We start from the raw sequence: 72089 nt of genomic DNA on the forward strand, positions 1-72089 counted from the left end.
CGAGTTTGTGAATTACTTAATAACAGAATTTGGCAGAAGTGATCTGGGACATCCGTGTTTATGATTTTAGAACCTTGCAGCTTTCATCTTCACCACTTGGAAAGTAGCTACCATGCCTTGAGAAAGCCCAAGCACCCTGACCAGAGCAGCCAAGGTTTTTAGTGGACAACGCTGGCTGAATTCCCAGGCAGTGAAGGCAGCACGTGCAGGGCCTTGGATGTAGGTTCTCCAGCCCAAACAAGCAGTCTCAGTTCTTCCTCTGATGAGTTCATGGCCTGTAGTGGCCTGTCTCTTGAACACACTTGAAACAACTTAATGAACACACCAGGCAACTTGAATTCTTTCAAGTCGCTAGGTTTATGAAGCCACAAGTTACTAAGGTAGCAAGCATGGGGGCAATAGCGACCTCTTAAAGGACTGTGGGGATTACTGACAGCAACAGGGACTGAAACCAAATGCAGAGCTGAGAGTCCTTCTGTGTTCCCCTTTTATTTCAGTCATTTGTCATATGCAAAAGAAGAGGTGAACTTTGAAGGACAGTAGGATTTTGAAGATGTGTTCCTGTTTTTGGATTCTATTACAGATGCTGCTCCAGATGGGGCTTGATTGATGGAGCTACTCAACATGGCTCTTACAATCCATAAGTACCTACTGGTATGGAAAAAAAATGTTTATTTCTTTATAGTTGTTGTACAGCTCTTACAAAAGAATAGGAGTTAGCAAACTATGGCACATGAACCAAATCCAGATGGTTGTATTTTTACAAATAAAGCTGTTTTTAGAACAGTTACATCCATTCTTCTGTGTATTGTCTATGACTGCCCCTGTGCTACGACTCTAGTTGTGATAGCCACCCTATCTCCGTCAAATCCTAAATACTTATTGCCTTACACAAGATGTTTGTGGAACACTAGTTGAGGCCATATCGGAAGCAGCTTGCTTTCATAGTGAACAATGTAGTTAGCATCACTACTCTACCTTACAGCTATTTCAACTTGACAGCCCTATGTCATAACCTGGTCCGCAGGGATGTCAGTTGTCTCTCCACCGGCAGCAGAGGCCATGCAGATGTGATAGTACTGACTGTGCCTGATGCACAAGATAAAGTAGGTGATACAGATACACTGCTGAGAAACAGCAGGGATTTGTCACAGACTGTGGGTACCTGAGTCACCTCTTACTCAATGAGCTTAGCTTGGCTCTCACCTATCTATCTTCTATTTGATAGTGAAAAGGTTGAGAAATGTTCCTCAAACATTCAGGGGCCTACAACAGTGGACTTACAGAAGTCTAGTGGGGTTTTGTTCATTTGTTTGTATGGTTGGTTGTTTTTTTTTTGTTTTGTTTTGTTTTGTTTTGTTTTTGGTTTTTCAAGACAGGGTCTCTCTGTGTAGTCTTGGCTGTCCTGGACTCACTCACTTTGTAGACAAAGCTGGACTCAAACTCACCATGATCTACCTGCCTCTATCTCCCCAAATGCTGGGATTATAGGTATGCACGGCCACGCCTGGCTAAGTCTAGTGCTTTTAAGAATGGTAATATATCTGTTTATGAACAAGGTAACCAATTTCTACCATTTATACTTCCTATCATAAAGAAAGAGTCATAAGGGCCTTTTTAGATTTAGGAGAGATGTTGGGAGATGGTCTGATGTATTTTGATGCTAATTACAGCTTGCTGTCTCTGTGATCCAACTTTTGCTTAATAAAAAGCCATCCCATCTGGGCAGGGCAGGAGATAGGTGGGGCTAGGAGAGAGAGAGGAATTCTGGGAAGAAGGACCACCACCAGGAGAAGAAAGGAGAGACCTGAAGGGAAGAGAGGAAGGCTGCCATAGGGTTAGATGGAGGAGACACACATGGCCGGCGTGGATGGCGAATCCCACCCAGAGGAAGAATATTAGCAAGTATTTGGGATTATGGACGGGAGGTAGCTTGATAGAAGTTATTGGAAACAGATAGCATGGGATTCAGACAGGGATCCCATGCCTGAGGCCCTACTGTGGAAAGTAGTTTAGAGGATTGATATCTGCCCTGCCCCAGGTTAACTAAGTCTATTTTAAAATATAACAAGTGTCTGTGTCTTAATTGATTGCTAGCTGGGCCTACAGATAATTTTAAAAACAATAGAGAATCCATTTACTGAGATGAAAGACAGTTGTAGCACAAATGACATGTTGAGTAAAATTCAGAACTATAGAGTCTCTATTGTGGCTCAAAATTACTATATTAGCTGTTTTTACACCTTGATCCAGTAGATCTGGTGGTACTAACCATCTCTCTATGAGACAGAAATCCTATATGGACCCACCCCCCATTAAGTGAATCACAGAATAGATATTCAAAATTCAGGGGCAATATCATGGCAGTTTTGTTTGTATGCTTTCCCAAAAATATTCATCCTTCCTTTAGATAGCATTTTGATACTGGAGACTTGATCTAGGACCAGAAAGTTACAATGCACCTGGGCTGTGGCGGCGCACGCCTTTAATCCCAGCACTTGGGAGGCAGAGTCAGGAGGATCTCTTGAGTTCGAGGCCAGGCTGCTCTACAGATCTAGTTCAGAACAGCCAGGGCTACAGAGCGAAACCTGGTCTCAACAAAACAAAACAAAACAAAACTTTACAATGCAACCCAAATTTCCCACTACAAGCTAAGCACTGCTGAGCCCCGCATGAATCCACATATGGCATGAGTAACAGTATTTCATTATCAATGGGCATGGGAAACACACTATCAAACATAAGCAAGTCAGTAAGTACTGACCCACAGACTTGTTCCAAAAGTCTGTTCCAAAAAGTCTTGAAACCCTGGTCTATAGTCATGGAAAGTTCTCTGCGACTAGTCATTGAAAAACAAATTGACCTTGTTTAAAGAAAGCTTTGTATAATAGCTTGACATCCAGAGTGGAAAGGCCACATCATTGTATCTCTACTCTATGATGATCCAGAAAGATAGGCAAAGGAAAAATGTTCCTGTAGGCAGAATTTCCATCACTGAATCTCACTGTTAATTTTTTTTTTCTAAAAGGAAAGAGGATCAAAGATATGAATTTACATTGTTTAATGGGCAGTAGTTGACAGCTTTAGTAGCTCATTAGAGACTCTGAAGAGTCTGGCAGGATAAAGCAAATTGTAAAGTCTTGGGACAAAGTAAAGGGATCAGCTTCCCCTGGTGGGGACATTATTGTTCCTTGCCCACCAAGACTCGCCCTTAGAAGCATCTTAAGAGTGGCCAAGCTCACCCATTCTGAGGTCCTCTATCAGTCTCCCTTCTCTATTGATCAGTCCTGATAAAGTAGCCATGGTGGTCAACATGGCGCGCACATATGCAATTATGCTCATGGTCATCCACATACCTAAGTCTAGACTAGAATAGCAACTCATGTGTCCAATCAACTCCAAATGACCCAACTTTAGTTTCCTGAACCAGCAAACCACCCTCTGGGGGGAATTACTCAGCTGTCTCATGACAAAACCACGTCTACAAAGGAAGGCAAGTTTCTTCTCACTCCATAGAAACTGCCTTTTCATATGGGTTTGCATTTCCTACTTACAATACCTTGCCAAACGTGGCAACTGGACACTCACAGGATTCTTCCTACCCACCACCAGGCTATTCCATGCTTTGCCTCTAAAGGGGCTTGAGTGGTGGTGAATTGTGGACAGAAACAGGTTCCTGCTCATCAGTCCTACCATGTTATCTATCATTCGGAAGAAACAGGAAGATGGGACAGTCCTTCTGACAAGTTTGGTGCTACACTAGATGAAGGGAAATACATTGCAGAGCTAGAGTAAGGTCCCAAAAGATGCAGTAAAGACTGGGTCATCAACCAGTTGTTGTTGTTTCTTCTATCCAAGATTCCACATCTGGGAACCAAAGGATAGAAATAGGACAAGCTTCTCCTGATGATGTCATTAACGATCTATTTCTAAAACTTGTTCTTTCTACCCTCAAATTTAGAATTTTTAGTTCCTAAGGTAGAGACACTTCTACTGGAAGAGGCAATATGGATCTATTTTGCTAGAAACTGACACTGAACGCTACCTTGGGTATTTACACTGAGAGTCAAATGTAGGCTAAAGACATGGCTCATCTGTTTAAAGCATATCCTGCTCATGTAGTTTGGTCCCCAGCACCCATATTGACCATCTCATAACTAGCTGTAATTCCAGCTCTACGGAGTCTACCATATTCCTCTAGCCTCTGTAGGTACTGGCACTCACATGCACATATTCAACACACACAGACAAACAGACACACACACACATGCATACACACACACACACACACACACATGCATACACACACATGCATACACACACATCATTTTTAAAAATAAAAGTAGATTTTGCTGTACTGACTGATGTGACTGTGATTGACACAAGTAAACTGGACTATACAGGGCTATGTAAAAACAATTCTGGAATGCTAGGGTGTCAGACTGTTGTGCCTTGTAATTGCCTTTGTTACTATAATAAAACAAAAGAAAGCTCAGTTGTCCAAGTCTGGGACCTTCAGAAGGCAAGGAACCATGATGAAGGATGTGCTCGATGAGGACAAAGGGATGTAAAGAGAGGTTACACATAGTACTGACAGGAGGTACTGATGACAAAATCAGCCCGGACAGGAACTGCCTTTCCCAGAATTCCCTTGCATTTCTCACACTGTATTAAGAAGTCTTAGAGGAAATTTACATCAAGTTGGGAAAAATCAGAGTCAAGTAGTAGTAACAGGAAGGATTATAGTGTGCACACATTTGCCTTGATCCTGTGTTTCACCTTGACTTAGCCATGGTTTCAGCTGTCACGATCTCTCTTGGTCTCCTTCACCATCTTCAAGTCATATGCTAAGTGTACATTCAGCAAAAAGCTGCTAGGTCCTTTAAGCATCCCATATCAAGGTGGATGAATGACTGATGCGGATCCTAGCTTGCCTCTGTCATTTCATCTTTGTATCCCTCTATTTCATGTCCAGTTTCTCTCACGGCCTTACCAGCACAGACTTCAGGCCGTGTCACACAGGAGCAATATTCTGCCAGGGAGTCCTTCCATGTTTCTGCCTCCGATCAAATCCTAATGGTTTTACATCATTGACAAAGTAACCACAGAGAACAAAGTCAGGAGCCATTGGCAGGACTGCAGCCATTCTCCAACACCTCCAAAGGGCAGGTGGGTAAAGCTGGGGGCGCTCCTTTATCACCCATCCTTTTGAGTACCAGTGCCTCTACGTTTTCCACTGCACCCTATCCCAGTATCCACTAGGGGGAATAACCACCAGAGAATGGAACATCTGAGACATGCAGCAAAAACTAACCGCACATGTGTCTATATCGTTAATGCCAAGAGCCAGGATACAAACAAGGTGAGGGTTAATACCGCTTGTTCTTTTGTTTGGCTCGCTGAACTTACCCCTCAGAAGACCTAGAGAAATCAGCCCTCTCCCTCCTCCCCTCCTTCCCTCCCCCCTCCCCCACCCCCCAGAGTAGGCTGTAGTTCCCATTCTACACTAGCAGCCTTTCATTTGTTACTCTACTTCTCCATTTCCTCTCGTTGCCTATCTCTTTAGCTTTTCAGAGGGCATCTCTTGCTGTCAACATGTGATGACCGAGTCCTAAGAACGTTTCCCTCTGCGCCAGCTTGCATACACTCTCTCATCGGCTTCCTCTCTCCCTCTCCACCTCGCCTACCATTGTCCAAGAGCTAGCAGGAGCTCCTCTGTGACCTGAGCTGTGTCTACTGATAGTCACAGACTGAGAAACACGTCAGCTCCTGAAGTAAATGTGGGGGATCTGGAGTTGTTCTGTTTGGATCAAGGGGCTAAAGCTCACTCTAGCTCTCTACGTCGTCAGCTGTATCACAGATTCATTCTAGTGGATCTTTCGGCGTGGAGCATCCACCCTGGGAATGCCGCATATGAAGAGGATGGAGACTGTGCTTTCTCAGAAGACACTATCACGTCCCAACTCCATCCTGAAGGTTCCAGGCAGCTATAGTGAGACCCAGAATGGTGGCCAATCTGCTTTCCACAACAAGGGCACTGCTGCTCCAGTGTGCTCGTGAAGTGATTAACAGCCCCCATGAAGAAACAGGAAAACAGGAGGCTAAGTGACTCAGAGCAGATCAGGAGAAAAGACCTGAGTCCTTTTCAGAATTCTTGGTATGCGGGTTGGCAGGGTTCCTGTCCGCCCTGAGGCAGACCTTCTTCAAAGCTCATAAACTGCCAAACACATAAATCATGTCCATGCAGCTATTGATTCTTTCCCTTCCTTCACAGAAGAAATGATAAAAAGGCAAAGAGAAAGCAGAGGAAGAGAGGGAGATGCAGAGGGAGAGGGAGAGAGAGTTTTATAGCCCATTGGAACTTTAATACTGAGATTTAGAAGACGAGCCTGATGGACATCCTAAGTCACTGTGTATCAGAAGTGGACTCGTTCAATGCGCTCTACCTGACAGTAAAAAACAAAAACAAAAGCTGTTGATGGTACAGAAACACCATTTTGCATACTTCATACTCTATATTAGACCGAAATCATTCCAGCTAGCTCTCGTTAATTCCTGTTATGTTCAATTTCCACTTTTCTAATGAAAGAAACATTTAAATGACTCTTGGCAGACAAGCTATTTAAAAAAAAAAAGATGTCAAAATATTTCTGGCGTAACATTTGTAAACAAACGTTCACAGGAATATGTATGTCAAATGCAGTCACACAGAGCCAGACGCGCCAGTGTTCTTCAATGCTTGCTCACAACCAGGCAAACGCTGGGCCACTGCAATCTTCCTGGTGGCTAAGTGCAGCCTAATAAAATGTCGGCAGCACTGGGCTTACACTCCTCTCCGCCCCCACTGCCTGCGGGTTGCCTGATGATCCTTCCCCACTGCCTGTGGGTGGTCAGTGTGGTCCAGTGTGGTCACAGTCAGCGTGTGATGAAGAACCTGCATTCTGTCCTGGGAGAAGAACACTGGAAGAGCACATCTTGACTAAGTGCATGCCAAAGCACCTAGTGGCAATTGAGGGGGGACCGTGAAACCCAGAAATGACAGACTGCCACTGATACTTATATATTGTTCCAGGGAGATAACTGCATCCTAAATTCTTAGGTTGGCAGGGATTTGGTTATCGAGTCTGGTGGAAGCTCTTCAAAGCCGTAAGTCCCCGGTCGTGTGAGAAGAAGATGGGAGGGAGAGAGAGTAGCATCAGGGCTTGGGAACCCTTAATCCCCAAGATTATTGTCCCCGTTTACACTCTCATCTCCATATGTGTGTATAAAAACCTGTGTTTTATTTCTAATTACGTTATGCGTAGTTCCAGAGGCAAGAGAGGCACAGTCCTAGCCAGATAAGAGGGGAGGGCGCAAAGTCTGAGACATCCCAAATGAGTTTCATCTATATAATCAGAATAAATTTTTACACCATCAACAAAAACACAGCAAGGATTTTTTTTTTGCGAAAAATATTTTTAAATAAATTTTTGACTTTTTTTTTTTTTACATTCTGATATACATATGTAACAAGGTTTATGGCACTGTAATCAGAATCAAATCAAAAAAGAAAAAGGGGAAGGAGAAAGAGGAAAGAAAGAAAGAAAAAAGGAGAAAGGTGGAAGGGGAAGCCATTGGTATTGTTGAATTTCTATCTGCAAGCTGGTTTTCAATTTGTCACTCGGCTGCCAGCTCTAACTCATCCGCACACTCCAAAACACCCTTTTATTGCACAGGTGCCAGCAAAGGCACACGGTCAGTTTCTTTCTAGTAAAGGAAAAAAGTTCTCTCAAACCCAGAGAAGAGGAAAAAGATCCAGAGCATGAAACACACAAAATCAACAATAGCCTCTGTCTCTCCAGAGAAGGCCTGAGGCGAGCTGAAACCACCGAGGCTGCCTCGTCCCTCTCCTCACCAGTGAGCACAACAGGGCGTGGGTTGGCGGGGTTTGCTTTCTACATGGTTGCCCAGGTAGGTTCCACGTCTAAAGTCAATGTCATTGTCACTCACTTTGGTTCTTAGTAATTGAAGTGTGGTATCTTCAGTCTATGAGCCCGCACAGACTATTTACTCAAAACTCTGCAACAGCTTCAAGGAAAACTGGGAAGAAACAAGTTTCGTAACATTTTTATTTGTTGGCTTAAAAAAAAAAATGACCTCTTTAACCTCCCTGCCATATCAGCTTAAGAGAAGTGACTCTCAATGGCATCAAAAGTTATAGTTTTCTCACACTTATTAAAATAGTTTAGACAAGTTTGTTTCCTTTCACAAACATTCCCCCAACTTAAAAAACAAAAAACAAAAAAAAAGTAAGTAAGTAAAGGAAAACAAAAAACAAAACCAAAGCCAGAATCCCCCTTCCTTCCTGGTCAACTCCTAACAGAGCCATGGCCCCTTCCCATCCTGCCCCTGTCACACGACTGTCTCCATGCCCATCAGCTTTGGTGTAAGGATCCGTGGTGTCACGCCATTGTTTAAGTCTTCCTCAAATTCCAGCAACTGCCCCATGAAGTTGAGGTTTGGGGAAATAATTGGTCGTTTGCCTTTGACGAATTTGTAGGCATCAGTCATGGTCATCCGTGTGTGCTTCATCAAGTAGGCGATGACGATGGTGGCAGAGCGGGACACACCGGCCTGGCAGTGGATGAGAAGGCCCTTCCCACATTGATGAGCTTCCTCTGCGGGACAGAGAGCAGGCGGTGAGGGTACAGAAGGAGAGACTGGGACAGAGGGGCGTTAATGTATGCCTGATTCGGTGGCATTTCCTTTCGTACAGAAAGAATGGACTAAGATGGTTTCAAAGCACACTGTAGCGGTGGAGTGTACGTGTTCAAGTCACGAGCTATAGAACTGGCCACAGGCAGGAATCAGGAGCTGTCGGTCTGCATTTTCTTAACTTATTTTAAAAATTTTTGGGGGGCGGGTGGATACACATGCCACAAGGTGCATGGGGAGAGGACAGTGGACAACATTGACCCTTCATTGTTCTGAGTGCTGAGTGGAAGGTGTGTGTGTGTGTGTGTGTGTGTGTGTGTGTGTGCACATTCACATGTATCTCTGGAAGTCCATAGTTGATGACATCTCTTTCCATGGTATATGACGCAGCATTTCTTGCTGAACTCAGAGCTCACTATTTCTGCTGGTCCGAATAGCCAGCTTGCTCTGGGGTGTCCCATCTCAGTCCTGGTGCCGTGGGATTCCAAGCAAACTGTTACAGCTACATGGCTTTTACATGGGTCTGCTGACCCAAGCCCCCATCCTCTAGCTTGTGTGGTAAGTGCTTTACCTGCTGAGCCATCTTCCCAGCTCCATACAGAGAGAAGATGGAGCTAGGGAGTCATGTGTGGGGACATGGCACAGGAGATGGAGAAGACAGAAGCTCCACCTACAACAGGACACACTGACACACTCATGAAGCTCACCATAAACGGTACCAGACCTCTCTTTCTCAACTATCTTCTTCTTTTTCTAGTTTCTCTAAAGTCACACACTGACAAAAAGGGAAGAAAAAGGATGACAGAGGGAATGGAAATTATATCACACACATACGGGCACATGTGATAAAATTCTCCTGGTTAACAATGTTAATTCCACTTTCCAGGATAATATATGTTACATGGCTCATAAAAAACAGTGCTATTAGCAATACACACACACACATACACACACACACACACACACACACACACACACACACCTTTCTCTATACTCTAGATTGTTCTCTGTAAGAGCTGACATTTATTGCATAAGTTTTACTAAAACTCAATGAAAGAGAAGAAATAAAGCTCAGCTAAGCAGTTCCTACACTCAGCTTCTCACCAAAGGCACCAACTGTTGTCTTGGTGAGGCTTATAGAGTACGGATGTACCACATGGCCCTCTCCTGCGTGCCTGACCCCTCACCCTCACACGCTGTTCCAACATGGCAGTCATTTGGAAGGCAGGAGTCCCAAGTAGTTCCGAATGGAGAGCGACAGGAAGTGATATGTTTAATAGTAAAAGCTTCGGATGCCTGTGAACACTGGACAACATCTTAGTGACACTTGTAGATTAAAATGCATCCTCAAGGAAGTGTCCCTGTGGGAATGCAAGCCAATGATAAGGTAGAGAAGAAGTGGGGAAAGAGACTTGTCCCTTAGCTTAAGTTACCCACACTCGCTGCTTACCAGTAGCCTCAGAGACAAACAGGATGTAAACGTCTGTCTCACCAATCTATAGGCAAGCTTGCTTTAAGAGCCAAGAACAATGCTTTAAAAAATTCTCCCTTTGCCACCTTCTCTTCAGTACACACTATGTGACCTCCCAAACCAAGACTACCAAACATGGTGGTAAGAAAATGAGAGAGGTGCACCATGGGTTTGGCCACCTGGTCTACTAATGCACTAGCTGAGTGACTTTGTCTTCTGACCCCCCCCCCCACCCCCCTATGACAACTACTTCCATTTTCCTGCTTGTAGGGACACTAGCTCACCAGGAACTTTGGAAATGGAGTCGTGTGATTCAGGGGTTAAACTGGCATTGTTAAACCCTAAACCTGGACATTGCTCAGTTTATATTAAACAAGGGTGAATGTTATCATGCTGTGAACGCTGCTGTGTCCCCCCCCCCCCCCCGCCCCCCGCCCCTTATAAAATTTCAGCTTATCCAATCAGAGGACAAGGAGAACAAAGTCGTGCCCACACATGTGACCCGTAATTGTTTTGCCGACTCAATGCTGCTTGTTACTAGCTTTGTTTTTCTTCTAAAAAGAGGAGGTAAGCCTGAGTAATCCAGAAGGAATGCAAGCGCCCAGGCTGTGATCTCTCAGAGCAAGCCCAGCCCATGCAACCTGCTAAATGGAAAACAACTTCCCAGCTTCCTCCACCTGGATTTAAGTCAGGTGCACTTTCCTTTCTAACAGCCTCTATCAGCTAGGCGCTTCCTCATCGACCTGGTGACGAGCACGAGCACGAGCACTCTGTGCTGAGGACTCAAGGCTTGGCTCAGATTTTATGAATCAAGAACCCAGCGCATCTTTGTTACCCAGTGTCAGGAACTAAGTAACAGGGCATGGTAAACATGGGCCTAGAGGGTTGGATAAAGAGTCCTAGCTAGGAGTCAAGAATAGGTCCTGTGTTTTTATTCATTCATTCTCTCTCTCCTCTCTGTCTCTCTCTCTCTCTCTCTCTCTCTCTCTCTCTCTCTCTCTCTCTCTCTCTCTCGTGTGTGTGTGTGTGTGTGTGTGTGTGTGTGTGTGTGTGTGTGTGTGTGTACAGGTACAGGCATGCCACAGCCCACATGTGGACATGTGGAGAGCAATGGGGTCCTTACCTACTACCCTCTTTGAGATGGGATTTCCCTAAAAACAGAGAAGGTGCTCCCCCAACCCCAACCCCCCAGAAGATAGCTAAGACAGTTACCAATGAACTCGAACGCCTCTTCAAAGTACTGCCGCAGGTTCTGCTTGTTGCTATCAGTGGCTGGCAGCCTCTTGTAGTTGAAGAGGCCTTTCTCATAGTGGTATAGGGGAAGGTGTGTGGTGACGTTGATGACGTAGCCGATGTTGAGCCTCTGCATGGTGTCTAGGTCCTGAGCATCCTGCTCATTGCCGAGGAAGAGGAAGGGCAGGATGGGCGTCAGCTCCGCGTTCTCGATGTCAGGGGTGGTGGGGACAGACTGAGGTAGCATGCTTGAGGCCGCAGATGCACCGCCCCCCACCTCCCGGCACTCTTGGAGCTGGAGGGAGTTGTCACAGAGGTTTTCATGGTTCTGTTTAAAACTACTGAGTCCCCCTGGAAGGAAAACAGAGAGCACAGCACATGTGAGTGAGAAGGTGACACCCACAGAAGATGTCACTTTCCCCATTGAGAGACATGAGGGTTACCGTGTGTACATGCACTTTTAACATCTCTAAAAAAAAAAAAACAAAAACAAAAACAAAAAGCCTATTTTGGACACCCAGAGGGCCCTGAGCTTCTTATTGCACAAACTGGGCCAAGGTGCCTGGGAACATGGTCCAAATAGCACCCAGTAATCTCATCAACTGGAAATTTGATTTGCCTTTACCAGACATATGGTCCCTGACCTATATAGAACCTTGTACTTTGGGAGCTGAGTGAAGGTGAAAGAAGCAAGCAGGCATAGCACCATCCTACAGAGGACTTCTGAGTGTATCCTAAGTTTGTGCAGACCTGTCCTGTACCCTTTATAACTTACTTTACAGAAGGCAGAGCAGTTACAAGCAGGAGCTGCAGAAAAGCCAGGTCACGCTGGCCATCATCCTGCTAGCACCGTTAACTGGCTTGCTGGTTGTACAAGTTTATCTGTCTCTGTGGGTCTCAGTATGGTGTCTCTCTGAGTGTGTGTCTTTAAACACATGTATAAAGTATTCGCTACTCCCTCCATCTCCCGGCTGGCATGGCCACTCTGCATGGACAAACTATTTCTATTCAGGTTACTTCTATGGTTGCCCAAAGGGAGAAACAACAGAGGAAGCTTGGGTAAGGTAAGTTACGGTGAGAAGAGCGGCTCAGGATCTACATTATGACTTTTTCCACAAAGTCCTTGACATTTGTAGATCCTGACTTCCTGGAGAGTGGCATCTGAGAGTGGCCCATTTTCCTGTGCTTAGCTTTTGAAGGGCTGTGAGTGCACTAAGCCATTAATGGTGACCCTGATGGATCCACTAATGCGTGCTCTGAGCTTGAGGCTGCACTCTAACTCCAACATTTGAGTCTGACACGCTTCAAAGGTTTAAGCTGCACCTGTTTTCCCACTTTTAGCATGCAAACGTGGCCTTGTATAAGCCAGAGTCACTTATGGAAACCACTCAGGCACAGGTGTGCAGTTAGACACACCAGGATGTTCACACAACACCATCTGTTTAATGGTAGAGGCAGAGAACTGGCTCCCTAACGTTGTCCTCTGATTTTTACACTTGTACACATACACAAACACAAGCAATGTTAACAGGCACATCATCATCATCATCATAAGTTAAAAAAGAAAAGGCTAAGTAATAATAATAATAATAATAATAATAATAAGAAGAAGAAGAAGAAGAAGAAGAAGTTAAAAAAGAAAAGGCTAAGTAAATACCAAAAACAAAACTTAATAAAGTTATTAAATTCATCCATGGAATATTATATAGCCATTAAAAGAATAACTATGCATAAAACCAAAGAAAATGTTTCTGTCTGATGTTAAATTCAAAACATTCTGAAAAAAAATAAAGCCTTAAGTCTAACACACAAAAAGAAGAATTAAATAAATGTATGGATCAGAGGTTGCCACTCTTCCTTTCTTATGTTACACATAAGTACATAGGTTTGTCCAAACCTGAAGGCTTATGGAGCTCAAACTGTACAATGTACATGAGAGAGACGTTAAGAAACCTGGGGAGAGGTCATCAAATGTTCATGAACCCCAGCAGAGCAGAATGGGACCTATGGGGCCTTCTGGGCAAATGCGAGACCCTGGGAAGTTCCTGGAAGTAATGTCTTCCAAGTCACATAGGTCTTGCTTGTCCCCAGACACCAGGCTGAAAGCACAAAGCCTGAACCAAAGACGGCTCCGCAAACAGAAGGCCAGAGCATCCATTTGTCCACCAGCCTTGAATTGACACCCCATTCTTCCTCACTAGTCTCATTTTGACCACTAGAGCAGATAACCTGAACAGAGTGTGTCCCCAACCAAGGGACACTGAAGAGAAGCCCTATTTTCAGTAGGAAATGATAATGATTCACAGTCAACTTAGAAGGGCCATCCTGTGCTCAGACTACTGGTCAAAAGAGGAGAAATGTAAAGAAAAAACATGTTTTTAGGAGAGCACATTAAGAGCTTTAAATTCATTCAAATTCATTTCTATAATCAACTCCGCCCTTTCTGCTGTCTTCTGTGGTGAAATCATTATACCTGGGTGCCTGGCCCAAAGGGAGCCTTCCAACTACAAAGAAAGTTGCAAGGCACCAGAAAAACCTCACGAGGGAATGATTTTTTAAAAAAGAGAGAGACTGTAAAACTACCCACTGTCATGTCCCAAACTCCAGAGGACACTGGAAGGAGCTGTGTTGAAATCTAGGGGCTGCACAAAGGCCCCAGGAAACCACCCCGTGCTGATCCAGCTGGGGAGCCTAATTCTTTTTTTTTTTTTTTCTTAAGAAAAAGGCACTTGCAACATTTTTCCATATAAGTTGAGAGGAAAGACTGGGAAACTAGACTCAAAAGGCTAGGCTGGGAAGTGGGGGAGGAAGATTCTCAGTTCTTAGTGTATTCAAGCTGTAATTTGCCTTAAAAGCAGCTAGCTAGAAAATAAAAAAAAAATAAAAGCATGCAAAAAAACCTCCCACCCACCCCCAACAAAACCCCCTTAGTGTAGAGCTTTTTAAAACTCAGTCTCTGCCCCCCTTTTCCCAGTGACATCAGCCGGAGGCTCCCCACCTGCCCAGTTGCCATAGCAGTCACACAAAGACACACAATGACATCAGCTGGCATGATATCAGCTCTTTGAATGCAAACAATACAAGAAGAACTACTTTGTTTAAGGCCTTGGGTACAACTGTGTTCTGGGGAGCCAATGACGTAATGCTAACAGGTGGCAAGGGGCCTTCCATTTGCCTAATGGGGGTAAAACATGGGGGAGGGGTGGACCAGAGGGAGTCTGACACTGACACACAGAGAGCTTCCACCACAGGGTGTTGTGTGCCTGTGCAAAAAGATGTGTGTTGGACGTCTGAGCCATGTGGGAAAGATGCTCACTGTTGGGGGGGGGGGGAGGGGACAGGCCTTATGTGCTCCAAACACCTCAGCCGGACAAGGCAGCTCTCACTGAGGATCTCAAGAGAGAGCCTCCAGCTAAGTCTGCTCATGCCAGGCATCTGCTCTCACACAGGGCGATGTGCAGCGACATGCTGAAGTGGAGCCTCCGTATCTCACAGGCGTGTTTCAGAGAAACCTGCCTGGAGGCCATTCGTACTTCTTCAGGGAGAGGATGGGATTGGAAGCAGCAGAAGAATGGAAGAGTGGCGGCCTAATGAGGTCATTTCTGGCCCTCTTGACCCCATCAACTGCTACTTAACGAAGGGCTTTTACTTCTGTTTGGCATGACTGTCTACGAGTACTACTCTAAGGGGCTGGGAAGATGCTCAGTCAGGAAAGGGCCCCAACATTCCTGTGAACACAAGGGACAATGGTGGGTGTCTGTAATCCCTGCTCAGGGGAGGAGGAGACAGATCACTGGCCAGGCAGATCAGCCAAACACACACACACACACACACACACACACACACACACACACACCACAAGAATAAAAGCATCACTCACAAATCATCATAAGAGAGGGAGGATAGTATAGTGGTTGAGACACCTGGCCCAGCTTCCAGTGAGGCCTCAGCTTCCTAGGAATATGTGTGAATTCCTTTCCCTTAGGAAGGCTCAGTTTACTGTAAATCAGACATCATAGAGCCTATGCATAGGCTAGGGTAAAGGTCACCGATTTGAAGGTTTACAGATACATCACACGGCATTCTATACATGCATCCCATCCCATGTGTCCACATCATCCCTCCGGTCCTCACCTACACTCTGGTAATGCTGCAGCTGGTGGAGGCCAAGCCTGCCGGACAAACCCTTGCTATGAGACCCCAGGTAGGTTTCCCGTCTGTCTCTTCCTTGGTTTCCCCCTACCAAAGACAGATAACTGCAGTGCCCATCTCAATACCACTCAAAGAACAAAGTTGGCTAACAAATATAAAGTTTGTTGAAACCATTTTGAGCACATGATGAGCATTTTATTCATAACTAGAAATCAAAGCCCATGTTATACAAAAACTCTAACAAGTAAATACTCTAGAGTTTTCACATTTTAGCATCTATCTATCTATCTATCTATCTATCTATCTATCTACTTATTTGCTGGTCTTTTCTTTTGTTTTTGTTTTTAGTTTTTTGTTTTGTTTTGTTTTGTTTTGAGACAGGGTCTCTCTGTGCTAGTCTTAGCTGTCCTGGAGTTACTTTGTAGACCAGGCTGGCCTCTAACTCATAGTGATCCACCTGCTTCTGCCTCCCGAGTGCTGGCGTTGAAGGCATGTGCCACTATGCCCGGCTACTGGTCTTTTCTTGGTTAAGGATATTTGTCTGCATTTCAGGCTGGTTTGGTACTCTGTAGACCAAGGTGGCCCCAAGCTCATGGCAAGCTTCCTACCTCAGGCTACACCCTGAGTGCTACACCATCATGCCCAGCTTAAATTTTTATTTATGAAATAACCAGGGGACAACTTATCTGAGAAGTTGTAAGGTCTGAATAACATAATTCTTTCTGAAAGTAAACAACAGGCCCTGTCTTTCCTGAACAACAGATCTGATTTCTTCCAGCTGGATTAGCTTTCCCAATAAAGATTTGGGATTCTTGTTTTACTGGGAACTGGGTTTTTATTTTATTTATTTGTATTTTTAAAAAAGACTTATTTAGTTATTATGTATACAGATCTCATTATAGATGGTTGTGAGCCAACATGTGGTTGCTGGGAATTGAACTCATGACCTTTGGAAGAGCAGTCAGTGCTCTTAACCTCTGAGCCATCTCTCCAGGCAGGAACTGTGTTTTTAAAAAATGAAATAGTTCTTATCCTTCCCCTCAGCGCCCCCACTGCAGACTGGGTAGACTCCCTTAGCACAAAAGAGCTTGAGGTTATCAATGCAAATATTTTTGAGTCATGCACAAGTTTTTTCAAACCTTTTCTCAAACCAGATTTTCTTGGCTTTGAGTACATGAGTTTGAATGGCAATTATGAAATACCCAGCACCTCAAAAGGAAAATGTCTGAAAGCCACCTGCCATGACCAGACAGTGGGAGCCCCTGGGGGGAGACAGACTCTCACAAACCCTTTTCTGTAGCCACACTTCCACTCCTGTCCTTGTTAGCTGCCACGGTGCCTTCTGGGACGTGATTTTTCTGGCCTCAGGGTTAAAGAACCAACGTCCACATGCTGAATGCATAATCAGGAGACATCTGTGTTCTACAGAGGACAGCCCTTCCATACACAGACTTCCTGCTAAGCTCGGAAGTGAGCCTTAGGCAGAAATGTAAGAAGGAGAACGCGGTCAGGAGGTCTACAGAAGGCTGAGGTGCTACTCGTAACAGCACTCTTACTGTTTGCTGCCAGAATACCAGCGACTACTGTTGAGTGCCTTGCTTTTTCTTACTGGGTTCTCAGGCAGGACATTGGCAGCGGTGAAGATTAGATGGAGCAAGTCTGTGTTAAAACCTGCTCCTAGCCTTCACCATCTGCACCACCTCCAGCGGGTTATTTAATACACCCACATCTCAGTTCCCACATCAGTAACTTAGATATCCACCCCAAAGATGTCAACACAGATACAGCTTGAATAATATATCTTACAGATGACAGAATTATTGGCATGTAATAAATACTGCTTTGTAGCCCTCCAGTGGAAAGGATAATACATCAGCACAGTCTCCTAAGGTCTGCAGGCTCAAAGATAGGACGGACGTTTAAAGAATGACTGATGTCGTCTAAGGCAGAAATGGCTGGAGATGGAGGGCAGAGCACTTCACTCCCACCCAATATGAGAAATACATGGGAAGCCAGCTGCAGCTATCCAAAGCATCTCTGCTGTTCATTTCTCTGAACTTCTCCACATACTCCATAGACGAGAGTGGCTGTTTGACAGCACCAGTGATTTCAAGTCCAATAGCAGAAGGCATCAGTCAAATTATCTTAGGATCCTATCCTGTGGAAAGCTATACTTCTCCCCCAAGGAGAGAGAAAGGAAGCTATACCGTGGTCAGGAGAGGAATGAAGGTGCTGCCTCCCAGCATATACGGACTCAAACAAAGGCAAAGAGAAACAGGAGAAGAGGGTAAGGGGCTGAGTCCAGTGGTTGTTGGTGAACACTGGGTGAAGAGGATTCTTACACCTGTACCATTTGATGGCTTCTCGGAACCAGTGTGGGCTACCTTCACTATGAAATGCCCAGTGTATGAAAAGATATAATCAAGAAAGCATCAAACTTTAAAGCCAGTTTAAAGGCTAAGCAGGGCTGCACCATCCCTGGAAAACTCTCTGCAGTTAGGCCTTTGTAAACTTCCTCAACTGAGGAGGGAGAAAGACAGCTAAGATCTACAAGCAGAAAAAAAAAATGCATTCCCAACAAACTTGCTTAGAATATGTGGGGAAAAAAAAAACTATGTGTGTGTTTATAGAAGTGATATGTAAGAATATAATATGTGGTCTTAGACATTATCGAAATAAAATTATGATGGGCTGGGGATATGGCTCAGTTGGTAGAGGGCTTACCTAGTATAGACACAGCCCTGAGTTCAATATTCAATACTATATAAACTGGGGAGAGTGGCATATACTTGTAATCCCAGCACTTGAAAGGTAGAGGCAGAAGAATTAGAAGTTAAAATCCATCCTCTGTTATAAGGTGGTTGAGGTCAGCCTAGGCCACATAAGAGTCTGTTACAGGCAAATGCACTGAATTATGAAACAAAAATGCCACACACACACACCAGCGATTATGAACTTCTGTGAGCAACTCAGTTCATTAAGGAAATGTTGATCAATAGAAAAGGTAAATAAAAAGTACTATTTTCATATACATCATATTTATATAACACAGACCTCTAGATCCTCACTAGTTGGGGGCTCACAACTTTTCTCAGAGGTACTCTCTAAAACTTTCAGCAACCAGATGGATGTCTGCACACAACTATGAATGAAAACAATGCCAGAATATTCTATTTTTGAATTTTTCTCTTTATGTTTATGTTTCCAGATTAACAGCTTTGGTGGAAGCTGGGTTCTCGGGGAGAAGAACACTTAAGTCCCCTTGTGCATAGGGGCTGTAGCTTGCTGAGATACTGGGTACAACAGGGGCTGTAGGAAAAGCAGGGAGCTATGGCTTTATCTTATGAACATCATTCACGGGCACTTAAAGGAAGTGTGTCTTCCTGCTGTCTACTTTAGAGACAGATCCTAGGTAGAGGTCACCTCAAAATTGCCTTTTATGACCAGGCATGGTGACACACACTGTGGTCCTAGCACTGGGGAGCCTAGAGGTAGGAGGATCAACAGCTTAAAGCCAGCCTCAGCCAGTCAGAGTGGGCCTCATGGGATCCTGTTTCAAATGGAAAAACAGAGCTCCTCACAAACTGACTTCTTACACCAGTCTGTGTTCTTCATGTCAGTTAACATGACTCAGTTGGATTTCACAACATTTTGAGAGAAGAAAGGAAAAACATATTCTGGTAAATCTGTACCAGAATTTGTTTGAATTTGGAATTCACTGAATCTTTCCTTTGGATTTTTGTGTTGGACCAAAGAATATGACAGATCACAGATGCTTATAGGAACTAGGCACCTCTGCACAGGCTTCTAACCTTGGTTGTTTCTGCTTTCCTCCAAGTGCCTTCCACTCCTCTGCCCCAATTGTGGGCCTTGCTTAAACAAAACAACCCCAGCCTTCTGGAAAGAAACTATACTGGGCTATGAATGCACCAAGAGACTCCGCACCAGCTCATGCTCCTTCCTGTATCCTTGTGTCCTAAGCAAGAGGCTTGGTTCTGAGCCTGTGCTGCTATATGCCCATCCTTCAGAGGGCAGGGGCTCACTCACTGCCTGCATTTGTGCACGGTGTCTCGTGGCTCCTTCGATAGCAACATCTTTACAGTAACTTCATTATGGATATACTTTTAAAACCCTAGACGTGTCGAGGTTGCCGAGGAGAAAGTCCTTGCTTTGTAAGCACGAGGACCTGAGTTTGGACCCCCCCAGAACCCACAAAAGAAGCATGGCTGGGTGGCATGAATCCCAGCACTGGGGCGGCGGAGACCGGAGGGTCCTCAGGGATCCCTGGTCAGCAAACCTACATGGATTGGTGAGCCTCCGGTTCAGCAAGAGAGCCTGCCTCCAATAATAATAGGGTGGACAGTGATTGGAGAGGACACAAAATGCCAACCTTTGACCTACACACACACACACACACACACACACACACACACTCATCACACACACACTCATCACACACACACACACACACACACACACACACACTCATCACACACACACACACACTCATCACACACACACACACACACACACACACACACACACACTCATCACACACACACTCATCACACACACACACACACACACACACACACACTCATCACACACACACTCATCACACACACACACACACACACACACACACTCATCACACACACACACACACACACACACTCATCACACACACACACACTCATCACACACACACACACACACACACACACACACACATCACACACACACACACAATCACACACATAGTGGCATGTGTACACGGCCCCCACCTGCACCAAAAATAACTTATCTAAATATTTACCTGCAAAAAGTAGAACTGAGTCAGAAGGACCCTGTGATTTATACAACTGAAAATCTAGCTTGCTTTGGAAGCCTTCCAAGACGTGCCGAGGCAGGAATGCTTGATCAGAATTTTCAGGATTCCTCCCCGCTCCGCCACCTCACTCTCCCAGCTCTGAAGCAGTGCCCAGCCCTTCCAAGCACCATCCTTATAGAACTGTTAGAGAAAATGGCTGGGTGGAGAGGGTAGGAGGTGAGGGTGGTTAAACTTTGCTGAGGGAGCCAATCCTCTCCAAAAAGGCACTCTCAGGTAAAACAACAACAACAACAACAACAACAACAACAAAAACAAAAACAAAACAAAAACAAAAACAAAACAACAACAACAACAAAAACCATGAAGGGAGGCACCCTTCTGCTCCCCTTCAGAGCCTACGACTTTCCAGCTTTAATGAGTAACCTGCACGCAGGAAGCAGCCACACATTTCGTTGGTGTGTGTTTGAATAACTGGGGCAGGCTGTTTGAGGCTACTTCACAAGTATGTAAATACAGCCTGCCTCTTTAAACCTGTTACCTCATTTATTTACATTAGCGCAGAAAGTACTGCCAGAAGCGACAGCTGATGACAGTCATGTAAGTTTCCACCACAACCACGACAATTAAAACGCTCTGGGCCTGCTTTCAAGCGCTTCTGACTTTTATGTGAACCGGAGTCAAACTGTAAGATCGCTGAGTCCCTGTGCCAGGAACCGGCTTAGGCTTTGCACAAAACCCTGTGATCCTAATGGGGGAGCGGGCCCCAGCTCCTCCCCATCCACCTGCAGCTGGCCTCTGCCTCTTGGTCCACCCCTTCCCCTCATTCTGACCTCTAGAGTACATTGTGACATATGCACACCTGCCATCCACACACAAACAAGAAATAGGCTGGGTGAGGGAGCAGGTGTGAGGAGGCAGCAGAGAGAAGGTTGGTTTCTCCAACCTTGCATACCTTACAGTTTTGGCCTCTTGTGCTATGGGAGAACGAATTCCAGTTAAGTTACCCAGCCCAGGGTATTTTGTTCTAGCAACTTGCTGTGGTGTGATGTGCTTTGAGAGAGTACTCAAAGTACAAATATTAGGACCTTTGTCTGTTGTGTGGAAATGTTGACAAGTAGCGGAACCTTTTAACAGGTGGGGCATAGCAAGAGGTCATAAGGTCAACAGACACCAGGCTTGGAAGAGGAGAATATATTTCTCACATGACCCAAGTTAATACCAGGGACAGCAGGCAAAGGCTTGAGTGTCTCTGTGTCTTCCACTCTTGACAGATGATCTTGTTTGCACATATTTCCACAACTGAACTGTTATCCACAACCAAGTCCTTACTGAAGCCACACCATTTTGAACTCCTGACTTTTAAAACCAAGAAATCAGTTTTGGTTTTTTCCTTTGTAAAGTATCCAGCACTGAGCATTTTGTTATCTCAACAGAAAAAAAAATCGAAGCAGACTAATACAGTACCACTTTTTATTTTATTTCCAAGTATAACTCTGTATATATGTGTATGCATATTAGAAGACCTGCTTTTCAAGAGTCACACCAGAACTTGTGGGCTACCTAAGAACAAGGTTCCTGAGAGCCAACCTAAGTTGACACCAAACCTTATAGACCAGCAGAAGTCCAAGGTCAAGATGGAGGTGGGGGTGGGAGCTGCCTAAAGCATTTGGCAAGCCCCTAAGAGGCAAGCACATAGAACCTTCTAGAACTTTAGTTCTACTTGCTGGCAGCATTCACAGAAGTTATCCTTTCTCAAAGTCATCCCTCAACCTCATCATGGACCAGCCATTTCTTCTGAGCCAAGACTTGTCTTCGCTAGAGACTTTGTATGTGCTTGGGAGAGCATTCCGTACTGTGTCAAAACTCTACCTTCTCTGATTAATCCAGAGGGGAAAGGGAGCACACTGGGGTGACCCTGTGAGGCTGAAGAGGGGGAGTGGTCATGGGATGGTGTTGTAAGTCAAAGCCATCTTTTCCCCAGGAGCTGAAGCACATATTTCATCCACCCCGTGTTGCTCATTTAATTCTCTGAAGAAGGGGCAAATAATTCTTTTCACGGCAGGAGAAGCTTAAATACTCAAGCATTGCTAAACAAACAGATACAGCTGCTCATTAAACCAGCCCGGTCAGCCCCAAAGGAAAACCTGCTTTACCGTCCATGCACCCCAGGACCACATTTATCTTAGGCCCCAAATTAAATACATCACAACTTCACAGCGGAAAATATGTTTCCCTGTGGGATTTAAGTAAAGTCCAATTGAATAAATCCCTAGAAATGCCCAGAGCAAGCCTCAAGGGAGTGCATTCTTCTGCCATGAAACATTCCCACTGGACACTGCATTCAGAGAAAGTCATCAAAAATCATCTATGATAAGAGGAGGGAGGAGGAGAACAAGGTTTTAAGTGAGGCCTGGGCTGGAACCCACAGCCATGGTGATGTGGGGAACTGGCCACTCAAGTGCATAAGCCGCTCAAGCTTGTCTTGAAGGAAACCCCACATTCAAACAATGGCTTTTTACAACCATGGGCTTTAGAATGACCCGAAGGTCAAAGGGCCTAGACTAGGGGAATTCAGGAGGCGACAAGGGAAAGACTCAATCGCTCCTGTCACAGTTTGCAATGCTTTCTTGAGCCAGAGGTTTCAGTCCACAAAAAAGTATAGCAACAGCTTCCTAAAGTCAGAGCTAAAGTCTACATTTGGCAATAGTTAGCAAGGATGAGTACCAGCCATCAGCTGCCAGAACGAGAAGGCAGGAGCTGTCTCTGCAGCCACGTACCACAGTCAGATCACCCACAATGGCTGAGCTTGGCAAGGTCAAACTGCACCCAGGCATGGCCTCCATTCACACTGTGAGAAACCTCTGGTGCTGGGCGTTGTAGTGCCAGGCTACAGTATCCGGTCAAGAGCTGGGATGGCCTCAACCAAAACTGCCAGCCTGTGTCTGAGGAGCTGAGCTCGGACCACACATTGCCAACACGAGCTCACGGTTGCCGGGGAGCCACCCAAAGTCACAGTCACTGCAGTCTGGGACGTGAAGGCCCTGACACTAAGCACTCCACACCTGGCATCTTGGAACTTCGCAGGCACAGTCCAACATGCCCAACACAGCACAGGGTGGAAAAATCCTGAGGCCAGGGACTCACAGCTACTCTGGAATCAAGCCCATGGGTAATCCTTAAGCTTCTCTCCCTTGCCCCCCCCCCCCAACATTCCTTAAGCTCAACAAAGCCTCACTACAACACAAACCAGGCGTAGGTGAGCCACAGTAAGAACAGTGTCAGGTGGTGAGGCGTGAAGCCTGTAGGATCTAACTGTTCCAGGGCCCTAGGGTGCTTACTGGTCACTCTTTCAGGCTTCCTTCAAAGTGATATGTGATACTGAGCAATACACACCCAACTCTGTCTAAGTGCTAGTACCCAGGCTTCTATAACCCTGGCAATCTCCACAGGCTAGAGTGACTATGTGTATCCTAATGATCTGACTAGTGGTCTAGGAGCCTTAAACACCCTCTGGGTAGAAGAGGGTGTACCAGAAAGCACAGAGCAGGGTTACAGGCTGGGGAATTTGAGTTCCAGCCCTCAATCTTGCTCTAAAGATGAAGATGAAATTGAATTGCTCACCTATGGCCAAAAATTTAAAAATGTAATCAATCATTCTTTCTTAATGAGAACTCCACAAAAACGCAAAAGAACAAGGTTTTGGGAGCTTGCAGATGGCTGAGTAGCATGGAAGTGACTGGAGAGACACAAGAGCCGCATGCGCCTTCCCACTGCTTGTCTGATCCATCGCCGCTGGCTGCCTGCTCCTGTGCAGGCTTTATAATATTCTTTATAATAAGCAAGGACATTAACTGTTTCCCCAATTTCTGTGAGCTGTCAGGGAAACTTAAGCAAATCTGGGGGATGAGTTGTGAGAACTGTCATTGACCACCGGTAGTTGGTCAGAAATGCAAGCTACGCCCTGGGAGTCACAACTGGCATCAGGAGTTGGGGAGTTCTCGTGTGTGCATTTGGGCCTTTGGTACGTGGGATCTGACACTATTTCCAAGGATATAGTGTCTGAATTGTGTTAAGTGTTAGGACAACCTGGGGCTGTCAGCCAAGGAACTGCCAGAGACGTAGAAGAGTCCTCCACAGAACTATTCTGCATGGTAGGCGAGTGTGCTTTCTGTTCCCACAACAAGGTCGTTGAGGCCGAGGATAAGGAAAAGAGATTTGTTTAGTTCTGTCTCAGAGACTAACATTCTAAACAGTATGGCATGCTCTCTGATGAAGGTCACCTCAGCCATGCCATCACAGGTGGGATAATGAATAAATGGGGGACAGAAAACCAAGTAACAGAGGGGCTGGTCTTACCACTTCTTTTTTTTTTTTATTTTTATTTTATTTTTTATAACTCCCTCAGGATTCCACAAAAACCAGTCTCATGCTCTTCCAAGGGCAGCGCCCCAACTTGACCTTTTTTGAGGTGCCACAGCTTTGCAACATCAGCATGCTGGGGAAGACATCTCCAACACACAGTCCCCTGAGGGCTACACCCCACCATATCCTAACCATTACAGAGCATACAGCACAAGGATACTGGTTTCCTCTGTGACCCACACAGGTGACACAGGCCTCAGCAATGTGGTCTTCTAGAAGGGCTCTTTCCAGACATTTGATTTATGACCATTCTCTCAGCTAACTCTTTGACTAGATGTATCATTGCATTTTATTGTCCTCAGAACATCTGCCACCATCTGAATTTATTAAAGTCACCCCGCTTTTTTTTAAATACTACTAAAAAGTGGAGCCCAGGATAGCCGGGGTATTATTAGTCTGAGAGGAGGCAGGGCATGTCTGCTTAGTGTTGCTGGTGGCAGGTTACCCCACACCTCTTCTGGTCAGGCTCAGGAAGGTTGTTTGGTGTCTTCATATCCTAGCTTCCTTCTGAGTAAAGCAGAGCATCAATGGGCAACAGAGTTGGCGCAGTAATTAAATGAACTACTACTAAACGAGTTATTCAGTGAAATTGTAAGTATTCAGTCTGTGCCGTCTACTCTGAATAGCAAGTGCTCATTACATATTTTTAGATGAAATGAACATCGGAACGGGCCAGAAAGGGCCATTAACGATGTGTTGTTCTGCATTATGCTAGGGACTTGGCGGATTAAAAATAGTCCCCAAAGATAAATCTAATTGGAGAGAAAAGAAGGGACGAGGATGAGGAAACATTAGAGGAAACTGTAGCAAAGTGTGGATGCCAGAACATTCTGGAAATATTGGGGAGGCTGGCCTGGAGGGTGCCACGGGCTGCAGCTCGTGCAGGCAGGTGTGGGGCGGGTGAATTATGCTGGTCCCAGGCTGAGGAAGAGGTAAAGAGACAGCATCAGGCCTTACATGTGACAAATGGGTCCTCCGCTGGGGTTGAGACCTAGATCCGTCATACTTAGTGGCCTCTAACCTTTTCCCTCCTCTGCCATGCCTCACATCTTTGGACATTCTTCATGGGCAATAGATGGCAGAGATAGATGAAGAATGCTTTTGAGAGACAAGGTTGAGAGAAGTCAGGCAACAGGCCGGGTGGCCCTGGGTTCAGTTCAGCATGCATTCATGAAGTGCTGTCCCAGACATATGTCTAAGAAAGGTCTGGCCTGGCCCTCAGACCTGGCAGTTCTTTCACCTAAACAGGATCAACAGTCAAAGATGCTTTGGGCAGGGTCTTCATTGACCCAGTGGCTCTGATTCTCTCCCTACTGACGGACCACAACTCCAGCTCTGCAGCCAGGCATTCCTGGGTCCCCCTTATTAACTCTGAACGGGCAGGCAGCTTATTTACATGTGAGGTCACTTAAAATCACATTATCAAAGAGACAGACAGCTCAATGGGTAAAATGCTTGCTGGGCAATATGAGGACAGGAGTTCGAATCCCAGCAACCGCAGAAGAATCCCGGCATCCCCGTGAGGCAGAAACAGGAGAATTCCAGGAGCTCACTGGACACACCAGGCAAGCACAAGTGCACCCCTCCGACACACGCCACACACTACAGACATCTGGGTAAGCGCAGGCACGCATAAGCACGCGTGCAAACACAGACACACAAATATAAAGATAAGTAAGATACTGGGATTGTATCCTAAGAGCTTTTACTTCAAAAATGAGAGCTTCCTCTCCCCTGAAAAGAGTTCCTACAGGCCTTGCTCGCTCACAGGGCTGTAGCTCATACTTGCACCTTAAATGGTGCACCTTGAAGCCTGTGGTCCACAGGAGGGCCAAGCATTTGAAAGTACCATGAGGAAGAAGGCATCCAACTCTGGGGCTATCTCTTTTAGAAACTGAGGCTGACACCTCAACCCTCACCTCCTCTGAGGGTGGCGGGAGCTGCCGACACCTTCACCTTCACTGAGGGGTGGCAGAGTTTCTGTCAGTTATTTGGCTGGACAAGTGCCACCATTAAACCTCTAATGACCAAGCCTGGATTGGTGATGGGATGCAAAGTGCCCAGGGCCAGACCAAGTTAAGCAGGTTCTCAGTCCCTGTGGGCGTTCTAGGAGATTTCACAACCCGGTGGCCCATTTGTTTCACTCCTGTTTCTTACAGGAACCCTCCCTCCATGTGATGACAGAGTTTTCTTTTCTTTTCTTCTTTTCTTTTCTTTTCTTTTCTTTTCTTAGGAACCCACTTTCCAGAGCACCTAGAGGAGTCAACTTTCTAGGAGCTGCTGACCTAAGAAGGCTGTGCTGGACAGGCCTAGTCTGAGCACAGCTAACAAGTAATGGCCACGAGGGGAGACTGTGTCTATTTCAAGCCAGGAAGGAGAAAGCAAAACAAAATAGACAAAAATAAACATACGGGATCATGGCTAAAATATCGAAACAGGGGTGTCCAAAGAAAAAGCATCGTTTGGCATCGTAGTTATGAGACATAGTAAGATACGTAACAAAAGTATGGGTCCGAACAACGCAAATGACCGAACAATGAAAATCCCTCACTTAGGGTATTCCCATAAGTTGGTTTCCTTAACGGAACAAAGTCTCAACATCAATATTCAAGAATCTCTGTTAACAAGGAGAGACCAACATGCTCGGGTCACCACATCCTGTGGTGATGCAGTAATAGAGGGGGCCCCTAAAGATGGCAGCCTGGAAGGATCACAGGTCTGCCTGCCGACATGAAAGCTTTGTAGTCTAAAGCTGAAGTGCCAACACTGCATCTTTTTTTTTGTGGGACCGGAGTAAAGCTGACTGTTGTCACCAAGGAAATAGGTGAGCAAGGGAGCCTCGACATCTTAGCAAGTGCTGCGGTGTTCCCTTCATGCCAGGCCTTCAAGCGGACGCTGAGGTGATCTAGTCTCAGAACACTGCAATGCAGCTCGGACGAGGGACTCCAGGGTTGACTCTGGCTGAAGGCCATAGTCCCCAACACAGCTGCCCTCACTTCCAAAATGCCAGTTACAAATGCAGCACTTCTGGGGCCACTGACATCTCTAAAGACTTATAAGTTCTCTGCTCCCCCATAGCACCTTGGGTGCAAGAATTCACTAGGGCTGGGCTCACACCTTTAATCCCAGCACTTGGGAGGCAGAGGCAGGTGGATCCATGTGAGTTCGAGGCCAGCCTGGTTTAGAGAGTGAGTTCCAGGACAGCCAGAACCACAGAGAAATCCTGCCTAAAAAACAAAAAAACAAAAACAAAAACAAAAAACAACAACAAAAGATTTCACTTCGCTGAACTTCGGAAGGCGCGTATGCTTATGCTAATGGTTTTAACATGAAGGATCCAAACCAAAGCCAGCAAAGGGAAGTGGCTCACAATGGAGGGCCTGAGAGTATTACAAACAGCATTTCTGTGTTCGGTCCTGTGAAATCAAGACACTCCCTCCTGCTAGGCCTCCGAGCTTGAGAGGCCATGCTTTTGTGCTAGTGTCTCCTTAGGTGAGATTGGAACTGAATCATCATCAGCTGCGATAGAACTCAAGCCTGAGCCCGCTTGCCTCTTCTGCAGAGGCTGGCTAAGTGCCAAGCTTCCGCTCTCCAGTCACAGGGCTGGCCCATCCAATGGATGATGACCCAGCTCATCCCCTGAGTCATCTCATTAACATAAACTCAGGTGTGAGCCAAGGGGCTCTGCTGGGGCTGCAACTAAGGCACTTACTTATCTCTCTGTAAATTCCAGAGAGTGAGAGGTCATCTCCCAGAAATCAGAGCCAGAGGGCAGAAAAATAAGTTTACGACAATTCCACAGTGATAACAGGGTGGACCTGAGACTTCATGTGACTTCCCACATGACTCTGAGTGGCTCCTGAGACTTCAACTGCTCTAAGTCTCTATTTTCTCATTTAAAAAGTAGCGATACCAGTTATCATTAGCCTAAGATCACTCTTATTGGATAGAAATGTAAGCAGGCTACTTTTTCTAGTCACCATAAACAATATAAAAAGGAAACAGCCCAAAATTAACACTAATAATGTATTTTGCCAAATTTATTTATTTCTACACTCAGCTGAGTTCTTTTACATTGCAACCCACGAGGGTTTTTGAAACCCAAAAACATATGACTCAGATCAGCTTTGACTAGCTCTGTCGACCAGAGACAGGCAAGGCATGTCTACTGGAGGCGACAGCTCAGGTCGAGGTAACATCCTCATTAAATGAGTGCCTGCCGAGTGCCAAAGTCATTCCGCCCATGTTAACAGAAGGGAATATGTGTTTGTATGTGTGTCCACATGTTCACATATACAAAATTAATGACCGATAACAAAAACTAACAGTTCTATAAGCTACATTGTAGCAGAAAGTCAGCTGTCTCCCCCAAAGATGTGAAACAGCCACTCTTTTCTCCGGAAAAATAACACACCAATCCATTATCCATAATGTGTTCTGTTTCCAAGCCTCATATCTCCTCAGCATATATTTTAATCCTTGCACAATCAAGTAGCCATTCATAATGGCTTTGGATGGGCAAAGACCCCTGGAAGGCGCTATGTGGCCAGATGAGAAAGGTTCAAGGGCTCTGAGTGGCTGTAGAGAGAGAGAGAAGGAAGAGGCTGGGGCCCTGTTGAGTCACAGAATGATGCTCGTGGTCCTCTTGGGTTACTTCCAGAGCCACCAGCCAGGAACCCCACTCCACTGGGTGGGAAAACCTGTACACCTAGAACAACCCCAGGAAGATGGTCGCTCCTAGGAGATGATTGTCAAGGTCGTTGTTTGGACAGCTTTGGAAGATCTGGGCCTCAGGTCTCAGAGCATTTTCAAAACTTTTCACAGGAGACATGGACGCTGGGCTGGCAAGATGGGCCAGTAGCTAAAGTGTCAGCTGCATAAGCATGGAGTCATGAGTTCACAGTCGCTGGCAACCATGTAAAGTCCCTGGCAACCATGTAAAATCCAGGTCCATTGGTGCACATCTCAGGGGTTGGTTAGGGAGACAATGATCTTAGAGTGGGTTCACAATCCAAACAATCTAGCCCAAGTGCAAGAGTGAGTTTAGTGAGAGAGCAGGTTTCAAAGGTGGGTGGCCCAGCTGAGATGGCCTGGCAGTTAAGTCAGCGTGCTGCACACACCTGAGTGCCTGAGGATATTTATGGTTCCATGTTTCCGTGTTTGCTAAAGGACTTTGGGGACTTTAGTGGTGTACCTAAAAAATGGGACATGGGGGAAACAAATGTATATACTTAGCATCTCACAGAGTCTAGCTGTCTGTTCTCACTAGGTCTTTAATGTGTTTTATCAAGGCCTATGAGATATCTCAGAGGATATAGGTATTTGCTGCCAAGCTTCATAACCTGAGATCCTGGGACCCACATGTTAGAAAGTAAAAACAGACTTTCACAGGTTGAATTCTGGCCTCCACACTTGTGCTTTCACACACACACACACACACACACACACACACACACACACACTTAATGCAATAATGTGTTTTATCAACAGTGTAAAAGTGCGAGCGATTCAGATAGTGGATTGTTTGTGGCCCTGGGTGATCTTTTATTTCCATAGCGTATCAGGCTGCTTGGGGCATGCAAACTGCTTCATTGTGTTCCACCCAAAGGACAAAGCCAGGATCACAGCCCATGTATAGAAGGATGTACAGCATAGACACACAGGGCTGACCCAAGGGACGGTGGGTCAAGGACAGAGACTTCCCTTAAAGCTGAGGACTTTGGTGGCTAGACCTTGTATCACGAGGGGGAAAGCAGGAACTAAAAGTAACAGCAAAGTAGGACAACAGAAAAGTCCTAGTAGGCTGACGGCCCCTCTGAAAAGGCTTGGAGGAAGATGGAGAAGCAGGTTCCCTCCAGACCTTGCTCTGTTTAAAAACCTGGGCGCAACTGCAACTTCCACCAAGAGGCAAATTGGTTGAGCAGAATGTAGCTGCTGAACAGATGACATCGTTGGAGAAGAAAATCGATGATGACCGCACAGGAAGTAAGGGAGCTTGCAGCATAAAATGAGAAATCAACTTGAGTTTCTATATGAGAATCTACAAACCATGCACATATATGGGTAAAGAATGAAAAGAATATGTAAAAATGAAACCAGGGTGGTCAGGGCAGGGTTAGTATATCTTTTTTTTTCCCCATTCTAAAATGTTCTAACAGTAAGTGTGTATTAAGGGCTTTTACTAGCACTTAATTTTCTTCCGTTTTCGTACAGAGAAACTGAATGTATTTTTCCAGCACAGCCCAATTCAGAAAAACAAAAGGACCTGTGTAGTCATCTGTCCATCTCACTGAAACACTGAATCTTTTCCAAACGTTGAAACAAGAAGATGTAGCAAGCAGCACGGCCTCTCCTAGTGCGTTAGTACTGATGTCAGATCACTTTATGAAACTATGTTATTAAATATTCCTTCTTTTTAAAAAGTGGATGGCTTATTACTACAGCTATTTCACATCATGACTATGTTGAATTTTTAACCAGTATCAGCTTTTACAGGCCAGGCACTGTTTACAATACTTAACTAAACAACTACCTACTTTATCCTCATCTGCCCCCATCCCATGCAAAACACCAACACTGTCATCTCTATTTTCACAGACCTGGTAACCGAGGCACAGAAAAGTTCCCTTATTGTCCAAGTGTGAAATGACAGGATCAGAGTTCCAAGTCATCAGTCTGCCCCAGAATCTTGGCTCCTAACCACAAACGTCCACTTCCTCTCAAGGAAATAAGTACATTTATCATAGGGAGGTTGAATATGTATGTGAGGCAAGGCAGAATCCTAGGCTCACCAAACAGCCCACGAGGGTCAGGCATCCTGGTGCATGACTGTAGCCTCAACAGTTGGAGGTAGAAACAGGAGGATTAGGGGTTCAAGGTCATCCTCAGTAAGAGTGAATTCTAGGCCAGCCTGGGGGAGGAACGGGGGGGAGGGGGAGAAGGGTATGAAGTCTAGGAATGCTGGAGGAAGAGGAAGGAGAAGGAGAGGGAGAGAAGGTGGGGAGAAAGAGAAAGGAGAGAGAGAAAGAGATACAGGAAACAAAATGGTAAAGAAATCACAGAGTACCTGACTAACAGGATTTACCTACCTAATTTAACTTAGAAACATAATAGCATTATATGCCCATAGGGGCTTTAAACAACTAAACTATAAGCTACCCATATTTTCTTGGGGAAATATTCTGTTTCTGAACCTATAAAGTGACTGAGTTGGACCAAGATCTCAATAAGGACTTTCTAATTGCATCTAACACGTTTCACGAAAGTAGCCTTATTTCTTTTTTAACCTAGCACACAGTGACAGAATGCTTGATGAGGCAGGACTGTCAGCACCGGGCTCCCCAAACACATCAGAAGCTGTACTGAGGCTGCCATGGTCCAGAGAAGCAACCTCATCACATAGATGGAAAAACTTATCAGTTGGGTTCTGCTGGAAACTCTCATAAAGGTATGGCTTTCCTTTTTCAGACTAAACAGACTCATAGTTGTAGCCTTCCTTCTTTCATTCCACTATCCCTATTGCCTTGTTCCAATGGTTCTCAACCTGTGGGTCCTGAACCCCTTGGGGGTCACATATCAGATCTCCTGCATATCAGATATTTATATTACGATTCATAACAGTAGCAATATTACAGCTATGAAGAAGCAACAAAGTTGATTTTGTCATTGTGGGTCACCACAACACGAGGAGCCGTATTAAAGAGTCTGAGCGCTAGGAGGCTTTAGCAGCACCGTCGTGTCCTTTCTGCCCCACCTCTGCAGGACTCAGATGTCTGGGCTTGAGTTTACATGTTTCCGATAAGTGAGGCTGGGTGCCTGATCCAAAGACAAGAGCCTGCCTATGGGCATGCTAGTCATCACAAAGGTACCTGGGGCCACTGAGCTACCCACCCCCATCCAGCCCCTAGTAGTATCTCAGCCTTGGACTACAAAAGGGAAGAACAAGTGAGAAGGGGCAGGAAAGGAGACACTTCCCTATCTGCTCCTTCATCTAGTGCCCACTACAGAGAGTGGAATATATCAATATTACCATCTTTTTAATCTATATTATTAGGGCTCCAGCCATTTAAAAATATACTAACTAGAAGTCCCAAACATAAGATGCCCAGGTTCCTCTATATACCAGATCAAGGGCCGGAACCTCCCAGTGCTAGCCACTGGTGTTTGGATGACGCAGGACCCTGACAGGACAGGAATGCAGACATCAGAATGAGCACCGCCATGTTAAAAGTTTCTCTAATTGAGTTTACTACTAAAAAGCAAAGTAAACAGAAAACCAAAACTTCTGACACATTATGCATTAATGTTCCCAGAGTCTGGGATAGAACTGGGGTTAAAAATCACTTGCAAAGTCAGCCTCTAAAGAGAGAGCAAGCCAAGGAAATTGGTGGGGGGGGGGAATGGGGGGAGAGAGTAAGCTGCACTTAACTGAAGGCACCTTTGAGATAATACATTCATCAAAGAGACTCACAGCCCATTTTTAAATAGGAATGTGATTGGCCTGAAATCAAAAGAACAGTTTTGTGCTCGTCCATCTTCGGGGGATGGGGATACACTAAAGCCTCTGCATGCCTGCCAAGTGCTCTTCACCAAGTGCGCATCCCACCACCACTGGTCTTTCCTGCTCTCCTCTCTGTTTCTTCAGGACGACTGAAGTCGGGAACTGGTGCAAGCCAGTCAATGACTGGGATGGTGCACTAAAATATCCCATTGAGAGAATCATATGACTCATTCTCTTCAAAAATCTTACCATTAAAAAAAAAAAGGTAATGTCTTTATAAGAGTGGAAATACAAATCTCAAGCAAATCGTCCTTCAGTAATGACTCCAAGAGAAAAGCAGTGGAACTGAGTCTCAAACCCTGGAGCCCAGAACTTAAGCCTGGGGGCGGAGCTCTGTGGTTGTCACCTCTGACCTCCAGGTTATGACCTCTGACACATACACACACTCCTCTTGCCCCATCCCCTTTCCATCTGATTTATTTTTCTTCTTCTCTCTTTCCAGTAGCAACATCTGGTATGATTTAGAGCAGTGGTGGTGGCCCTCAGGGTCCCGATTCAGAGGGGGCGAGAGAACTCCCTCCATAGAATAAATAGAAGGTAGTGGACTGGGCAGCAATGTCCTGTCCTTCACAGAAGTCCTACTTCAGACACAAGACAAAGTCAGGGAGTGCCTACTACAATGTGCGAGATGAATGAAAGGTCCCCACAAGCAAGATGGGCCTGATAGCACCCCTGGACCAGGTGCACTGGACCAGTGCATACTTGATATTAGAAGTAGGCAACAGGCGCTCAGTAGGGTCCTACTCACTGTGTAAGACAAGAAGCAAACCTTTCAGGAAACACAAAGTACAGTTGGATATTTTTTTTTCCCATGAAATTTGAGTCTGGGGTGAGGCTGTGAGGAGGCTTTTGACATACATAAAACATTAAAGAAGTCAGATCCCGTGTTGAATCTACACCCATTTTCTCTTTGTGAAGGCACTTTTACTTTGCCAGGGCAGAGCACGGGTTGATGGCTTGCTAGCGATGCGTTTGGATGCCAAGCTGACAAAAGGCCGACTCGTGGTGGCTCATCTTCCTTGTCAACTTGACTAGACTGAGAAGCACTTAGCCATCACACCTCTGATGGTCTATAAGGATGGTCCAAAAAGAGGTAACTATGCAAGGACAGTCCCACCTCAGGGGCAGGGACTTGACACCAGGTGAAAGAGGAAGGAAGTCCATTGAGCCCAGGCAGGAGCGAACATCCTCAGGTTCCTGTCACCAGGCCTTCCTCAGCATCGAGGGCTTTTCACCATCAAACCATCAGCCAAAATTTAACCTTTCCTCCCGAACCTGGCTTTCTGTTGGGTATTTCATCACAGCAGTGAGAAGGGTAACAAATATTTATGATGTAACTGCCTTTATTCCCTGCGAAAGTTCCAAGAGGGTGCAGCTTATTTCTTATGCAAAGTAAAGTCAACCTTCCTTTTCTTTAAGCTACATAAAATGTGGGTCTTAAGGACGGGAGGGGACAAGGATTTACTAATTTTTAAATAATGACGTCTGATATAGATATATTTTGGAAACAAACATGATGCTAAAATTTTGCTCTTAGGTTCTGGGGTCTGGAGAGATGGCTCAGAGGTTAAGAGCACTGAATGCTCTTCTAGAAGTCCTGAGTTCAATTCCCAGCAATCACATGGTGGCTCACAACCATCTATAATGTGATCTGATGCCCTCTTCTGGCATGTAGACAGAGCACTGTTTACATAATAAATAAAAAATCTTAAAAAAAAAAAAAAAGTAAAAAAATCTGTAGAAAAGACATCATGATGAGAAAGCACTAGCAAGCCGAACGTGAAACGTGACTATTTATTTTACAATAAAAGTTTGTTTTAAGACAGGGTCTCAAGTATCTACAAGGACATTTGAAAATGAATGCACACTCATTGTTTGCTTTTTTCCTTAATGTTTCTGAATTAGGAAGATCAGAGTCTAAATCAGGAGCACATATGGTATGTGGAAATGTAGTCAATGAAAATTGACCAAAGACAGATTGTGTGTGGCAGGACCTAGAATCAACAAAAAGACACACTTCTGGGCATGCCTGGGAAGGCTGCTTGGCTAGGCTAAATAAGTGGGGAAGACCCATCCTAACTATGGGTGTGAGGCAGCATTCCTGTGGGATGGGGGGGTCCCAGACTGGAGGAAAAGAGAAAGCAAGTAGAGAACAGGTTTCCATTTTTCTCAGTTTCCTGGCTGCAGCCAAGATGCAACCAGCTGCCTCAGGCTCCGGCCACTGTGTCTTGCCCACCCACCACGATAAACTGTGTGTCCCTTCAAACCGTGAGTCACAATAAACCCTTCCTGGCTTCTGGCTGGAGCACCTTCTCACAACAGGAAAAGGAAATTAAACGGGGGGTGGGTGGTAGGGGTCTTCATCATGTGAGAGGAACAGCCATGGCTTCGGAGCCACAGAGAACTAGTTTCCATCCTAGCCTCGTACCTCAGAATACCACTTGAAAACATTAAAAACAAACAAACAAACAAACAAACAAAAAACAAAAACAAAACACCTAAAAGCTAAGAACAAGCGGGCCTTCTCTCTGAAGCATTGTTTGGCTGGTCCGTTTATTTCCTCTCACAGAGGACGCACGGTGAAATTAAATACAGGTCTTGTTCCTGTCAGACACAGTCCAAACAGTGAGGCTCAAATGACAAAGTTTCACTCTGCTACACCGAGGAACCGAACCATGGAGGCTGAAAGAGCACGCGACAGTTCCCTTTCCATTAAAAACAGCAAATCGTTTCGTCTCAGGCTACAGCCTTGGAAAGAAATTCTGTAGGCCCATGTAGTGTAAGGAGAGGAAGCTAGAACCATTCTTGAAAAAGGAAGCAAAGAAAACAGCACAAAGACACTTAGCAGCACAGCATTTCCTGAAGATAAACTGTTCTCAAAATAAAACTGAGGGATGGAGAAAATGCAACTGGACGCGCGCATGCGCGTGCGTGCCCCCCCCCCACACACACACATGCGCACCCACGCACCACAGTCTAAGGCTCTTGGATGCTCTTTTCTTAGCATTTAGATTGCAAACACAGACAGGACAGGCTACCCCAACTTCACATAGTGCCTCACACACAGAAGGGGCGACCAGAAGGTTGTGAGACGTAAGATGGAGTCTCTCTACCCGCCAAGAGCACAGCCTCAAGGGCTTCTGCAGAAGAGCGGTTAGCATCGGAGATGTTGAATTGCATGTTTTGTTTTTTTTGCAGCTCTGGGGCTCAAACCCAGAGCCTTGCACCTGCCGAGCAAGCACTCTACGCTTAGACGTCCCTTTCCCAACCCTCCACATGGATATGTCTTAGCATATTTTTTTTTTAGCTCGTCCTGAAAACATTAAGTGCCTAAGAAGATTGGATTAAGTCAATGCTAATAGTTGGCCCACATTCCAGGAACAGGTAAAATCTCAGTCATGAGATACTGGTTTCCAGAATCCTTCTGCTTGTCTTTGTGGTTGTTGTTTTGGATGAAAACTTGAAAAAAAAAAAGGTACTAGTATTCAAAAGGGGCTAAGTGGAATAATTTCATCTCCTGTCTTATACTATGCACCATGTTGCTAGACGTGGCAATAGTGTGCACACATACATCAGTGTAGGAACCTGACAAGCCCTGTTTCAGCACCAAGGACCAAGGTTCTGGAATTAATCATGCATGTGACCTTGGATTAGTCATAAACCTCTCCAGGCCTCATTTCCATAACTGCATAACGAGCTTGAACTAGATCAATGGTTTTCCAATTTCACTGTGCAGTACAATCATTTGGGGGAGCTTTTAAAAATCATGGCATGTGTGCAGGCTGTACCCTAGAACAAATGAATCGAAATTTTTGTGGCGGGTAACGGGGGGGGGGGGGGGGGGCAGCATGGGCACCTGAGCACCAGAGACTGTCAATCACCCGCCATTGGCAGCACAAACAGCCCTGGGTAGCAGCATAGAGTCAGCGGCCTTCCAGGGGTAACTAAAAGACCATTCTGACGGTCAGAATTTCTTAAACTGGATGTGGTGGCACATGACCATAATATCCCAGCATTTGGGAGCGAGGGCAAGATGACTGCTGAAAGTTCGACGCTAGCCTGAACTCCACAGTGACCCAGGCTCAAAACAAAAACAAACAGAATATCTTTAGTGTGTAGTTAGCCGTTGGTACCAAAGTGTATGAAGGTGCCTAACCATTGTCATATGGCAAAATTTATGCCCAAACTGTTTTCTGGGGATTATGGAAAATAGAGATGACTGCTGGTCACTGCAGAGAGAGCTAAGGAAACATGGCCTTCTATAGGCCTCTGCCCAAGGATTCTTCTGCCCTTGTAGGTCTTGTCAGACCTCCTGATGGGTTGACCCAAACATACCAATTGGGGAAGCAGACCTATTCACGTTTTAGAAACGTAACTAGGTGGGCTGTTTTCCTGCCAGTTGCCTGACCCTGTGCTACTTCTTGGAATCAGTGACAGCTGCCCACCACTGCCAAGCGTTTCCTGAAATCATCTTTTGACAACCCAGGTGGCTTGCATGCACCCAGTTCGGTTCCCAGATCTGATCCGGTAAGGCCCCCCACCCCCACCCCAGTCCTGGCTTCAGAACAACTTGCCCTTTCCCTCTAGTTAAGTTCCAAGAGTGTCTCAGAGGCCACGGGGCTCTGCTTAGCTAGAGCTGGATGGACCACTCTTTATATAGCTCCTCTCTGCTGTCCCAGGCCATGAGGAGCTAACTACCCAGCCTCACAATAGGGAGGACGGAAGCTTCTTCTAGGAGGTCACCCCTGAGGGGTCACCTAGGCTCCTTAAGCATCTGCACTGTAGCCCCATGGGGAAAACCTAGCTATAAGGCACAGAGGGATAAAAGTAAATATGGAGGGGAATCGTGCTCAAGGCCATCTGCCTTTCAGTGGCATTGCAATTAGGCAAGGAGGGCAGGCAAGTCTGTAATGCGTCAGGGGGAGCATTCAGGACCAGCTCAAAGACATGAGCAAGCATCAACTTCCCTCTTCCCCCATGGTCCAGCTCCTCTATGCCACTCAGGGTTGCAGCAACCTACCGCCCCCCTCCCCCTTCCATCTACCCTTTTATAGGCAGACTACAATCCTTATTCCAAAAATAAACCGAGGAGAAGAAGCCAGAGAAAACAAAGTTGAAAAGTTTTAGACTTTCATTATTCTACCCAGACCATTAGCTGGACAGATTTATCGTCCCGTTTTCCTAAACTCTCCTACAAATAAATACTTCTAAGGGTATGCCCAAATTACTCAGCCTCTTGACCCAACATGTTTTTACAATTACTTGGCACAACTGTATGCTACTTAAATTAGGTAACAGTCACTAAGTTATTTTTAGGCCCTAGCAACACCACACACACACACACACACACATACACACACACACACACACACACACAGAGGCACACAGCTATACCTAGGCTGTTGTACTCCCTGGAGAGAAGAGCACAAACTATCTTTTGACTGACGCATTTCAATCCACAGAAATAACCCTGAGCTACATGTAGAGAGTGCTCTGGGCGGGCACTTAGCTCTGCTGACTGCTTTGCAAGCCATCGCTTATTGAGTCCCTAAGTGACAGTCAGGAGAGCAGCACTGCTGTGCCCTCTATGTGCAAATGAGGAAGCCAGGCAAATAGAGGCTTAAGTAACTTGCCCAAGGACACCAAATGGAGGAACAGAGAGGCCTTGGGCCTGCTTGCTCATTTGCTGTTCTGCCTTTATTTCTCTACTTTTTCTTACAGATCTTGTGTTTGGCATTCAGCCTTGAGTAGTAATCAGGAATTCAGAATAACGGGAATAAAATGTTTGTGATGTAGATAATGTCTTAAAAGAGCAGACAAAGAAAGGGGGGGCTATATTACTCCCCCAAAAGGAAGCAGAGTAAGACTATTTCCACAGGGTCTCTAATTTCTTAGCACACCCCCCCACCCCTCCCCCCCCCCCACCAGTGCCAGGCAACCCTGCTCTGCTTACTAATATTTCAGAATCTGGTTTGACTAAAGAAAACTGTCAGCCCAACTTTGCTCTTTGTTCAGGTATGAAAAGGGAGGTTTGAGAGCTTGGGGGCGGGGTGGGAGATGTCTAACATGAACTTACATATGCTATCTTTACACGGATGATAATTCAACTGTGCTTGCACATTTTAATAGAAAAGACTTCTCAAATGGAAATGCACAGTAGAGAGTTTGAGGAGGCTAACTCCCTGGGTTCGACTCCTTCCCTCTGCATCAACCTTTTAAGCTACTTCCTTCTCAGTCAGCCTTCTTTATTCTTTGACCCCTGCCCCCACAACCCCTTCAAGACACCTCTAGTATAGAGCAGAGCTGTAAAGATCCAGAGCAGACAGTCTACCGAGGCTTTCTAAGAGCTCGCAGCATGTACAGGCCTGGGTTCTGACATGCCACTGCACAGGCAGAGACAGGCCCTGAGGGGGTCTCCTGGCCAGTCAGTAACAGTGGCATTCCAAATTTGAAAAACCCTCCTGGGCAGCTATGTGACACTAAGTATTTATTTGGGAAAAAATGTCTATACCACTCTGTAAAACAAGCTCAGGTGAACTTAAACATATAATGCTACCTCTAAACGTTAGCCTATGGTCTATGGCATAGAATATTCCAAACACAAGGAAGGGAAGACAAATAGGGGGGAAAATGTGTTTAATCTAGTTGGTGGGTATAAAGGTATCTGTTATACACTCAAATCCTTTTCTAAGTGTTTGAAATTTTTGATCATAAAGTTTTAAAGGCCATAGATATTCTGGGGTGGGGGTAGGAGGGAGGTAGGAGACATACCCATCCCACATACCTAAAGGACAAATAATTTTGCTGAACCCAGCGGCATTAAAAAGGAAGGTAGCCTTACAAACATGACAGCAAAAACAGCACCTTTCATTTTCGAAGGTCAAGGATTATCAAAAGCCTTCTATCTTAGACTGGACACCAAGTTACAATTGATTAAAAACAGTCACCAAAGACTAAATCTCTAAAGATCTGTTCCTGTGGATCACTCTGATGAGGCTGGCCAGAGGCAAGGGTCTTTCAGTGGGTAAGAACAGACCAGGCACAGGCTACACAGCCTGGGACCTAGGTCATAGCAGGCCGGGACTATAAATTAGAACAGAAACTTAATCCCATGGGCTTCTGTGCCTCCGATCAGTTTCGTCCCAACCTGACACTGCTCGACTAAAATGGCAACCGAGCAGCCACTGGGCTCGACAGGCAGCTCCAAAAATGGAGACCGTGGCATTGAAACTGAGAGACATAAAAGTTGGACTGGGAGGGTAGCAACCAGTGTTTACAAACACGACCAGAGTCTTAAATGGATCGGGCATCTAAAAAAAAAAAAAAAAATCCCTGAAAATAAATTAACAAAGCCTGGGGACTTCCAAGCATATATTCTAACCATCTACCCCCACCCCACCAACCACATTCTCCCTACAAAATTCACTCATTCCAAAATGGTACCATTCCCACATTAGCTGAAATACAATCTTAGATCACCAACAAGGGAAGTCCTAAAATAAGTCTCACAAGAGAAGTCAGACCAGAAGGCTCTACTTGATCCAATCAAGAACCTAGGAGAAGCTGCACACCATGCTTATTGAGAGAAGCACGCCTCATCCTTCACCTCAAGGACACTCTGAAATTAACCTCTGGTTTGACCAGATAAGGGAATAACAGGGGGACTCAATGTCCCATTTCTTTTTCTACTTTCCTATCTTGGTCCTGATTTCAGGCCATTCCTCCCGAAGGTACCCAATTAATAATGATAACAAAGTAGATGTCAAAACCTTTTACTCCTGAACTACATATTTTCAACCAAATTCCAAGATATTTGAAGGACAACTCCCCACAAAAAAACAAAAAAACAAAAAACACCCAAAACTACGAGCGACCCAACCTCTACCACCAGAGCGTCTTCCAAGCTGGCCGCCACGGTGTCGCACCAATCCGAAATGACCGAAATGACGGGCCCTCAGCGCAGCTGCCCAGGGCGCCTGGTGGTGAGGTCAGTAGCGTATCCGGCCCCGCCCCACTGTGGCAGTCTTTACTCTGACACCAATGAGCCAGCCCAGGCTGCAGGGATCCTCAAATGTATCCATGGGAAAGTAGAGGAACCCCTTCTTCCTCCACAGTCCCCAGGAGAGACACTTCTTGGCAAGCAAGCGATGGGCCATCCCTCCACCCACGAAGCTCACAGCAGGAGAGAGGAGAGGATCCGCTACACTAGACAGCCCTGTGTGTTCACGTTCAGAGTCATCATAAAGTGAGCTGTTGGCTACTTCTTCTTAGATTACCTAGACAAAAAGGGCTGATTTTCACCAAACCAATCCCAACTACAGGAGAAGAAAAAAAAAAAGCCAGCAAGTCTATCTGTTACAGGTAAGGAATTTGTAGATTGGGTTTTCTCATCTGAGGGGGGAAAAAATACAAGTTCGATCATGCCAAGAGAAGAGCCGCAGAGTAAAGTCAACCAAACTAGAATTCAGAAGTGAAGACCAGAGACACACAGCAGAACTCTGACATATTTGTGACTCTAGGAAACTTACTGCCACCATCACGACAGTGCCCACAGTTTCTAGAACTGTGTAGAACTGTGAACCCACATATCCCAAGGAAAGCTGCATCTTTGTGACAGTTGTCCACGAAGACAGCAAAGGATTAGAGTGGGAAGGGCGTTGCACAGCAAAGTGTGACTAAACTGTGTTTCCAAGAGTGGTACAGACTACATCACTTGGGAGCCAAGGAGGATGGGTAAAGCTGTTCCACAGAGACAAATCCTAGCTTGCTTAGCTACGCAGCCAGTCTCAAATACAAAAAGTGTTCAAAGAAAGCTGGCAAAACTGATGACCACAACATCACCTTAGAACAGTGGCTAAGGTGACTCCACCAACCCGACCCTGCAAAACACACACACACACACACACACACACACACACACACACACACTGCTCAAAACACAAAACAAAGATATTTATCACTCTCTCTCATGACCAGGGAGGTATCAGAGGAGTGATGCTCAGAGCCCAAAAGGACAGTGTTGGAGGACAAAGAAGAGCAAGTAGACTGTACACAAGGTCAGGGCAACCCTGTATGGAAGAATCTCAGAGAAGTGGGGACAGCCCATTCCTTTGGGGAGGGGCGTTCCAATCATCATAGCTATTTTATACCAGGAGGAAGTGATGCATGGCTCCTCCTTGGGAAGAACGAGAAGCCAAGTGTTGTCAGGTGACACCAGAAAGACCAGATTGTAGGGCAGTTCCTATGTCCATCCCCTTGGGGCTTCTGCAGAGAATTCATACTTTCAATAAGGCTTTAAAAGAAAGAGCTGTACCTTTGTTGAAGATGACTATACAAGCAGTGTGCGAGTCAAGACAGACAGGTGAGAGACAGAGTTTCTCACACACAAAGAACTGGCACCTGCAGACAGATCTATCTGTTATATGTCTCCTCTGGTCGATCAACGTTAGTTAGGTAGGTCTTGAGAGACCAAAACTTTCCCACCACTCACAGACTGAAACACAGCTACCAGAGAAGGCGTGCGTGACTTGCCAATACCATCTTGGTTGTACCAACCACCTTCCGAAAAACCATCTCAAGTGAAATGTTTTAGGCAACACAAATTAGAAGCCAGATCAAGGCTGGGACTCGGATCTGGATAGCAACTCATGGCTGCTTGGCTTTTCTTACTATACTAAAAGAAGAAGAAAAGGTTAGAAGGCAAGAAGGAAGGCTGTTTTGGTTCATGGTGTCTGGGGTCGGGGGTGTGAGTGAAGGCTGCCCCTTCTAGGAGAAGGTGGGAGGGCGGGGGGCGAGGGGAGCTAGCTGACCAGAATGGTGTTAGAGGAAGGAGCAAGGGCAGGGATCTTTACCTTTCAACACCAGGGGGTCTTTGCCTTCTCTCTTCAGGGACTCGAGGACTGTATGAAGAGGCTGTGATGGCGGTACTCGGCTGGGCTCATTGGTATTCTCATCATAAACTATAATTTCTTTGGAAAAGATCCTCTTAAAAGAGTCTTTGCCTTCCCTACAGGAAATCAAGTCTAAGACAGTGATCTTGCCTTGCTGCAGCCTCCGCCGGCTGATCTTATCGGCACAGTTAATGTGGACGGCGCCTTGGATGTGACTCTTGTTGTACTCTATGAAAGGCCTGCAGTCAATGATGACAGGACCCTGGCTGGGCAGGTGACTTTTGCTGCATTTGGTCATCTTCTTCGCCAAGTCATTGGGGTAGATGATTTTGATGCTAGCTAGCTGCTTGGGAGTCCCTGCCACGGGGCTGCCCACCCCACCGGATGGGCCTAAGGAGCCTGTGTTGTCATTGTTGTTGACCATCTGGTTAGCAGGGCAGGTGGTCGAGGTTCCTATGGCGGTGGTGGCAGCGCCTGCGGCAATGGCTTGAGTCTGGGCCTGGTGATCCTTGTCGTAGGTTGCCACAGTGCAGCAGCTAGTACTGCTGCATCCACAATTCAGGGAGCGGGCAGAGCCGCTGGATGAGGGCATATACGTCAGATTCGCTGCCTTGAGGGTCACAACAGCGGCGGTGGCAATGACAGGAGGGTGGCTACTGCTGCCTGGGGTGGCAGAGCCAAGGTGGCTAGAGTCTAAACAAAGGTTGAGATCCTGAGGTCGGACAGGCCTAGACAGTGCCACTACTACCCTGTCGTCTAAAGGAGATGGAGGCATGAGGAGGCTGAAGACTGGCAATTCAAGAAGAACTCAAGAGTCTGCAAAGAAGGGGAAGAAGGAAAGAAAGAATAAAGTCACGTGACACAAAAGGCAGCTGCATCCAGTCCCTGGGAAAGACCTCAGCATACCTCTGAGCAAAGTCAAAGTTCTCCTAGGCGCCCTTGGCTGTGATACCATCAAAGGCTGAAACCGGCTTTGATGTATACAGAGAGGTTGCATCCCTGAGGGACCTTGCTCATTCTGATGCTAAGTCGAAGGTTGGAATTGGATGCGATGTTAGAAATGGTAATGGGCCCCGTTTCCCGGGGCTGCATCCAAAGTTCAGTCTTAGTGAAGGCAAAGGCACGGAGAGCTGAAAACTATGAAGACACATGGAGAGGCTCTTACATTTACGCTGAGCCTCCTCTGCTGGAAGTCTATTTCACCTGGGATGGATGCATTTGTCCACCCTGGCATGCGTTCTATTTCATGTCTTTACCCAGAGCCAAGGCAAAGAGATAGGCAAGAGCATTTGCCGGGAGCTCACAGGGATGCACAGATACGCATGGCAGCTAAATTTACATGAGGGGCAGATGTCAGCCTTCTTCGAGAATCAGAAGGAATGTGTCCTTCTAAGTCAGCCTCCAAGGCTTAAAGCCACTCTTGCTTCCCGTTCTGTGGGGTCCTTTGACTGTCCTCAGCACAGCCCTGATTTCAAAGCTCTTCCAAATCAAGCCTGTATATGCCCCCCCCTTTTCACTATGAGTCCTAAAATCAAATCTACAAGGAGTCAGGTCTGGGAACCCCACCCCAGGCTGACCCATGGCCCTTTCTGTGGCCCCATGCACCCTTACCTCTCTCTGGGCTGTGCCCCTGAGAAAAAAAGAGGGGCTTGGATTTTATCGGGGCAGTACCGACTTGGCATCTCTGGTGGGAACTCTGCGAAGGATTTTCCATCCCTAAACTGATAATCCCTCTGAAAACAGTATGGATTCCCTGAGGGTAACTTCACTGACCCCTTTACCTCAGACAGGCTAATTGGGAAGCTAGGAAGTCGTGCCCACAGGGGTTCCCTCTACCTCCTCCAAGGGTGCCTGCAACGGGTCACTTACCTCCTCCCCCTAGGCACAAGGCCACTCCACAACACAGTCATTCTGACTCCTCTACAGATGTGTACACAGGAAAGAAATCGAGCGAGCCCCAAGCAAGAGTCACTCACCCAGAAGAACTTTAAGAGCTGGCTGGGGAAATTGGTGTACTCATGACCCACCGTCACTGTTCTCTGACACTGAGCCAAAGTGTCACCGGCAAAATCCACGCACGCACACACAGGAGCACGTACCCACCGTGGCGTTATATCCCCACTGGCTCGGGTTTCTCTCACCCACCTTAGGATGGGAGCAAAGCATCCAACCTCCTGCCTTCCTCCCTCTCTTCTCTCCCTCCCTCCCTCCCTCCCTCCCTTGCGTAGTATTTTTTTTTTTCAGAGCGAGTACTATTCCAGAAGCTGTGACTGTGTCCCAGCTGGACCACGAATGCAGTCCTAGTCGTTCTTATTGTGTTACCTGGTAGGGGACGTTGGGAATCAGTAACCCATTCCCTGGGAGCAGGTCTCAAAAACGTGTTCCTAGAGACACAGGCTGAGACCAGCACCTCCACACTGAGTGTGCGGCTCTCGCGCACAGGCACAGAGTGCTCCGAGATCTGCATCCTTGCAGCAGATACCTCCAAAGCCATCCAGTCTGGCCGGCCGGGGAAACCTCCCACAAAAACAGCGCTATCCTCCCTACCTGATTCCTCATTAATCTTCTTTCCACCACTAAACAGGGATTGGAGAAAAAAAAAAAAGAAGAAGGAAAAAAAAAAGCCCAAGTGGTTGGAGAATGCTCTTTCCCCACTCCCGGGGCACGTAGCATCCCTTCTTCCACACCACCACTGAGCATCAGCAAAGCCTTGGGCTTTAAAAACTGCCACAAAGCATCTTAAGCAAACCAAAACTCATTTTCCCTCTTCATCCCAGGGCAAGGAGCTCCAAGAGCCTAAACCTTAGGACCTTCCTTACCTGATGTGGATCTCTGTCTCGTTCTCTGTTCTCTGTTCTCTCTCTCTCTCTCTCTCTCTCTCTCTCTCTCTCTCTCTCTCTCTCTCTCTCTCTCTCACACACACACACACACACACACACACACACACACACACACACACACACACACACACACACAAACACACGCGGGACCCTCCACCCTCCAGCTCTGACTGCCCGCCCGCGGTGATTACCACTTACTTCATCAATAAGCGTAGCCCTCCACCATCTGGCGCCGGCTCCAGCTATGCGCTCGCGCAGTGCGCCCCCATTCACTCAGCTTCATTGATCCCCAGCAGCAACACAGAGTTACTTTCTCTTTTGCCACAGCGTAAATGTAAGCTTCGGAGGGGGCGGAGCTGCCGCCGAGCGACGGCGCACTGCGCCAATGAGGACCCAGAGACCGCCGCCCGCTACCTCACAGTGGCCTCTGGCTAATAGAAGGCCGAGAAGGGCGGAGAAAGAGGCGTGGCCCCGCCGCGGGAAGAAGGCCCGCTCAGACGCGCTTGTGGGTTTGGTGTGTTAGAACGCGGGCGGTGATGTCATTGGCAACCAATCAAAAACTTAAAAGTGCCAGCCCGGGCCCGCGCGGAGCAGCAGCTCTCTATTTACATGTAAACCCAGGCGGCAGGACGCGGTTAACCCTTCCCGGGACTGAAGTGTCAATGGCTTGCGCTGGCAGCTCCGGCTGAAACTGGTTCTTCGGACTCTCCCACGCCCCCTGGTGCGGGCACAGGCCTCACGGCGTTTCCATTCCACCTCTGGACTCCAGGGGGAGGCTCAGAAGGGTCTGTTCAACTTTCTCGAGGCCGGAGGTGATTCGAAGCCGGGTCCCTCCATGGCTATAGCTGCGCCGCGCCGGACGTGAGCGGGCGCAGGGCCGGCCTCCCGGCAGCCCGGCTCGGCCCAGCCCGCAGATGTCGCTGCCCCTCCGGCTGCCCTACTGCTCTCCCGCGCGGCGGCTGCGAGCGGTGATCCTGTTCCCTTACTTCCGTGTCCCGGTTACTCCCCCGCCGTCCCCAGCCTGTTCGCAGGAGCTCGACCCCGAACCCGAAAGCGGCATCTGGGAGAGCTACGCGGAGGAGGAAGGCTGGCTCTACGCGGGCTGCCACTGGGGGCGCGTGCTGAGCGGCGGCGTGGACCCCGTCCCGAAGGGCTGGGCGTGGTCGGGCCCTCAGAGCGTCCCGCTAGCCCCACAACCCCGGTACCAGCCACAGCCACAGCCACAGCCACAGCCACAGCCACAGCCACAGCCACAGCCCACCGCAGCTCGGGCGCCTTCCCCCGCCACCTCCCCGGTCGCGATGTCTTGGCGCTCGCAGTCCATTCGCCCCGCGGTGCTGGGGCGCCGGCCCTCAATGGCGCAGGGCCCTAGGCGAGCCAAGGGGCGCCAGCCTGGAACAGCAAGCGCGGGCGGGAAGGAGCCCCAGCTCTGGGTGAACAGCCAGAATGAGCGGCGGTTGAGGAGCATGGAAGAGCCGATACTAGGTCTCCCGGTTCCCCGAACTTTGCCCATCAGGAGGGTCTCCGGTCGGGGCATGTGTCCCGGGAAGAGAAGCGGGAAGCTGAACAAGCCTGCCACCGCCTCTCCAGAAAAATATCAGAGAAGCTGCAGAAGAGTGACCCTGGAATTCAAAGGAGTGGAAAAGCCCAGATGAACTATGACGAAGAAGCAGCAAAGAATACTAAAGCAATAAAGATTTTTTATATCTCCCTACCCCGTCCTAGCTAAGAAAAGAAGACCAAAATGTGAAGTAATTGAAGTGGAATAAAACATCATCAACTCTATGGACGGTTCAGCTGTCCTTACTGAAGGGAGGTCTTTGAAGGCTTTAGACCCCAGACATTCTTTCACCACTGATGGGTGGATCTAGGATCAGAAGGTCTTCACCTTAGCTGGTTAGGTCTGTCAATTGAGCGTTACTTCCATGCAAGTGCACTCAGGTGTTACAAAAAAGATTTTCTGTAGTTCCTTTCTATCTACACACCCAAATACACAGCACTCACACCTGAATGTCAGTACACGAGTGTCTGGGACACACCATTTGCTCTTTAGATCTTTGAGGATTAACAAGTCTAGGCTGTTGGAGTTAGGCAGTATGTACTTTCCATGCAGGCCAGCAAAGAACTTCCCAGACGAATTTTGTAGGCTTAGAGCTGAAAGGGCACAGCCTATCCCTGAGTATTTACTAGAATGGGAAGTCCCCATTCATGGTTTGAGTTCGAGGTATTGGGTCTGACTCTTGTCTGTCCAGCCACATTACTTGTGTTCATCTATGTATCTGTAAAATGTAAATTTCCCCCGTCCAGAGAAAAAGGATGGAAAGGTGCTAGTGGGAGTGATTGGGGGATGGTGGGAGGAAGTTCTCTGTAAATTAAAGGATTGGGACTGTTGTGTTTCCTTTAGAAGGGAGGAGCCTCGGTCTAAAGGGACTTCTAAATTGTGGTTCACAAAGCCCTAAGTTGGGGAAGGGGGGGCAATGTGAGAAAGAAATGTAATTTATTTAATGAGATGATTATCATCGTTTCAAACTAATACGTTATTGCAATTCAGTTAACTAAAAATCTAAGTTGTCCAGGCTGAAAAATTGGGAAAACTGACAAAAATACTCATCAGACTTGAAGCAGGGACTGATTTCCATATCACTAACCTATGCAAAGATTTGAGGGATTCTTTTAGGCAGCACGGTTTGCATAGCTATACTCAAGGAAGAAGTCAGATTTCACATAGTTTTTTGCACTCATAATCCTATGGTGCTTTTGGACAGAAGAGAGGTGATTTCATTCCTGATTTGGAATCATAGTGTGAAGACACTGTCTAAAACTTACAGCCTTTAAGTTTAAATGTATGGAACCAGTCAGCCAAGGTCCACGAACACAATCCTTATGAAATACCCAGCAAAGCTTTGCTGCTCGGTTTTACTCCCAGTGAAAGAGTGAAGCATTTTCATCGTCCTTGGGATTTGTAACATGGCTGTGCTGGTTTGTAGGTCCGTCCTACACACTGTAAGGAGCACATATATGGTTTTTACCAGAGCCCTGCGCTGCATATCAAAGCGAAAGAAGGAGGCTGACAGCGGCCAAGGTCCCAGACAGAAAACAGACACTCTTAGATGGACATGTTCAAAAGGTTGTCAGGTGCTTGATGGCAGAACGGTAAGGTCTTCAAAATAACGCTGAAGGTCATGGTAGGTTCCTAGAAATTCTGGAAATAAGTTAGGGAGAGAAAATTTAGCCATATTAAATACCGAGATGAAGGTGATAATCAGCAAAATGCAGGGAAGGCACTGAGGAATAGAACACAGAGAAGTAGGAGGTGAGGGGTCAGGGAGTCAGTCTGGGAAAGACTGCAACACTGTACAGCCTAGGGCAGGGCTAGCAGGAGCCCCTGGAGGAAGTGGCTGTGAAGGCCTACCCACACGCTGAACTTCAATCCTCAGTGTGATGGTGTTATGGGGTCACACCTTTCTAAGGTAGTAATGCCATGAGCACAGCTTTTGTGGATGGTGTTGGGAACTGCAGAGACAGAGTTAGTTGCTGGGGCCATGTGCTTAGTCACCTGGAGCACAAGCTGTAGCCCTGGAGGCATGCACAATTTTCTTCACCACTTCATCCTGAGTAGCAAACACTTGTAAGTCAGAAAAGGACTCTGTGCTTCATCATGGTGGCCACTTGCTTGTAACTTTGAACACTTGAAATGTGGTCGGTTGGAACCGAGACACAGAGTTTAAAAAACAACACATTGGATTTTGAAAACTTGTGAAACATATCAAGGATGCTATATTATGCGGGGATTGCTTATGTTTTGGAGGTGCAAGGTTAAGTAGCATGTCATTAAGATTAGTTTCACTCTTTTAGCTCAAATATGACCAGTAGAACAGTAAAACTTCATTGTTAGAGGTTGGTCTGATGTATTTTGATGCTAATTACTCCTTGCTCTCTCTGTGCCCCAAGATTGCTATGTAATCTCGCTAAGAGCTTATTCCTGTTTGACCCATAAAATGCCATCACACCTGGGCAGGCCAAATGAGATAGGCGTGGCTAAGTTTCCTGGACCAGAAGAGGAGAGAGAAGAGCAAGAAGGAAGGCCGAGCCATGGGTGAAGAGAAGGGAGAAGCACATGGTCGGTGTGGATGGAGATTCGGCCCAGATGAAGAGGATTAGCAAGTATTTGGGATTATAGATGGGAGGTAGCTGAACAGAAATTAGAAGCAGATGGCATGGGGTTGGGGAGGGGTATGGGATACCTACCCCAATGTGGGTGATAGTTTAGGGGATTAATATCTGCCCTGCCTCAGGTTAACTAAGGCTATTTTAAAATATAACAGGTGTCTGTGTCTTGATTGATTGCTAGCAGGTTAGAAAATACCACCATAATTATAATATTTTAGGGCTAACAATAAACCTTGTTAGGCCATACTTTTAATTTAACCACAGCAATTCTCTCTGTCTGTTTTTTGCTGGACGACACCATTCTGGAACCTGCCATAGCTGCTTTAATCTGAAGCCACTTGGATGCCAAAGGTAACCTCTCCACCAGGATTTCAGAGCCTCTCGAGGCTATCTCAGGATAATCTAGAGGAGGTGGGACATTGTGAGTGGGAGTGGAGAACTGCTGTGGATCTCTGTGGCCACACCCTCACCTCCACACCTGACACAGGTGTATAGATCTACAGATGGACTGGGGGGTGGGGGTGGGGTGAGGGTTAATTCAAGAGACCACAAAGCAGTTTTTCATTTTTTTTTAATCTTATGACTACTTTTATTTTTTTAATTAATTATTTTTTTATTTAAGTAATTTGCTCAGATTATGTCTCAATTGTTATCCCCTCATTTGCATCTTCCCATTCTCCCTTCTCTCTCTCTTTCATCCTATTCCCCTCCCCTAGGTCTGTGACAGAAGGGGACCTAGTCCCCCACTATAAGATCATAGCCTATCAGGTCTCTTCCTGGTGGTCTGCTTACTCTTCCTCTGAATGTCACCAGGTCTCCCCACCAAGGGGAGGTGGTCAAATAGGGGGCATTAGCCTGACAGCTCTGTGTTATTTTTGAGTCTTTGAAACCGGTTTACCTGTATGGCAATTAGAGGACCAAAAAATAGAGATGGCATAGCCAAAGCCGGGTTTGGTATTGGGACTTGACCCCAGGCATATTTTCAAAACTGAAGCATTGCTTCCACTGGGTGCACAGAGGAGACTGGCTGGACAGAGGTGTCCCAGTCTCCCTGTGTTCATTTAGGAAGCAAGACCCCTTTCTCTGAAGCTGTCTTTGCTCCTGCTCCATGGACTGCCCCTGCCTTATGCTGTCACAAATATCTGCTGCTCTTTATCTGAAGACCATTCTGGTAGGCCCAAGGGTCCTGATTATACCTGTGTGCTAGCCATGGCTGTAACTGAAGGCTTCTAATTATGATTGTGTGTTGCCACACCAAAGACTGTCCACATTTCCCCTGTTAGCAAGCTGAGAAATCACATTTCATCCTTGAAATCAGCCAGGGCCAGTCTCAGAACCAAAAGCCATCTTGCCGAGGAGTGGGCTAGGGCACTGGAAGGGAAGTTCACGCTGAGTGCATTACTAACCACACTTCAGTTCTAACGCAGATTGAGCATTCTCAATCTGACAGTGGAAAACGCTCGCACCAATATGATGTCACAAATGGAAATTTCAAAATGCAGGTGTGTTGCACATGTTTGTAGAATCACCTTCAGAGCACGTGTGTAAGGTTCCCATGAGGGAACTGAAGCACTGGCTCAGTGCAGAATGCCCGCTACTCTCGCAGAGGGCCTGAGTTCAGTCCCCACCACCTTGGTCTTGGCAGCTCATAACCAAAATGTAACCCCAGTTCCAGATGCTTAGATGCCCTCTTCTGGCCTCCCAGGACACCCTCTGTCATGTGCACCTACTCCCACAAAGACACACAGGAATTTTTTTTTTTTTAATCTTTAAGAATTATAAATGAAGGCTGAGAAAAGGGCCCCATGGGGAAAAGGCTTCTATGCAAACATAAAGACTCGGGTTTAGATAGTCCCCAGGACCATCGCCTTTTCTGGGCCCCATGGACTTCAGGCATATGCATGTGAAAAAAATATATATCCATATCCATAAAAGTTTTTTCAAAAGATACCCGAATGTTCACTTCTGACCTCCACGCATGCCCTCGGGGATAAGCACACCTACCTATGAGCATGCATGCACACACAGTAAAGAAATTTGGCTGCATTCGTTACTTCTCAGTTGCTGTGATCAAACACCATGATGACCAAAGCAACTTCTACAAGAGTTTATTTGGACTTACTGTTCCAAAGGGACAAAAGTCCACCATGATGGGCAGAGGCATGACAGCAAGCAGCAGGCTTGGCAGGAACAGGAAGTTGAGCCCTCACATGTTTAACCAAAGTACACAAAAAAAGCAAACAGGAAGTGGGGCAAAGCTTTAAAATCTCTAAATGCTTACCCTAGTAACACACTTCCTCCAGCTAAGGCTGCATCTCCCCATGACCTCTCCAAACAGAGCCTCCTAGTAAGATCTGAACATTGAAATGAGACATGTTTCATTCAAACCACCTCAGGCTCGATCTTCAAAATATCTCATTATTTGTACATAAGCATTCCACAATACCTCCCAACCCCCACTCCCAAAGAAAAGAAAGCCAGCAGCCTCTGCTCTCAAGCATTTTGAATTCAGGATATCCAGCCTGCTCTAAGTTTGCTAATTTAATCTTAGCAACCCTTGCTCGCATGCAGACATAGTGGTTTCCTTAGATGTCGCAGTGTGCCCTGATATGCTTTGCCGTCTCCGCAAGCGAGCATCACTGACCCGATTCTAAAGATCTAGAGTTTAGAGAACAGCTATGAAGGGACCACATGTATGGGGCGAGTTGCTCTGTCCTGAGCAGCATGGTGATTATTTACGAACAATGGACTCATTTAAACCTCCACATCCGCATCAGTGCTGACGTAGCTTTCGTTTGAAGATGAGGATGTGGGATCAGCAAAGGTCATGTGATCTACCCAAGCTCATCTAGCCAGAAAACGGCAGAATCAGCCTTTGAGCCCAGAGATACAGAGCATCCTATGCCATTTAGCCCATCCTCTTTGTGACTTTGTGGATGCCTTTCTCATTCCTCAGCCTCCAGACTGCCAGGGTATCTTGAGTTGACTCTGTAAAAACGACCTATTTTTTTTCTTTTGTATTCTATGGATCTTCTTGGAGTCCCAAAAGCTTTGAGGAGGTGACTAGCTTGTGAGGGGTCTGACATCCTTTTCAGCTTAACCCTCTTATTCCTTTGTGGTGTAATGGGTTGTGCAAAGGTAGTGATGGGGTGCTGTCTCATTGTAGGGTGTAGGCTACTGAGAGTGGGCTATTAAAGGGTATATTTTGTTCCCACTCCTTTTGTCTTCTTTTCTTTGCTTCCTGGCCACCACGAGGCAAGCAGCTTCACTCTCCACCATGACGTAACTTACCGAAGGTCCAGCAGTGTATATATAGTCAAGCCAACTGATCTGAAACCATGGGCCAAACAACCTTTTTCTCCTTTAACCTGATTCTCTCAGGCATTTTGTCACAGGGACAGAGAGCTGACTAGCCTGGCACTTGTCTTTGTGTTAATTTTCCTAACATCAGATTTAGAAAGCGTGTGCTTGACAACAGAGAAGGCAAGGAGTATGCAAGTAGTAGAAATGTTGTCAAATCCAGAACTGTTTGGGTTCCTAAACCAAACCAACTAGAATGGGGTCTGGTGACAGAAAGGTTTGTTGAGTCCTTGGCAGCTAAGCGTCCTTGTTTCTGAAACTCAGTGTGATGGTTTTCCCACAGACCCTGGCCATCTGCTCCAGGAGAGGTAGGTGGGTGGTTTTTTTAGGGAGAGTGTCCTAGTTCAGATAGCAGCCACCACTTATATACCCAGGACCTGAGGGCTTCTAAGACAAAAGAGGCCAGAGTGGGCTTCTAGGTATGTTGATGATCTTAAGGCCGAGAGATGTTCAGGGACGTGCTTTGAGTTACTCTAGCCAGACCTACAAGTCCAATGACAAACCCTGCACCTGACTTGTAAAGGTGCAGACTTCTTGGCTTCCTGAGTTCAAGCGAGCAGCCTGCACCATCTTCTTCTAGATGTTTAAGCTCATGTGTTAACTTGACAGGCCTGCAGAGCCCAGATGTGTGAGCAGATGTGACTTGGCTTGTTTCTGTGAGGAAGGGTGGGGATGGGGTTAACGTTTGAATTGACAGACTTTGAGTAAAGAGACCATCCCTCTCCAGAGAGTGGCTGAGCCTTCTCTGACAAGCTGAATGCCCCCCTCCCCCTGCCGCAGTCGAAAGGCTCATCTCCCTCAGCAAGGGGAATTCAGCAGAAGATATTTGAGTTCAACCCAACATTGGCTTCCCTCGGTCTCCATCCTGCTGGCTGGCCTCCCTACCCTACAGAGTCTTTGGAACTTTGCCATCTTTCATATGGCATGAGCAAATCCATGGAAAATTTTCTCTCTTTCTCTGAGAGGAAGGAGAGGAGGGGGAGGGAGGAGGGAGAGAGAGAGGAAGAGAGAGAGAGAGAGAGAGAGAGAGAGAGAGAGAGAGAGAGAGAGAGATCTGTTTCTTCCCTTTGGTGGCACAATAAAACCTAAAAGGTAAGTACTCTGTTGTGTCCTTCGTCCCTGCCTTGCCCGACTAAAACATACTGGAGTTCATTACCATTTTTGACTTCCAGGAGTTTAAAACTACCTTGAGAGGATGATGAAGATGCTTTTACTGAATTGGGACTGATAGAGAAGACGACACTACTCTCTACCATGTATTAGGGGAAAGTAAAAAATCCAGGTGAGCTTTCTGGCTGTGGGATTCTGAGGCAATCTGGAGATGAGACATGGCAGGCGTAAGGACAGGTAAGTTTCTGAGCTCCTGGTTTCTGCCCGTTCTGCCTGAGGGAAGGAAGAGAAAAATATTTCCCTTTTCCCAAGTGTGTATCTAACCTTTACCCAAGCATGCTGAATTCTGAATGTTTCAGGAGTTCCCACAGTTAAGTACAGATTGCTTTCCCAATTTTATAGCATGCATTAAAGAATGTCACTTTAAACCCCAGTATTGGAGTCTTTGTGAAATCTCAGCATAGGGGCCCACAGGCTGGATTACTCTAGCTGGGACTAAGGTTCACAAAAGCAAACAGCAAAGCAGAACTCCCTATATTTTCAAAGCCTCTTCATGGCCCTGTTCTTCCTGGCTCTCTCTTGTGGATGTCCAGTGTATGTGGCTAGGAATACAAAATTTATCTGCATCCTTCCTGGATTCTGGTACATTGGAAGCTACCAGCCCATTATCTGGGACAGACTCTCCCACACCTAGATCAATGGGGACCCAGTGCAGGTCAGGCATGACACTGGAGAGTCTACATTTTCCATCCGATCTTATGATAATTTACTTTTTCCAGGATTGGGGCCCTGCCCATGATATGCAAGCACCTCACCATTGAGATGCTCCCCAAGTCCCTTGACGGTGAACTTGATGTTGCTGGTCCACAGACCATACTAGTTTTATAGGTTGGATAGGAAGGCAGTAGCCACATGTGGCTAACCACTCAAACTATATCCACTCTGAACTACGAGCTAATAAAGCATAAAATATCTCCATGAAAAAGCACCCCATCATATTTATTTGCTTGTTTATATACTGCCCTGCCTTACTGATCCTATCTGGTTAGGATGCTGTCTAGTTGACTACTTGATATAGTTGATATTTGTTAAGTGCCTTTTCCATGCCTATCCTTAGTATGTACAAAGCATGCAGTAAGGGTTTCTTTGATAAGACTGAAATTGATTATGCAGGAATACACCTTTAATAACAGTTCTGGAAAAGAACACCCTGGGCATGTCGTCCAGGCACTCGTGGAAGCAGAAGACAGTATGAAGAAATGTATGGAGAATTAGGAAGGAGGTCTTAGAGAAGGTGGGCAATGGCTCAGTCAGTACAGTGCTTCAAGCAAGCATAAGGACCTGGGTTCAAATCCCCAGCCACCAGCCTATCGTAACAATGTACTCCAGGTTCACTGAGAGCTTTTGCACAAAAACAAAGTACATAACAGGGTGTTCCGTGCTGCGCTCCCAGATTAGGCAGGCACAAACCACACCCAAATGTCTATTTTCACAGAGATGTCCTTAATTAAGCAGGAAAGTAAAGACAAGTGGTTGATTCCTGATTTACGCAGGAAACAGCAGCAGCAATTACCTCACAGGTGCGGTTTATAAGATGTAGAAGGGGGAGGTCTATGTTAGAATGGGCTAGGATATGGTAGTGTGTTTCTATTGGGCATGTTAATTACAGTAGCCTAAGGGAGGCTGGCTTTTGATCGCTGGGCTTCAGTACTTTGGAAGTTGGACCTTGGTGATCAGCCTGAGGAATGATTCTGGCATAAGAAAGCTTCTAAATAAGGGATTAGGCCTTGGTGGCTAGTTTTAGGGTTGTAATCTATGGTTTACAAGGGAGAGGAGAAGGGGAAGGGCAAGGCTGGCTGGTGCCATGTTTGCCATGCTCACCATGCTGGAGCCTGCTAGAGCCCTTTAATGTTTGTATATGAAAACATATAGAACCCAATATTGTGTATAATTAACATATGCTAATAACTTTTGAATAATAAAGAGAAGGAGTAATTTAAGGAGATACCTGTCATCAACCTTTGGGCTCCACACATGTGTGCGCATGTGCACACCCACAAACACGCATGCCCATATAGGAGGAAGGCAGCACAGATATACTTGGTTAATGGCTGCTAAGAAACATGGGGCCAAGGGGAGAGAATCTCCATAGAGCAGCAGTTGTAGAGTGGCAGGGAAGTAAGGACATGAGGAGTAGCAAAGGCTCTTATTCCAGAAACTCTAGTGAGAGAGAAGAGCTCGCGAGAGAGCTCCGCAGAGGCGGAAGAGTCCCTCCCGCAGGACCTCTGTTCTGTCTCCTTTCACAATGGAGGACTTGAGCACACTGAAGCATGGGATGAGGGGTGTGTTGATGGGAGATGTGTAAAATAGACAGGAGGAGGAGGAGTCCGTTATCAGCATCAGGTACTACATGGAAGCAAGAGAGGGGTGGGTGGGTCAACAGGCCTGTGGGGGTGCTAGCCATTGAAAGGGAAGGGCCCTGTCTGATGAGAAGAAAGGGTGGGTGGGTGGGTGGGGGAAATGTAGTCAGATGGTAAGGGGAGAAAATGGCAGTTGAGAAAATAAAGAAGCCAAGATCATCTGGGTAGCAAGAAGAGGATGCCATAGGCTGATGCTTCTCTTGACTTGTAGCCTGAACCCAGGCTTCCTCAAGGATGAGAATTTGTGTCTAGGCACGTGGTTCTCATGTTATGGTTCACACATGAAACATGCCCCAGACACTTGTGGGTTTGGATATTTGGCCTCTAGGTGTTTTTTGTTGTTGTTGTTGTTGTTTGGGGGCGGGGGAGGTTGGAGAAACTTCAGGAGGAGGGGTCTACCTAGAAGAAATGACTGGTCAATGTGGGGGTGGCTAGGAGGGAAAGGGGACCAGGCAGTGAGATTTATACTATGAGCATGCTTCTAGCCACCCCCCTGCTTCCTGATCCCCAGAAATGTCCGAATGCTGCAAATGCCCAGCATCCCAGAGAGCATCCCAAGGCGCACCACAGTACCGTGAGCTGTGGTAACAGAAGAAACAAATACAGTTACCAAGCAGGCCTTTAGTTCAGCTGAGGCGGTCTTCTCCCTCTTAGACTCATAGAGCATTTCTTCACACACACACACACACACACACACACACACACACACACACACACACACACACACACACACACACCATGCAGGGTCCTGTATCCTGCCACAGTGTGCAAAGCAGGCTCTTTTGGAGAAACACTTACTCATTTAGTCGCCTGCTGTCATATACCACAACGGCTGTCCATGGGATTCTGGCCTCAGACTTGCTTCTTAGATCTCATTCTGGTGGCTTTGCTGTCCCTTTCCACCAGGGCACCAAGGCAAAACTACAGAGGAAGAGAGTTCGTCCTTCCCTTCTTGACATCACCCAGCCAAGTCCATGGCCTGCTGTACTTAGCTCCTGGGACTGCCCATTGCCTTCCATCCTCCTTGTCACCAATTCAGTCTAGCCAACTCAGCATCTTCTTTAGCTCTTACTGTCTGCCACAAGCACGCCCAGCTTTACTGTTGTGCCCTCAGAGGACCCCATCTATCCAAATCTGAATATTCTATTCCCCTGAATGCTCCCTAAGTGGCTCTAAATGTTAAGTCTCATACCTGAGACAAGCAGCTGTCCCTACCTGTTACAGGGTATGGCTGGCATACCCCAACCCCCTACCCCAGAAGGCTGGGCTGCCCTTTAAGAGCTGTCCTTTCTATATAATCCAGCCATTTTTGGTTAAGTCTCTCCTTTGGTCTGGCTGCCCTTCTTGTACAGCAGTTTCTCTCCCCATCCCCTTGCATCCTCCACAAATGGCTCTTGGGTTCTGTCTACTGTAGACTCTTCCAGATGTGTCCACCTCTGGCTGTGCTCTCCCTTGTGTACAATAAGCCTTCTCCACTATACCTATGAGCAGTTATGTCCTTTCCTTTTTATTTCTTTTTTTAAATTCACTTAACAGACCATGAAAATGTCTGGAGCCATTCATAAACCCCGCCCACCAGCCAGGCAACCAGTGGCCTTTGCCCATTCTTTGATCTCTGAATTTTCAGGGGGATTACCAGTATTTTCAGTCACCTCAGTTCCTTGTTATTTTAACTGAAAACTGTAGGGCTGGAGGGATGGCTCAGCAGGTAAAAGCACTTGCTGTTCTTATAGAAGACCCAGGTTCAATCCCTAGCACCTGCATGGCAGTGTACAGCCACATCTGATTCCAATTCCAGGGGCTCTGCCCCCCTCTCCTGACCTCTTAGGGCAGAACGTATGTATACCTACATAATTGCAGATGCTCACAAAAGATAAAGACAAGTCAGTCTTTTTTTAAAAATCAGCATAGTTATAGCCTTAACACCCAGCACAATGGCTTGAAAATAGCAGACACCCATTACATGTTTGTTGGAGGAATCAATTATGTCAAGACAGAAAGGGTCAGTCTGTCTGTCTTTCCCTATGTTGATCAGGGCTCAAGAAGCAGTTCCAGTAAAATACTGCCTGCCTATCATCAAGGTTTTCTCTCAGCCTTAGGTGTGTGCTGTGTGTGTGTAGATGGAGGCACACTCCAGTAAAACAGGTGGAAGACCGTGAAGCCTGGAAGATGGTAGGCAGGCCGGTATTGAAATGGACTCACCATTCCTTAACCCTATCCTGTGTGCTCATCAGCGCTCCCCTGGGGCACATTGGAAACAGTGGTAACTGAGGGCATCATAATGAGGGTTTGTTCTGCCCAGGCTCCATGCTCTCTCAGCTGTTCTTTATGAAGCGTCCGTGGTTTCTCTCTCTTCCAGCTTTACTATCTCCTCCTCATGGAGGCCCTGGCAAAGCCAATGCCATTTTGACTTCTGCCCTTGACCTAGACCTAATTTGTCTACTATCTCATTGTTGTACCTAAGATGTACTCTGCAGAGTCTGCCCAGAGCAGATGCACAAACCTACCTGCTGTAGGGCAAAGAGAGGGGAACAGGTGTGGAAAGTGGCACAACTATTAGGAGCCAAAAAAAGAGACTATTGTTGGAAACTCCCATCTTGATTTGGCCCAGGGGCCACAGGTATATTTGGCTGGCCCCTGATTGACATAATTATTATTGTCAGAAATTAAATTTAGAAAGAACTTGAAAGGAGGACATGGGTGACTAAAGTTCTAATAATAACACTTTGAGGAAGTCTGGGTTAATGAATCTGTAACTCAGGTTAAAAAAAAAAAGTAAAAAGGCTGTGAGTGTTCTGGGACCAGCACCTGGAACTGAGCTTGGAAAAAATATAAGACATTTGACTGCATGGTCAAGTAGGGCACGGCTAGACCACGTGGCAGGAAGAAAGCTTAGGGAAAGGAGATACAGCTTATCTTACAGGAGAATTGCCTCTGAACATGTGTATGAAGTAAAGCTTCACAAAGTAGATAATGTGAGTGTGTGTGTGTGTGTGTGTGTGTGTGTGTGTGTGTGTGTGTGCACGCATCCAGAAAAAAAACCCCTCAAGTGTCAATTCTTGTCTCTCACTTTGACACAGTGTCACAATGACTATCTGTTGTTTACCACTGATCAATACATGCCAGGCTAACATGCCAGGGAACTTGCAGGCTTCCTCCTGTCTCCACTTCCACCACTCTGAGGAGTTAGGACAACAGATGCCTTGTCCAACCTTACATGAGTTCCTGGGATGCAAACTCGGGACCTCACATTTCTGCTTTCCCCAGTAAGGTATCTCCCTAGTTCACCAACCGATGCTTTAAATTCACTCTCTGACTATCTGTATATGAGAGACAGTCCACTGGTCCCTTTGGAAAAGCACTGTGGTCATGGACAGAGCTGCTGGGACCATTTTGGTTCTTCATAGTGTTTGCTTTGATTAGACCAGAATGCAGTCTGATTGGTGGATGTCCTGCTAGGTGTAAAATAGTGTATCACCTGTGGGTACAGCACTTCCTGCCTTGAGCTGGCTTTCGGTTTAGAGGATGAACAGCTCACAGATGACCCTGACTGGTGCTCTTTCTGTACAGTGCTTTTTACACATTATCTGCCTGGATCTTCAAAACCATGCTTGGGTGTATGCTCTCAGCCTCTTGCTGCAGATAAGAAAGCAGGAAGTTCAAGGGGGAAAAGTGATCTTTCATATGCCACAGAGCAAAAGCCTCTCCTAGTTTGTCAACATCTGATTTCACCCTCAGAACTATCCTTCCATTAACCATGCCTCCCCTCCCCCACCCCCATCCCATCCCCCCCACCCCCCACCCCCGGTAGAAAGGGAAGGTTAACTGCAGCTATCCCGTCCTCCTCGTTTCACATCTGACAACTACATGAAGCTCACCCGTACAGCTCTACCACTCCAATAAAAAAGTTTGAAAGGCTTCGTCCTGAGGAAAAAACACTCCCCCAAAGCTTAGGCGATATATGTCTACGTCATGGAGATGTCTTCCAGGGTGCACCTCAGGAGTGATGTGTCCAATTACACGGAGAAAAACAAAACAAAACAAAACGAGCAGGCAATGAGAGAGTGGGTCACAGAGGGAAGAGTGCACAAGTGAGCAAACAACAAGTGTAAGCATCCAGTTATCCAGGGTCACATGTGCATGTTGGAACAAGATACAGGAAGTCCTGCGGTTCAGCACAGAAGGAACAGGAAGTAGTGTCCCTCCTGGTGGAACAGGTGAGAAGCAGGTTGAAAGCTGAGACAGATGGAAACCTGAGTCTTCAAAAAACCTCATCATAAAGAGCACCATGATTTCAGGAGGATTTGCCTACATGTGGCTCCTAGTGAATTGCCTGCTGAGAGGCCACTATTTCACTATGTCATAGGAACTAGACACATGAGCCCTCAAGCGAATGGCCCTGGCGTCTGAATATCTGAACTCCAGGAGAGAGATGAGAAACCTGAATGATTCAGTGGCTTTGTCTCTACATCCGTCATGTACTTAGGCAACTTCCACTCTCTATCCCAACCTCTCCAAAGAGTCTTTCCATGGGACCTAACAGAATGACCATGTTACCAGAGAAAGGGGCTGTTGAAGTCATCGACCGTAGCCTGCTCTTTTTCCAAGAAAGGCTAAGGAAGCGTAAAGAAGTGAGATAGCTTGCTCAAGGTCACACCTTGGCTAGTTGTACCTCAGTGCCAGAGACGCCAACTTCTGGGTTTTGTCTTTTGTTTACTTTGTGTGACTTCTGTGTTTGAAATAACCTCGCTATCCGAAGGCTTATGGAAGTAGTCACTCTGCTAAGTATTGTGGTGTCAGTCACAGAATGAGGCCACTTCATTAATACTATTCTCTAGAGCGTCCCGCTTGCTTCCAGACACTCTTGGTTATTGAGGTCCCAGGCTGCACGAGCTCAAGGATCCCAGTGAATATTTGAAAGGAATCCAGAATAAATACTTCCCAGAGTGTGAGGCAGAGAGACATACTCCAGGCTGACCTCCTGAGCCGGGCGGTGGTGATGCATGCCTATAATCCCAGCACTCAGGGAGGCAGAGGCAGGTGGATCTCTGTGAGTTTGAGGCCAGCCTGGTCTATAAGATGAGTCCAGGACAGCCAGGGCTGCACAGAGAGACCCTGCCTCTAAAAAAGAAAGGAAGAAAGAAAGAAGGAAAGAAAGAAAAAAAAAGAAAGGAAGGAAGAGAAAGGAAAGAGAGAGAGACAGACACACAGAGAGAGGCAGACAGGGAGACAGAGAGAGAGGGGGGTGGGAGAGGAACTTTTAACTGTCCTTACCCTCAGAGTGGCCCCATCTGGCTTGTTTTGCTTGCTTACAGATTCTCTTAGCACAGATAAAAGTTCTACAAAGGCCAGGCTATTTGACTATCATATTCAACCCTGAACGCCTGGTCCAACCCTTACAGAAAGGTCTAGAAACAAGTGGGTGCACAGTAAGTATTTGATGGCTACAAAAATTGATTTTTGCTATGCACAATGGCCCACTTTTAATCACAGCACTCAGCAATCGGAGGCAGGCGGGTCTCTGAGTTTGAGGCCAGCCTGATCCACATTACACGTTGTAAGCCAGACAGAGCTACGTAGTGAGACCCTGTTAAAAGGAAAGAAAGAAAGAAAGAAAGAAAGAAAGAAAGAAAGAAAGAGAAAGAAAGAGAAAGAAAGAAAGAAAAACCTGTTTTTAATAGTTAATTCTGCAAGGGATTTCCTGCCACAGTGTCCAACCACAGAGGTCTTCTCTTACCTGAGGCTGTTTCCTGGAGGAGTTCAGCTGCATAGCTACCAACTACCCCTTCCTGACTTGACTGGCAAAGGCATCCACTGGCACCTGAAGCAGCTGGGGTTTGCCCATCTCCTTCTGATGAATTCAAAGCACTCAGCCCGCGTTGGGGAAGTTCCTTCCTACCACATGAGTTCCTTATGCACCACATAAGACTATTTGGTCAACGAGGGGGTCGCATACTCTGTGTTGGTCCTAAAGATTCACATGAGTCATTTTTCTCCTGGCTATGACAAAAATATCTGAGGAAAGCAACTTAATGAAAGAAGGGAGTATCTTGTTTATAATCTGAGGGTTCAGTCTGTCATGTTGGGGACCTCACAGTAGCAGAAGACTGAGGCAGCTGGTCACATGGCACCTGCAGTCAAGAACCGAAGAGAGATGAATGCTCAGTGCTCTCTCAGTCCCCTCCAGCCAATGATATGATGTTGCCCACATTTAAGGCGGGTTAAAACAGTCTAGAAACTTCCTCACAGACATGCTCAGAGGTTTGTCTCCTAAGTGATCTTAGATCTTATCAAGTTGATATTTTAGCAAACATGAAGTCACGTCACCTGATATTCAAAGCACTTTAGAGGAGGGCCACGCTGTGGTGTTCGCGTGATGGCAAAATTGCCTACCAAGGTGCATATCTCAGACCCTAGCCCCAGCATTAAGCCTCTCAGAACTATAGTTACCTCCCTCCCATGACTGTTTAAAACAACAGCAAATAAAATAAAATGAAAAGTAAAAGCAAAAGACTGAACAATTGAGCTGGCTGTACTGGCTCACACCTTTAATCCCAGCACGTGGGAGGCAGAAGTAGGCGGATCTCTGAGTTTGAGGTTAGCCTGGTTTACACAGTGAGTTCCAGGACAGCCAGGACTATATCGAGAAACCCTATCTTGAAAACAAAACAAAGCAAAGCAAGAAGAAAAACACCAAACATACGTAGTTCATTTAAAAATTAGACATATTTGTTCACTCAGTGTGGCTGCTGCCTTGGTGATGGCTGGGAGCCCCTGCCCTGCTTGACAAATTCTAGTCACCAGGAGCCCACGGCAGAAGAATGGCAGGCTGGTTTCCTGTCCACTCAGACACAGCTCCTGGTCAGTGGCTGCTCTGTCCTGTACTGGCTTGACAGTGCCATCCTGACCTGATGGGGTAGGGAGAGTAATGGCAGGCTTGTGTAGTCACCCCAGGTTTCGGCCCTGTTCAGCGTGGAGCTGGGTCTCAGTCTGCACCCTTCTGTCCTCTTTGCTTTCTTACAGTTTCACGTCAGCTTCAACCTCTTACCTCTGAGTACCTGATTCTTTGGTAACAGAGAATAGCAACAGTAATAAGAGCCCGCAGTTTCCTGTCATGGTCAGTGGCCAGGCATATTGTTAAACACTTTATTTGCATGGCCTCATTCAGCATTCACTATAAGCCTAGGAACTGTAAAATCGCTGGTTGCCAAGCCAGACGTGGTAGCCTCTTCCTGTAGCTCAGCACACAGACAGCCGAGGTAGGGATCCTGAGCTCACAACCAGGACCAGGCTGCGCTACACAGTAAGACCCTGACTCAAACAAATCAAACAAGAATAAAACCAAACAAAATATATAGATTAAATATTAATTATATAGATTAAATACATAGATTAATAAATTATAGATTAATTATATAGATTAAATATATAGGTTACATATTAAATCATATAGATTAAAACCAGAGTAGGGGTACTGGGGGTAGGAGTGTGCAAGACTAGAAGAGATCAAATAATTTACCCAAGGCCACAGGGCTCAGGCGTGTGTTGGTCTTCTTGTTCCTTTTCTGATTTCTTCCTGATCCAGGAGACAGCAGGCAAGTCTCTGTGAGCTTGAGGGCAGCCTGATCTTTAGAGAGAGTTCTGGCCAGCCAGGACTAGCTATGGAGGGAGACCTTGTCTCAGACAGAAAGAAAGAAGAGGAGCTAGGGAGACGGGGAGCTGGTTTGAGGAACTCTGGGGATGAGAGGAGATGGAATCTAAGATTCAGGGTACAGGAAGCCTTGGCAGCACCCACCTTGACTGCTTCTGAGCACCATCAGGCCTCTTAGATCCCAGGGGCTGCCAATGTAGAGCGGCTGGCCACACCTTACATCCTATCTGCACCTTCTCCAGGATGCTGAAGTCCTAGTAGCTAACAGCCACAAGGTAAGGTGAGACAGTAGGGTTAGTGTCCCAAAGAACCGCCTTAAATTCCATCTAGAAGCAGCTCATTTATCTGCTGGACACAGAGACTCTACCCCTCTCACCTCAGGGACCCTTGCCCTCTAAAGTCGTCAGATGTACTCATTTCCTCTGGTTTGGGGTATTGCTGTTGGCTCGCCTATTGCAGCCTCCTCCAAAGCAAGTGACCAATCTCATTAAAAGATCTGATCTCCTGAAGTGCACATCTCTACAGGTGTGGTCCATCAGTCACTGAGATGGATTACCAACTTGGCTTAAGAAGCCAGCCCTTCAAATATAGCTACCCATTGAGATGTGGTTGTGAAAGTGTTTATGGAAATGGTTAAACAACTGCTAGATATTGCATAAAAAGATGCACCTCCTAATGTGGGAGGTCTTTCCCAGTCAGCTGAAAGGCCTCAAGAACAAAACTCCAGCCTATGGGCTTGCGCTATGGATTTCAGACTTGCCAGTCCCCATGACTGCCACATGAGCCAGATTCCTTGAAATCATACATCATCTATGTATCTGTGTATCTATTTATCTACCTACCTACCTATCTACAACTATAATATATATGTGTGTATATTTGTGTGTACATGCACATGTATAGACAATCTTATAGCATAGTTATAGGTAACATGGATTATATATTATATGTAACAAATAAATACAACATGAATAATAATTTTTTCTGTTTTGTGTTCTCCTGCCTGATGTGGGTATTAAAATCCCCCAAATTGTGATAGATTTGTTTATTTCTTCTCTTTAAATTTTTTGAAACATTTATTTTATGTTTATGAGGGTTTTATCTGCATATGTGTCTGTGCACCACATGCATGCAGGGGGCCAGAAGACAGTGGGTCTCCTGGAACTGGAATTACAGACAGATGTGTGCCATATGGGTGCTGGAACTCAAGCCCGGGTCCTCTGTAAGAACAACCAGTGGTCTTAACTGCTGAGCCATCTCTCCAGTCCTATATTTCTTCTCTTAGTCCTCACATGATAGCTAATATTTGTGGCACATACATTTCAATTGTTGTGTTTTGATTGTCTTCTCTTATTATTAACACTACCTCCCTTTGTTGACAATAATCACCTGTTTCCTTTGACTAAATATTAACACAAACACACAAGTACATATGAATATTGGTTTTTAAAAAAATATTTATTTGTTTGTTTTATGTACATATGAGAGCTCTATCTGCATGTACACTTGCAGGCCAGAAGAGGGCATCAGATCCCAATATAGATGGTTGTGAGCCACCCTGTGGTGGCTGGTAATTGAACTCAGGACCTCTGGAAGAGCAGATAATACTCTTAACCCCTCAGCCATCTCTCCAGCCCCCATATGAGTATTGTTTATACTACATATTTCTCTTCATCTTTTACATCCTACTCATTTTGTTCCCTTTTAGGCAGCATATAGTTATATATTGCATTTTTATTCAATCTGATAACTTTTAAATTGTACTTCCAAATCCATTTATAGTTAAAAATTATTGATAGTTGGGGTTTTACTGCAATCTTGCTATTTATTTTATATTTATTTCTATGCTTTCTGTCCTCGTTGCTTTATTTTATAAAGATTGAATTTGGGTAAATTGAAAATTTTAAATATCCTTTATAATTTTCTATGGTGTATTAAATATAGTTCTTAGCTTTCTTTGAGAAGGAAGATATTTTACCTTTACTGCTGAAGATCTTTTCCCCAGGGCTATGAAAGTGCCTAGCTGACTCTTCCCTTTCAGAACATCAAAAGCGTCTCTCCAATCTTCTAATATAAGTCATCAGAATTTCTTACTATTTCCCTAGTATGTAATATCTTTTTAACTGATGAATTTCTTTTTAGAATACTTTTAGGATGATAGAAAATACATGAGCAAAAAAGGGACTCAGGGAACAGTCACAGCCAGTGGCAAAAAAAAGAGGACAACCATACAGTGGGATTGGCACACTAGTCTGACCTTCCCAAGGACACATGGCCCTGTCTCTCTTCTCTCGTGGGCGTGCCCTCATGTGTGGCCCTACTCATCCTCCCCCGCAGACCTACTTGGCTCTGCCCTTATCCCATGGCTGTTTGACTCAAGATACCAGTTGCCTCAATGGCTTGACACAGTGATCTGCTTCAGCATAAAAAGCTGGGTTTGCCCAGAGCAGAAACTATAAGATGGCTGTCCCAGCTTCATTTCTATTATTGTTACAAATATCATGACCCAAAGCAACTTTCTGATGGGAAGGATTTATTTGATCCTCCAGGATATGGTCCATCATTGAGGGACGTCAGGACAGGAACTCAAGTAAAACTCGAAGCTCTAGCTGCTTGCTATTCCTCACAGCATTCCCTCCAACCAAGGAACTTACAGCTCAGGGAAAACCAGAAGTCACAGAGGAACGCTACTGGCTGGCTCACGTAGGCCCGTACTCAACCAGTTTCCTTATACATGCCAGGACCACCTGCCCAAGGCATGGTGCTACCCATGGTGGGCTGGACCCTCCCACACCAGTTAACAATCAAGATAATACCCCATAGACATGTCCATCCACAGGGCAGCCTGATTTGGCAGTTCACAGTTGAGGGTCTCCTCTCGGGTGACTCTAGGCTGTGTCAAGTTAGCAGCCAAAGCTAACCAGGACAATGGTAAAGACTTCCCAGAGCCTTTCCACAGCCCATCCTTCCTTGTTTGCTCTTTCTTATTTCAGGGAAGTGCTGTTCAGTGTAGAATCGTGACCTAATAAATAACTGTAAGCCACTTTGCAAATATCCAACACCACAGAAGAAAGTTTTAATATCATGTCAGCCCAACTGGTGTTTATATCCTTTATCCACCAAGTGAGCCTTGGAAATAATTTAACTAGTACCTACGTATGCATGCATATTGTATAAGGCCATACTTGTCTCACCTCCTGGGGAATATATATATATATATATATATATATATATATATATATATATATATTGTTTTTGAGATGGAATTAATTATCCTCTTTTAAAGCCCATCCATAGACCCAACTACTAGCCCTTATCAGTGAAGATTCTGCAGACTCAGCTGTTACTCTGTCAACGATATTTAAAAGTAATCTTTTTCCTACTAATAATATGGCCCTGTCTGCCTTGTTGTTTATATGGTGATCAGAGGGATCAGTAAACAGGTAGCTAATTGATTTGAGAAGCTCCTAAGATGGAGCCAAGTGGTTGCTGCTCCTCTGGGAAGGGTGGAAAGTCTTGCCCTTGGTTCAGATGTCTCTGTTGAAAAGCGATCAGGCTAAGAGGAGGCTGGGTAATTCAGCTAATTTAGCCTCCTGTTTTAGTTCACCCAGTTTGACTTAAGGGCTGAGATTCAAGCACTCAGGAAGAACCCCAGACTTCAGGTTTTGTATCTATAGAGCACAGATAGGACGCTCTGCTACGCACTGAATGTGAAATGTCCCCGCACCACCCAGTAGGTTCCTGTGTTTGAGTACTTGGTTTTTCACTGGTGGTGTTCTTTGGGAAGACTGAGGAACACCTAGGAGGTGGAGCCTTACAGGAGGAAGTGGGTCACGAGGGACTAGGGCCTTGCAGTTTCATAGCCTGGCATCATGCCCTACCACTGTCTGCCTGCTGATGTGAGGTGACAAGCTGGCCTCCAGGTTCCCTGCCATGATGGACCGGATCTTCCTGCAATGGTAAGCTAAGGTAATCCCCTGCTCTCTTGAGCTGTTTGGCATAGGTTTTTTTGGTTGCAGCAACACAAAAAGCAACTAATACATACTGTGCTCCAGATCCTGCTTGTTATGGGTAGGGATTTCAAAGTGTATTTAGCAGCTTTATTCTGGAGCCAAAAGACACTGAGTCCTAGAGAATTCAGAAGACTTAGACGTGCCCTTCTTCTTGGTTACCATGGAGAGGCGTCTTTAAGAATGCCTCACATTCTCTTGGGTGGTAGAACAGGCCTCTTCTGAAGCAGCGTTGAGGCAATGACCGGGTGGTGGACAAGGTTTGCCCCGACTAGCCCAGGCCTGCAATGGGCAGCATGCTAACGCTCCCCTTCCCCCTACACCTGTGGCGTGCCCAGCGGTTCATGGAGCTTTTCTCTATATCTGAGCTCATGTCCTGATTGCTCCATCCCTTTGATGGAGTCCCAGAAGGTTTAGAAAGCAGCGAGTCTTACACATCTAGACCCAGGGAAGAACAGGAGTTTGAACCTGTTTTTATGTACAACAATCAGCGCTTTCCTGGAGTTCAGAGCTCAGTCACCTTTTCATCAAAATCTCCACACCCATTGTCAGTGCAATCTGAAGGCCAATGAGAGCTGCTGTGGGGATCTGCAGCACCGGCGTAATGCTATCTCTGCCACGTGTGTCTCTACAGGAGCCCGGCTGTCTCTGACACGGTCTCTGTTGCCTGCTTTTGGATCACTTCCCCCCAGCTGGGCTGCCTTGTCTGACCTCCCTGGAAGGAGTCCTGATGCAGCTTGATGTGACTTGATGTGCCCAGGTAGGTTGGCGGGGTTGGGGTTGGGGCCTTTTCTGAAGAAAAGGGGAGGAAGGGAGAAAGGAAGAAGAGAGTGGGGAGGGTGGGACCCGGAGAAGAGGAGGGAGGGGGCTTTGATCAGGATGCAAAGTGAATAAATAAATACATTTAATTTTTTAAAAAGCAAACAAATAGTTTTTGTTTGTGTTAAAGTCTGTGCCCAGGAGTTCTTTTTTTGCTTTTCGAGACAGGGTTTCTCTGTGTAGCCTTGGCTGTCCTAGACTGGCTTTGTAGACCAGGCTGGCCTCAAACTTGCAGTGATCTCTCTGCCTCTGCCTCTCAAGTGCTGGGATTAAAGGCATGTGCCACCACCGCCTGGCGGAGTTTTGCATTTATAGAGAGAGGCTTGGGGAGATGTTTCCATGGGCAAAGTGTTTGCTGAACAAGCATGAGAAACGGAGTTTTATCTCCAGCACCCGGTATAAAGGGCATGCATCACACAGATGCACATAGTGATGGGGAGGTAGAGCCAGGCAGATCCCTGGGGCTTGCTAGCTAGTAGTCTAGCCAATCCATAAGCTCTAGACTTAGAGAAAGACCTATGCCTTAAAACAAAACAAAGCAAAATGGAACCAAGAGCAATTAAGAAAGATGTTCGACATTGACCTCTGGCCTCTAGACTGGTATATACATGTGCACATGCGACCTACACACATACATGAGCATGCACATACACAAGCATGCATGCACACAAACACACACACACACATAGATACACACACACACACACACACACACACACACACACACACACACACCACTGCAGAGAAGACTTTAGGACCATCCAATACAGTCACCCTAGAGTTTGTTTCTCTCTCCCTTTTATTTCTTGACTTTCTCACAGGGAGCTTATGTCTCTTCCTATATTACATCTCTCGCCTTGCCTCAGACAATGTAGGTACTTTATTCATTTCCAGATCTCTCTTCCTGAGTAGAGGCACAGCATCTAGTCTGCTGCAGACATTCTATATAAGCTAATTAAATAAACCTCGAGCCCTGTGTGTATAGCTCTACCACAGCTCATTGAGAAGTTTATAATAATTTTTTTTCTGCCCTTATGAAGAGTCAGGGCTTCTAACTACCATGCTTCAAAGCAACAAGGTATATGACATTGGAACAGAAATGAGTCTCTTCCTTTTCCTAGGCATGATCAAGGAAGGATAAATTCAGCCCCACTCAGGGTTTTTCCTGTGATGCCGAAGTGAACATCTGCCTCAGTTAAAGAGAAGGCACCAAATGGTTAGGTGCTTTCCACACAAGTTAGTGAGCATCAAAAGATGGGCAGCAACACTAACATCTAAAACTGGTGAAGAGTAGGAAAAATCGATTTAAAAGTCCTAATGTGTGATTGGCTTGGGCAGGTGGCTACAGAGGAGACAAAGGCTACAGGAAAGTGCAGGGTTTACAACTAACTGGTTTGGGGGTCTGCACCTTGGCTCCCCAAGCTGTGGACTGCAGGAGCATCACATCCCTTGGGAGTTAGTTAGGAACACATCGTCTTAGGGTGTACCCATCACCCACTGAGTCTGAAGCTGATGACCACAAGATCTCTAGGGAATCCAAAGACACGCTGTGTCCAAGAAGCATAGATCTCGACACCAGACTACACTTGAGAATGAAGTGCTGTCTCATCCTATGATGAAGTCAGAGTGGCCAGCACTGGGCACCGTGCAGCTTTTGGGTTCTGTTGGAAGCCATAGTCAGAGGAGGTTCTAATAATTGCTGAAGGTCTGCTTTTAACAACAGGCTTGTTGAAATTTATTATTTAATTGTCATATGGTTTCTTCTGAAGTGCATAATTCTATGTTATGTTGTATATCCATCAAGTTATATAACTGTCATTTTCAGTTGCTTTTAAGGCATTGTTATATCTCTAAAAGAATTAGGTGCCCATTATTTAGCAGTTTATAATTCCTCCCTATCAACCCCTTGATATGAGGAACCATTAGTTTCCTTTTTCCCTGTAAGTCTGACCATTGTGGACTCTGTGCCCTTTGTTATTGCCTCCTATTTAGAAAAATGGGTTCAATACTAAGATCACTGTCAAGGCATGTATCAGTGTTTTATTCTTGTTCATAGCCTAATAATATTCCATTGCATAGATTTACCACATTTTGTTTACCCCTTTATGAGCTTATGGGCATTTGGATTATTTTCTAGTTCTCAGCTATTATGATTAAAGTTTCCATGAATATTCTATATGAATATAATTCATATATTATAGGATATATGAATATTCTATCAATTTTTATGTAAACATCAATTTTCACAGGAGTCAGTTTTGAGTATTCAACAAAATGGTGGGCAGTTCATCAAGGGAAAGGCAAGTGAGAAGAAGGAATGCAGGCTAGTCCTGAGGAATAGTGCCTGCTGTGGGCCAAGCCCTTTATCCACAGAATGCGCACATGCTGGCACAGCCACATCTACAAATGCATACAAATCTTTACCATATGGACGTTGCGGCACCAAATGAGGTGAT

The 72089-nt window shown here is 46.1% G+C and overlaps 2 protein-coding genes across 3 annotated transcripts; one reads left to right on the forward strand and one right to left on the reverse strand.

Moving 5' to 3' along the window:
• Positions 1-8090: 8090 nt before the first annotated feature.
• Positions 8091-46416, reverse strand: DUSP10 (dual specificity phosphatase 10). 2 transcript variants are annotated; one of them, XM_084795108.1, is made up of 4 exons: positions 46292-46416; positions 43215-44069; positions 11378-11749; positions 8091-8657 (listed from the first exon to the last, which is right to left on the reverse strand). In XM_084795108.1, exons 2-4 carry the CDS (start codon positions 44026-44028, stop codon positions 8392-8394), a joined length of 1452 nt encoding a protein of 483 aa, XP_084651234.1. In that variant the 5' UTR covers positions 44029-44069; positions 46292-46416; the 3' UTR covers positions 8091-8391. The 2 variants fall into 2 exon arrangements, with proteins under 2 accessions (XP_084651234.1, XP_084651235.1); XM_084795109.1 differs by lacking the exon at positions 46292-46416 and adding an exon at positions 46073-46238.
• A 591-nt stretch (positions 46417-47007) lies between these two features.
• On the forward strand, positions 47008-50526 carry LOC311604913 (uncharacterized protein; the record flags this gene model as incomplete). The annotated part of the gene is made up of 1 exon (XM_084795127.1): positions 47008-50526. The coding sequence occupies one exon, from the start codon at positions 47008-47010 to the stop codon at positions 47746-47748; it is 741 nt and encodes a 246-aa protein (XP_084651253.1). The 3' UTR covers positions 47749-50526.
• Positions 50527-72089: the final 21563 nt, after the last annotated feature.

The sequence above is a fragment of the Acomys minous genome (assembly GCF_964271855.1).
Source record: "Acomys minous genome assembly, chromosome: 1".
Lineage (NCBI taxonomy): Eukaryota > Metazoa > Chordata > Mammalia > Rodentia > Muridae > Acomys > Acomys minous.

What these genes read in the sequence shown, in the direction of transcription:
- DUSP10 (XM_084795108.1), bottom strand. Translation starts at nt 44,028, where the DNA reads ATGCCTCCATCTCCTTTAGACGACAGGGTAGTAGTGGCACTGTCTAGG. An exon ending in AGACCCCCTGGTGTTGAAAG is followed by an intron (nt 11,750 to 43,214) that starts GTAAAGATCCCT and finishes TTTTCCTTCCAG; the next exon opens with GGGGACTCAGTAGTTTTAAA. An exon ending in AGAGGCGTTCGAGTTCATTG is followed by an intron (nt 8,658 to 11,377) that starts GTAACTGTCTTA and finishes TCTGTCCCGCAG; the next exon opens with AGGAAGCTCATCAATGTGGG.